This window comes from Natrix helvetica (assembly GCF_964273705.1).
Source record: "Natrix helvetica genome assembly, chromosome: 6".
In the NCBI taxonomy this organism is placed as follows: domain Eukaryota; kingdom Metazoa; phylum Chordata; class Lepidosauria; order Squamata; family Natricidae; genus Natrix; species Natrix helvetica.
The window spans coordinates 58,870,102-58,942,190 of NC_138553.1; the positions used below are offsets into that span (position 1 = coordinate 58,870,102).

At 43.2% G+C, this 72,089-nt stretch overlaps 1 long non-coding RNA gene across 1 annotated transcript; it reads left to right on the forward strand.

Annotated features, from left to right (window-relative positions):
• Nucleotides 1-14,677: 14,677 nt before the first annotated feature.
• On the forward strand, nucleotides 14,678-22,084 carry LOC309394164. The gene is made up of 2 exons (XR_014175699.1): nucleotides 14,678-17,838; nucleotides 18,429-22,084. It is a non-coding gene; the product is annotated as an uncharacterized lncRNA (long non-coding RNA).
• The last annotated feature ends 50,005 nt before the right edge of the window (nucleotides 22,085-72,089 follow it).

Below are 72,089 nucleotides of genomic sequence, written 5' to 3' on the forward strand. Positions count from 1 at the left end.
ATGCAGGGTCAAACTCGGACTGCTCCTCGATATATCTTGCAGCGATACAGAAAGCACATCAGTTTACAGATGAAGCCAATGTAACATTACAGATAGGGGCCAATAAAACTCCAGTCACATTCAAAATAGATACTGGAGCACAAGTAAATTGTGTGCCAAGCCACATATATCTGGAACACCTCAGGGATGAATCCCCTTTAGAGACTCTGAATTTACCGAATTTAATGGGATATGGTTGTGAAAAGCTGAAAGTAATGGGTCACTGCCATGTACAATATGCCTACAAGGGATCGGAAAGAGCTTTACAATTGTTTGTGATAGAAACGCAAGCCCCAGCTGTGCTAGGTCTCAAATCAAGTAAAGAGATTGGACTTGTGAAGATCATAATGACTGTGGATGGTGGGCACAGAGGTCTGACGGAAGCTGACATTAAACATGAGTACTGTGATTTATTCAAGGGCCTGGGGTGTCTCCCAGGCATAAGCCACATACGTACAAAGGAGGGTGCACAGCCTGTCATCCATGCGCCAAGGAAAATCCTCTAACTCTTGTGGATAAAGTCAGATAGGAACTCACTAGGATGGAGAAGTTGGGAGTAGTAAAGAAGGTCACTGAACCATCGGAATGGGTCAGTTCTATGGTTGTGGTGGAGAAGAAGAACACAGGTGCAATTCATATATGCATCGATCCACGTGATTTGAACAAAGTAATAATGAGAGAACACTACAAACACCCCACCATAGAGGATATAGCACACAAGCTAGTAGGAGCAACAGTGTTCAATGTACTAGATGCCCAGTCTGGTTACTGGCAATTACGTCTTGACGAAGCTAGCAGTTATCTCACTACTTTCAACTCTCCTGCGGGTCGATGGCACTTCACAAGGGTGCCTTTCGGCATAGCATCGGCACAGGAGATATTTCAAAAGAAATCACATGAACTAATTGCTGGTCTACAGGGTGTTGAAGTAATAGTTGATGATTTGTTGGTCAATGGAAAGGATCAAGTAGAGCATGACAGAAACCTTACTGCTTTGCTCAATCTGATGTCGTGAAAGAAATCTTAAACTCAATCCAAATAAAATGCAAATTGGGGTAGGAGAAGTGACATATTTTGGACACTTACTAACCAAAGAGGGTTTGAAGCCTGATCCAAAGAAGATCACAGCAGTTCTTAACATGAAGGCTCCAGCCTCCAGAAAGGAACTGGAGTCATCATTGGGCATTTTCAACTATCTATCAAAATTCTCTAAGGGCCTTGCACAATAGACAGCACCGTTACGTGCATTGCTGCAGAAGGATGCCATTTGGTGTTGGGATCCAAACATGGAAAGGACTTTTGACATAGTGAAGAAACTGATCACTAAATATCCTGGGCCAATACTGAGATACTTTGACGTAAATGCTGGCACTGTGCTTCAAGTGGATGCATCCCAGTTTGGGTTAGGTGCTGTACTGATTCAACAAGGACATCTGGTGGCTTACGCTTCACGTGCACTGACCACGACACAAGCCAATTATGCTCAAATTGAGAAAGAGATGTTGGCCATTGTGAATGGATGTGAGAAGTTTCACCAGTACATATATGGCCATCCAGTAGTTGTAGAAACCGACCACAAGCCGTTGGAGTACATACTACAAAAACCGCTAGCTTCTACACCTCCACGCTTGCAGCGAATGATTATGAAATTACAGCAGTATGATCTCACAGTGAAGTATAAGCCTGGGAAGGAAATTCCAATGGCAGATTGCCTGTCAAGAGTGTTTCCAGAAGGACATGAAGCCAGGGATGAACCTGAGTTGGAAGAGCAGGTACATACAATACTAGTCAACATGCCAATATCAGATGTACGGCTGGAGAAAATAAGACAAGACACCAAACAGGATAAAGTACTAGAGAAACTAACGCGTGTCATGTGCAATGGCTGGCCAGAAAAACGCAAGAAGCTGTGTCCTGAGTTGCAGGAATTCTGGCCTGTGAAAGATGAACTATCCATTTATGAGGATATCATACTAATGGGTGACCGTATTCTTATACCTAAGTCGCAACGGGCAGAAGTAATGGAACAAATTCATCAGGGACATTTGGGCATCACTCTGTGTAAGCGCAGAACACAGGAGGTGGTCTACTGGCCTCATTTGGACTCTGACATTGAAACACTTGTAAAGAAGTGTGACACCTGCCAGACATTTCAAAAAAACAATGCGAAAGAACCTCTTACACCGTGGAATGCTCCTTCACGTGCATGGCAGAGACTGGCTACGGACATTTTTCATTTTGGAGGCATACACTATCTGATAATAGTAGACTACTACAGCAAATACTTTGAACTAGTGCAGCTGGGAAGTTTAAAAGCTGCAACAGTCATATGGGCCTTCAAGACAATACTTTCACGACATGGAGTGTGTGAAGAACTGGTGTCTGATAATGGGCCACAATTCTCATGTGCCGAATTCCAGTGCTTCCTGCGTGAATGGGGAATCAAGCACAAACCCACAAGCCCTTATCACCCACAGGCCAATGGCCTAGCAGAGAAGTATGTTGGCATAGCCAAATCCATTATACAGAAAGCACAAACGTCAGGGCAGGATGTGTATTTGGGCCTACTAAACTATCGTGCAACACCCATTGAGGGCTTATGCTCACCAGCTCAGCTGTTAATGGGAAGAACACTGAGAACTACAGTGCCTACTGCTCCGCATAAATTGCAGCCTCGTTCCATCGCACATGAGCGGGTAATAGCTCAGAGGGACATAAACATGAGAAAGCAAAAACTGTATTTTGATAAATCTACCAAGCCTCTTCGTCCACTGTGTGCCGGGCAAGCTGTGAGACACAGAGTCACTGGGAAAACATGGGAACCTGCTCGAATTGTCAAAGAGGGCAATTCACCAAAATCATATGTAGTTGAAACCAAGTGTGGACAGCAATTGAGAAGAAACAGGTGTCATCTGCGTCCAGACACGGCTGCCGACGCTGCGTTGGAAGAAGAAAACAACAAGGAAAGTGAAGCGCAGGCGCATGATAGCACAAAAATTCTGAACACGGATATACAGCCTACCGAAAACGCCAAGGACAATGTAAGCATATCAGCATCTGACAATGCTGAGACCGACTCACAACTTGACAGTAACTTTACTGATGATCAGACAGCGGTAACGTTCTCTCGCTATGGTCGAGCTATTAAACCAAAAATATGGAAAGATTTTGTAACATATTAGATGTTTTATACTTAAGAAGGGAGATGCAATGATGTGTAAGCTTTATGTTATATTTTAAGTGCAATTGCTGTGCTTAGCTCTTTAAGAAGGCTAGGAAACAGTTAACCTTTTTTAATGATGTCATCTAGGGCAGAAGTTAGTTTACAGATGGCTGCCGCTGAATAAAGACGAGCTCTAGTTCAAGCTCCTTGCTGTCTGCCTTTATTTTATGCCAAGGTCATCACACACCCCCACCCATCAACCAGCCCACGGGCCGCCACCGCAACAGCATTTGCTCAGCCCCCGAAGATAGTGACTGTCTTTCTGACAACACGAGGGGTTTTGATGAGTGGTCTGTGAACTCAACGTCTGTTGCACGGTGGGCCCGTTCGAAGAGCTACCTCATGGTTCTGATCGAGGGATGTGAATGTGAGATGGAAGTGGACACGGGCTCCGCGAAGACTATCGTGTTGTGGCAGACCCTACGGAAGATTTTACCCTCTGTTTGTCCAGACCAGCTCGCTTCCTGTCCTTGATGCCTCTGTGACTACCAGGGCAACACTATCCTCATCCTAGGCTGTGGACAATTTACTGTTCAATATGGAACCTTCAAGGGTCAACTGCCCTTGATTGTTGTGTCCCCGCCGTTGGCTTCACTTTTGGGGATGGATTGGTTGAGGGCCCTGGGGTTTGCTATTGAGGGAATTCATACTACGCGTCAGGGGGATCCATTCTCCTCACTGAGGGATGAGTTCGCCGATGTTTTCGATGACTCTTTGGGCTCCTATACAGGTACTCCTATTTCCCTCAGCCTCGATCCCCAGGTGGCGCCTATTCGCCTCAAGGCGAGGCGTGTTCCATTGGCGCTCCAGGGGAGGGTGGATGCAGAGCTGGATAAATTAGTTTCCCAGGGCGTTTTACAGCCGGTTGACCATGCTCCCTGGGAAACCCCTATTGTCATGCCCATTAAGGTGGATGGCTCAGTTTGGATTTATGGGGATTTCAAGTCAACTTTGAATAAAGTCTTACAGGCCCATCCTTACCCTGTCCCTGTGGTGCAGCACATGTTGCACCCGTTGGGACAGGGAAAGGTTTTTGCTAAGCTCGATTTGGCGCAAGCTTACCAACAGCTGCTGGTTGACGATGCCACTGCGGCTGCACAGACCATTGTTACTCACCGTGGGGCATTTAAAGGTAAGCGCCTACAGTTCAGAGTCTGTGTTGCCCTGGGTTTGTTCCAGAGTATCATGGAGCGGGTGCTCCATGGGCTCAATGGTGTCACCCGTATTTTGACGACGTTCTCGGCGCAGTGGCAGACAGCTCTGAACTTGCCTGCAAGTTGCGCCAGGTTTTCCTATGGGTCCGGCAGGCTGGTCTGAAGCTTAAAAAATCAAAGTGTCGCCTTGGAGTGCCATCGGTTGAGTTCCTTGGCTTCTTGATTGATAGCCAGTATATACATCCAACCCCCTCCAAGGTCGACGCTATTTTGGCGGCTCCTGTTTCCACCTCTATAGCTGATCTGCAGGCATTCCAGGGGTTGCTTAATTTCTATTCCATATTTTTGCCCCATAACGCCACTGTAGCAGAACCGTTGCACCGGCTATTGGATAGCTCGGCCCCATGGGTCTGGACGGACCATGAATCTCAGGCATTCAAGGCTGTCAAGAATTTACTGACCTCTTCTGCCGTATTGGTGCAATACAGTGAGTGGCTTCCTTTGGTATTAGCCTGTGATGCTTTGCCTTTTGGGGTGGGTGCGGTGTTGAGCCACATTTTGCCTAACGGTCTTGAGGCTCCCATTGCGTTTTATTCCTGCACCTTATCGAGGACAGAGCATAATTATAGCAACTTGATAAGGAGGACTTGGCTGCTGTTGCTGGAATTAAACATTTTCATTACTACCTTTATGGCCGGCCATGCCATTTGGTGATCGACCATAAGCCCTTGCTGGGTCTGCTGCCGAGGGATCATCCTACCCTGCCGGTTTTGTCCCCGTGCATGTTGCGGTGAACTGAATTTTTAGTGTCCTATTGTTACTCCCTGTCCTATAGGCCGGGCAAAGCCATCGGGCATGCGGATGCCCTCAGCCATTGTCCATTACCCATTTTGGTTTCAGATCCCGTTCCTGTTTCCGCTGTTTTCCTAGTGGATGATGGCGATTTACCCCTTTCCGCTGTTGACATTGCCTGTTATTCTAAGAAGGATGCTCTGTTGTCCAAGGTACTGGAGTAGGTCCAGCGGGGGTGGCCTCAGGGACCGGTGGCGCTGGCCTTTTCCCCTTTCCTCCACCGCCGCACGGAGCTCTCGGAGCTCCAAGGGTGTTTGTTATGGGGAACTAGGGTTGTGGTGCTGGCGGAACTGCAGGCCACTGTCCTCGCCCGCCTCCACGATGGCCATCCAGGCATAGTGCTGATGAAGGCACGTGGCCGCGCCTATGCCTGGTGGCCTAATATGGACGCTGACATTACGTCCTGGGTTCAGCGTTGCTGTCCTTGCCAACAAAGCCGGCCGGTTCCCCCCGCTGTTCCTGTTCAGGACTGGGAAACACCACGAAGCCCATGGTCTAGGCTCCACCTTGATTTTGCGGGACCGTTGGAGGGACAGATGCATCTCTTTGTGGTGGTGGATGCGTTGTCTAAATGGATAGATTTTTGCCCCATGATTTCCATCACCTCAGATGCTAACATCAGGGTGCTGGGCAAGCTATTTGTGATGCATGGGCTGCCTGATACTGTTGTATCCAACAATGGCCCGCAGTTTATGTCTGCTACCTTCCAGACATATTTAGCCTCCCTGGGAATTAGGCAAGTTTTTGTGGCTCCTTACCACCCGGCAGGGAATGGTTTAGCAGAGCGAGCGATGCGCTTGGTGAAGGACACATTACGTTGCCTTGGTCCTTGCAGCTGGCACACTCGCCTCGCCACATTCTTGTTAGTGCAACATACCACCCATGCCAAAGCACAGGCAAGAGCCCGGCGGAGATTTTAATAGGTCGCCGGCTCCACACCTCATTGGACAGACTCCATCCTGAGTATTCTGATATCAGGCCGCCACGGCAGTCCCGTCTGTAGGGCTTTCCAGGTGGGTTTTCGCACAGAATTTTGCGGGAGATCCTAAGTGGTTGCCGGGTCAGGTACTTGCTGTCACTGGGCCCTGTTCTTATAGGGTATACCTTGATGATGGCAGAAAATGGCGGCATCATATAAATCAATTACAACGGCAGGGATCCGATGACCTTGATTTCCAGCCCCGAGAGAACGCCGACCTGCCCTCTGGCGACGCCTACCAGCCATGCTCTCCACCATCTCCATCTTTACCTCTTCTACAACTTGACTCGCTCACGCCGGCTCCCGTACCTGCAGTGGGTTATCCTGCTTCAGAGGTGGAGTTTTCCGTGGGCGTTCCTTGCTCATCAAGTCCACTGCCAGAGGACTGTGACGCTCCTTCTCCTCCACCAGTAACGTCCCCCAAACTGCGCAGGTCGGGGCAGATCTGCCATCGGCCCGCCTACCTGTCTGAATACATTTCCGCGATCTGGGGGCAAGGAAAGTCCTCGAGCTTATGACTTGGGCCAAGTCGAACTCGCTCGGGCTTCACTGATTGGTTCCAGCGTGCCTGGAGACAGATGCATTGAGCGTAGCCCTCGGATTGGCCGACCACCTGGTAGAGGTTCTACAAATGGCTGTCAGTCAGCCCTTGTTGCTTGTTCATAGTTTTACGTTAGCTTGTTAATAAATGGTTTGACTGCAACTTGGCGTCTGGCATTATCTTGGCTTGCGGACAAAGCACACATTGTTCAACTGCTTTCAACTGCTTTCTTCATCCTTTTTGACTCCCATTCCCAAGGACCCCTGAGATTAATTTACTTTAAATAAAGATAAAATTGTCTAGGTTTGTTAATGAGTTGCATCTAGCTCTGTAAGTTTTGATTTCACAATACTTTTGTTATTGCAAATTTGGTTTCACAATACTTCGGTTATAAGAGGAAGGAAGATAAATACATTCTATGCTAATCTGCAAATTAATGAGAAGCATTCAGAATGTTTTCATTACTGAATATGCAGGAAAACAGCAGTTGACTTTTTTAAAACACCTTTGGGACAGCATTTGATTTTATTTACATCTATTAACAATGCACTTGGCTGTTCTTATCTTAAAGAACATAGTGATAAGGAGTATCTTTAGGTACTTTAGTTTCTTTTTAATATTTATGATTTATTTCTCACCTTTTGGCAAAGTGGCTAAGAATAAAAAACAAAACATTTAAAAACTTTGTTAAGTAATTAAAACAATTGTTAATATAAACACAAGTCTTTTCTTAAAACAAAATTTTTATTGGTTTTAGGAAAAATAATTAGGAAAAGGGATGGTGGATAAAGTTACAAATTTTGACAGTTACATTATGCAGGAAATGGCCCTCCCCCCCATTCTCATAACTTTCATTTATTAATACATTAAATTGTTGCTACTTAATAGTATTTTGTCAGCATATAACCTTTTATCTTCAAGTAATTTCAATCATTCTATATCAAACAGATTTTCTAGTTCATTTCTGTGATCTGAGTTTTCTCGATGTTGCCTCCTCTCCCCCCTCCAGCAGGGCTCCAGCACCTCCCGTGTCCTGTATGTCCCGTGTAGTGTCATCAGGTCTATCTAGGAGGACTTTGTTTTTTTCCATGAAGGCCTCAGCCTCCATAGTTATGTTGATTCTAACTCTCGTGTCCTCCCAGAATATTAGCATACCTTCTGGCATAAGCCATCTGAACCACACCCCTTTCTGGTATAATTTCTTCGCTAGAAGCGAATAGTTTTTTCTTTTATCTCTTTCTTTGGGATTTGTTTCAGAATGGCTATTTCTCTATCCTTGTATTTTAATGCTTGCCCCCTTTGTGCACTCAGAATCTCATCTCTTGTAGTCTTTCTGAGAAATTTAATGTGGATCTCCCTTGGAACGTTATGTGTTCTGGCATATGTTGAATTTACTCTATAGACCAAGTCAATGTCCCACCCCAACTGTTGTCTGTCTTTTTTGATATATTCAGCCAATAAGTTTGTCATAATATCCCTCAGGTTTTCATCATCAGCCTCAATTACATTTTGAGATCTAAGGAAAAAAGACATCCTTTCAAATTCCATTTTTATCTGATGGTTCTCAAGTTCTTGGTTTCCTCTCTGGACCCCCTTCACCTCCTCCCTCATCTCAGCCGTCCCCTCCTCCAAAAGTTCCAGTCTCTGTGAATTTTGAATTCAGTTTAAAGCCGCTTGTCCAAGGAGGGGGGAAAATCCCCCTCCCTCCAGTCACACTTCCCAGGAACGGGTTGAAAGTTTTTTCTAAAGAGCTGAGAGTCTTTTTGTTTTTCCTTCAGTCATAAAAGGGAATGGGGGGAATCTCCATCTCACCGCATTGCAACTGCGTCCTTCAAATCGTCAGTTTCGCCCAGCTGCCTCAACGCAAAGACGCAGAAGGGCCTCCCCTTTTGCCTCCTGATGCCTAGGGTGATGTGGGGAGCCCCCCTGGCCGCCGCCGACACAAGGGGTCCCTACGAGGCTTCCTGTGCCCCCCGATCAAGGGGGAGCCCACCAGGAGCGCGCGGGACGAGCAAGGCATACCCGTCGCGAACCGCAGCCGGAACCGGAAGTCAATATAAACACAAGTCTTGATTGAACAGGAAGATCTTGATTCTTTTTCTGAAAAAGGAGGCTGGTCACAGCTCTTGAAGATTGGCAGTGCATAATTTGAGAGTGAACCAAGGGATGAATTTCAGGGGGGAAAAACTATTTTAAAATGGCTTCTGCTAACCTTAATGCCTGACAAGTTCATTCCAAGATAAGCTGTTCCTCTGACAAGCCAGTGTAGCTGACCTATGGAAGAAGTAAGGGCCACCCAAATGTCAAAAAGACATCTTTAATCCTAGTGAGTATTAAAACATAATCTTGAAAACTCAGGCATTTATATATCAAACCCACAGATCTACTGTTACAGTTATTAAATGAGATGACCAGCAATTGCTTAAGTCAGCGTTGATTCTGCTATTTCCCAGACTGACGAACAAGCATTCTAGTGCTGCTGTGTGAATTAGCAATAGCAATAAGACTTATATACAACTTCACAGTACTTTATAGCCCTCTCTAAGTGGTTTACAGAGTCAGCATATTTCCCCCAACAATCTGGGTCCTTGTGTTACCCACCTTGGAAGGCTAAGTCAACCTTGAGCCTGGTGAGAGTATATCTGCCACACTGCTGGCAGCTGGTGATCAGCAGAAGTAGCCTGCAATGCTGCACTCTAACCACTGCGCCACCACAGCTCTTAGATACAGGAAGTATCATTAATTGTACTGATAAAAGAGTATTTTTTAATACAACCTTAGGGATCATGTATAAAATCTGATATACTTTGCCACTTTGGAGACTAAGGCAGCAATGTATTGTAGATGTGATGCAAAAGTTAAGAAAAGTGTGTGCCTCCTCCCCTCCCCTCTGGTCACTAACCAGCTTGTCTCAGCCTTTCTCTCCCGTCTATACCCTGTTCTTTAGCACTCACAATAATTTCTTGAGTTCTTTTCCAATCTCCCTGTCAGCTACTTTGCTTTTTCCATTTGGTTTTTCCAAGTAAGATCATGGAGGAAGAAGATATGTTTGTGCTCATTTGTCATTTTCGTGATATTTGTCAGTTTCAATTACTTCCTTCCTACTTCCCTTTGAAGTAGGAGAGATGGTTGCCCAGCAACTGATTAGTTTCAGTTCTGTTTTACTGGACCCAACTAGTTGCATAATCATAGTACGTCTACTTCTAGTGCTATTCCTGTCCTGGTGTTTTCCCATACGTTTATTTCACATTGTTTTAACATGGAAAATGTCTGGGAGGAGAGACCAACTGAATCATGAAGTTAGACTCCCCATATCATTGCTGTCTGTCCTGATAGGTGGATTTTTCCCCCTTTGATGATAAAATACTGGAGAGGTAGTAGCAAAGCTAAAAAAGAAAACCAATCAAACCAGAAAAAGTTGTGTTACTGTTGTTAGTGAAATGAAAGTCTGAATTGATTACTCAATAGTGTAGTGCCATCTCCAGGTATATGCCTCAAGGGAGATGGTGCCAACTCCCACAAATGCACAGATTTGCATTTGTAGTATAGATCAGAAGGGCACATTGGAGCCTCTAATATTTGGCACTCTAGGCCAGTGCTTACTCACTCTATGCCTGTGCCTAAAGCCAGCCTTAGGTAGATGCACTTTAAGCAGCATGCTCTGAATTCAGCTTTTGACTGCCATTGGAATCCTCCCAACTGAAATTCACAAGAAAATGCAGTTTGTTTATGGTGATGATTGTGTTGACTTGAGTTTTGGACTTGCTGTGCAAAAAAATATATGTAAAGATAGTGAACCCCCCAAAAGCTGATTGTGTGTAATTAGGAATGAAGCAGACAACCTGTAATTAAGGATAACTAGCAAATCACTCAGAAGGAAATTGCTGTCAACCCTGGGATGAAAGCTTTGAGAGGTGAAGGAATTTCTTTAGAGACTTATGACAGCTGACAAAACATGGATTCAACACTATGATCCATAAATAAAGTGTCAACCCATGAAATATATACTATGTGCACAATTATTAGGCAAGCTGTATTTTGTAAGATTAATTTTATTATTGAACAACTACAGTGCTCTCGGTCAATTCAAAATGTTAATAAACTTCAAACCTGAATATTTAAGAAAGTAAAAGTGAGGTTATGGCTTTCATAGGAGAATATCTATGTGTGCACAATTATTGGACAACTATTAGTGTGCAGAATTATTATGCAACTAAATGAAAATTTTCCCATCTCATTTATTTTCATCTGTTAAAGTGAGAATAAAAACAACTCAAAATGTACAAATAGTTCTGACACTTCAAAAAACAATCATTGACCAATATACATAGCCATCCTTCTTTTAAAAATAGTCACAAGCCTTCCATTCATGGAGTCTGTCAATTTCTTGATCTTTTTGTGCAGCAGCAACCACAGCCTCCCAGACACTGTTCAGAGAAGTTTACTGTTTTCCTTCACCATAAATCTCCTATTTAAGAAGGGCCTACAAGTCTTGAGGAGGGGGGGTCCCATGTCAAAGAAGATTATCACATTTGCCCTTTTATCATTGTTTTATTGAAATTTCTTATAGTATAAAATAGGGAAAGGGGGTGCAGGATAGAAGAAGCACCTTATTTTTCGGACTATAAGATGCTTCAGACTATAAGAAGTACCTAGCTTTTGGGGAGGAAAACAAGAAAAATATCTGCCTCTGCTTCCCAGCAATTTGCCTCCTTGCAGCAAACAGAAATCAGTCTGGTCAGCTTCAGCACAGCCTGATTTAGCATGAGTAGCTGATTGGCGGTTGGATCTGCCTCCAGGAATACTGCCTATCAGCTGTGCTAGGCTGCGGGGATCACCACCGCTGCCACCTATCGCTGTCTCTGCACTTCCCCTTTTTGGCCTCCGCACGCCCCATTTTCGGCCTCCGTGAGTTCCATTTTCAGCCCATTCCAGGTAGTGGGGATAGGCGGTGGTGGCGGCGATCCCTGCCGCATGGAACAGGCCAAAAATGGGGCACGTGGAGGTGGAAATATGCAGCAGTGGCGATGGGTGGGAATGTACTTGAGGCCACAACACAAGAATACCAGTGAGTATTATGTTTTTCAAATGAGACACATATATAAACAATCTATGACAGCCCTTTCAAACTGGCAGCCTGCGAGCCCAATATGTCACGCATAGGCCACGGCCACCCCACAAAAGCAAAAGGCCTTGCAATATGTCAAGATGCAGCCTGTGACACGATCAAGTTTGATACCCGTGATCTATGGTTACAATTTTTTTTATCACTTTCCTGCCCTTTTTGGTATTAGGACAAGAAGCTTGTATCTTTTGAGAAGGTGGATCAATCTGCATCGGTACATTGCTTTATTAATCATTACTGTATCCCTTTTATGAGAATTAGAAATACCTCACACATTTAACACTATCCTCAATCAGGAGACATGCCATCTGTTTTGAAAGTGATGGTGATATATTCTCCAGTAGCTCTGTCTGTTTTCACTTTCAGCCACAAGGAACTGAGCAAGAAGATCTAAAAACAGAGTGTAGTCTGGCTGACTACTATTACTATTATCTAAAGACTAATTCCACAGAGAACAGTCCTATGGAATAAGTATTTAACTTTTTTTAAAGACTTTCTTAGAAAGGTTAAGAAAGAAACTAGCTGTAAACAATGTTCCCTCTAATTTTTTTTCAGTGTGAGCAGAAAAGTATAGTGTTTGAGCGGCACATTTTTATGCCTGAGCACCTGAATTTTTTTCACAGATGTCACCCAAGACAACGAAATCAGTATTATTTGAAACTCAAAGTTATGTTTCTTCAAGGTACTCGCTTAATTAAAAGTGTTATATGATGTCAGTATCACTTAACAACGCTCCTGCTTAGCAACCAAAATGTTGGCTCAGGAACTCTGGCATTTGAAGCACGCAAGTCTTAAAGCTGTCAAGTTACAAGACCCTTGCACCCCTAACCCTTTAGGAAAAAAAACCCCAGGGGTCTTCAAACTTGACAGCTTTAAGACTTGTGGACTTCAACTCCCAGAATTCCTCCTCCAGTCATGTTGGCTCAGGAACTCTGGCATTGAAGTGTGCAAGTCTTAAAGCTGTCAAGTTACAAGACCCTTGCACCCCTAACCCTTTAGAAAAAAAAACCTAGGGTCTTCAAACCTGACAGCTTGAAGACTTGTCGACTTCAACTCCCAGAATTCCTCCTCCAGTCATGCTGGCTCAGGAACTCTGGCATTGAAGCATGCAAGTCTTAAAGCTGTCAAGTTGCAAGACCCTTGCACTCCTAACCCTTTAGAAAAAAACCCCCAGGGTCTTCAAACCTGATAGCTTGAAGACTTGTGGACTTCAACTCCCAGAATTCCTCCTCCAGTCATGTTGCGGCGACGTCATCTGCGTGGATCTGCTCCATCTTCGGTTTTTTCCACAGGGGGCAGGGCTGCCGCTGAAGATGCCGACGACGAGCCCTTGCCACCACCAGAATAACAGCTGCCACCTCCTCCTCCTCCAACAGCACCACCATATTTGGAGTGAAGCCGCCAAAGCTCCCGCTGGCGCCCCCCTCCACTTGGAGCACCTGAGCTCAGCACCGCGTTACCCCTGCTGCCTTTTCCTCCGCCACCGTGCTTTTGAGTAGCCATGAGGCCTTTTCCCCCTGCTCCCGCCCCCTCCGCCGCCTTCCTACTGGCTCCCGCGGCCTCATGGCTTCTCAAAAGCACAGCAGAGGAGGAGGGGGCAGGGGTAACGCGGGACTCAGCTCAGGTGCTCTGAACAGAGGGGGAGGCGCCGCTGCCATGGGCGGGGGCGCCGGCGGGAGCTTTGGCGGCTTCACCTCTGCCGCAGCGTCGGGCAGCAAATGTGATGCTGCTGTTAGAGGAGGAGGAGGCGGCAGCAGATATTCCAGTAGCAGGGGCTTTACTTTAGCTGCAGTGCCGGGCACAAGCAGCTAGGATTGGCCGCCCACAAAGGACCTCCCCGGGCTTGCTTTCCTGAACTAGCGTCAGTCGCCCCGCACTCACCAAAACAAGTCCGGGGAGGTCTTTTGCGGGCGGCCAGTTCTAGCCGTCTGCAAAAGACCTCCCCAGTTGGAAACTGCTGCGCGGTGTTTTCTTGCCACCTGCGCGGCCGCACAGCTGCACACCTTAGAGGGAACAGTGGCTGTAAAACCCTGCTCTTCATACTTGTACCTCAACATTGAACACAAGTATTTAAGTCAGGATTTGTGTTCAAAGTTGATGGACGTTTCATCGCTAGTCCTCATGTCTCCTGCAGACATTTATTGCTAGAACATCCTATTTCTGTTATGATTTTAATTTTATAGCATCTACACAGTGGCGTAGCGTGGGTTGTCAGCACCCGGGGCAAGGCAAGTAATTTGCGCCCCCTAAAGCGAGGGCGGCCCGACTGCAGCTGCCCCTGGGTCGGCATCAGTCAAGTGAGGCTCTCCATGCTGGCCTCCTGCCTTCCTCCCGAGGAGGAGCTCGAAGGGCAGCGGGAAAAGGCTCGACTGAAGGGAAGCAGGTGCCGCGGGGGTGGGAGGCGCACCGGGGGCTTCGGGAAGGCGCCGGCTTCCCGGGGCGCTCCAGGCGGAGCGGGAGGACGCGGTGGCGTTGCAGCGGCAGGCAGACGGAGCGCAGCGCAGCGCCGCTCTCCTTCGGCTCCGCCTGGAGCGCCCCGGGAAGCCGGCGCCTTCCCGAAGCCCCCGGTGCGCCTCCCACCCCCGCGGCACCTGCTTCCCTTCAGTCGAGCCTTTTCCCGCTGCCCTTCGAGCTCCTCCTCGGGAGGAAAGAGACGGCCACAGTCCGGCAAAGGGCGGCGCAGGGCGAGTCAGGGCGCCCCCCCAGATGTTGCGCCCGGTGCGGCCGGCCCCCCCTGCACCCCCCACGCTACGCCACTGCATCTACATAATTCATAAGGCTAAAAATGAATGGATTCAATGCTCCCATGCTCTCATTTTCAGTGGTGATTTTCCCAGTATGCCCCAAAACCTTGGGTTACAATGTTGCAATAGATGAGTGTTAAAATTACTTGAATTTGGAAATCCATAATCTTATGTGCAATACAGAGAAAATCCATTGACCTGTTTTAATGCGTTTCCCAAAGATTAAGCAAAATCTGTCTTTGTCCTTTCCATTCTGATTTCCAATGAATAATGCATAACTATTTTATTTGTGGCACTAGAAGACCATTCTGAAATAAAGCTCCTACTAAAATATGCATGATTAATTGGATTCATTAAATTTCAAAATAGAACAAATGAAATAAATGAGTCACTCTGCTATAAAAGCCATCCCTTGATTCCTGTGTGCTCATTTCATAATGCTTCGCGTAGCCATGTGCATTTACAATATTATGAACACTTTTTAAAAAAAAAAGCAAGTCAAGGAAAGGAAGATTGGTTTCAGTCCTCTGATTTTTTGTTGTTTGACTTTCAAAAAGTTGGCAATTATAAACAATCTCCATTAACAATACTTGATTCACTGATTCCTTAAGCCAAGCTAAGACAAATTTCAATTTATTCCAAGCATGCTGCTCTGGTAAAGAATGAAGTCATCTTCAGCACTGTCTCCATTAAAATGAATTGTTTTCGGGAAAAAAAAATTTAAAAAGAGGGCTATACATTTTAAGGGCATATACTAATTAGAAATTATTGTTTTTCTTTCATTATAGAAAGCAGAACACTTGAGTCACAATTAGTAACATAGCAACTTTTATTCTAGAAGAGCTATGAAGTCAGTAAGAAATAAAGACAAAACATGATCCATCATCACAATAGCCAAAATGACTAACTCTGTTACCATACCATTTTTCCAGCTCTGTTTACCTCTGGTTTACCCATCACTGAAGGGAAAGCTACTCTTATGGACCACTGACCCAAGCTCTGTTGTTATAGTTCCCAATTGATAGCATATTATTTATTTATTGTCTTTTTGAAGCCCCAAAGACCTCCTATTCTTGTATTATTTATTCATGTCTTCTTCAAACTCAAAGGACCACCTATTACAATTATTATTTATTTATTGCAAATGCTTTTATGCCACTTTAGTGAAACAAATCTAGAAGAGGGTTGGGGAATTGGCTTCAATAATGGAAGTGAATCAGGTGATTTATTCATTTTCTTATTTGCCAATCCATGAGCTGTCTGATGCATTGATCAAGATGCACCAAGTTTTGTTTGTACATTCTTAGGGATGAATGCTGCAGATTTTATGATCTGGATAACTGAGAATCTCCACAAACATTTAGATTCTTCCAGTTTTAAAAATGTGAAAAAGGTGCTAGGATATTGGCTATGTTCATTTGACATACTGATCTACAGATTAACCAATTTACCTTACCCTAATATGTTGCATGAACTCAGCTTACAGCTCAATATGTTTGTATCAATCAGGATAATTGGACACATTTGATAAATGATGGCAAGTTTACAATGGCTAGGAGTATATGAATTAGCCTACCTAGGCATCTTGTATGGACCATTCTAGTGATAGAAAATAATAGGGGTGTGTGTGAGAGAGAGGGGGGGGGGAGGGAGGGAGACTTAATTGATTATACTTTGACATATTTTGTCCATATTTAGTACAAAGAGCTGTCCTCCCAATCTGAAATTGGGACAGTCCAGTAACAGGTTTCCTAAATAGTAACTTGTAGATCTTTCCTTGATACTGGGCATCATTGCCATTCTTTCACATTAATACAAGAAAATGTGCACTGTGTTCAATCAATGAATCGATTGAGAATGCAACTCAGCTATTGCACGCCAACACCGTAGAGACAGACTTTCTATGTCTTTAATACCAGTTTTGATAAAAAGCAAAAGGCATCAACTATCTTAAATATCTCTCTCTGAAATCCTTTGGTCTGGAGAACATTGAAAATGATTATGAGTGAATCACTATAATTACTGATTATTTGCAATACTTTATTTCCATATTCCATCAAATTAGCTTCCATTTCTATAAAGCACCAAGAATCCAAAATAGTTACAATACAATATTTTGGCCTTAATGCTGACATGGAATGATCTGAATGTATTTTGTGACAAAAGTACAATGTGTACATTTTAAGCCTGTCAATATGAATAACATGCACTGTATTTTAGCAAGACAGAAACATTCTTGAAAATTTTCATCACTCCTTCTTATGAATGTTGGCTTGAGCATGTGATTTTTAGGACTTATTTCTGCTGAAAACAAGATGTGCCAGTGCAACATCTGAGCAGGTGACAAGGCTAAGATTTAATTCATATAAGCAGAAAATTCTTGTTGTGACAGACACTAATTAATTTAATTCATTCAATTTGGTGTCATTAAACTCCAGATATAGCTCATATTTCACTGCTAGGATATGGTTTAAATTTGTTTGGTCCACATAACTTGTTCATAAAGACACTGCTAGGCAGAAGAGGAGCTAAACTTTTATCAAAGTTCTTCCATTCACAAGAGTCAGACAGTTTTGCTAAGATATAGTCAGTTAACCACGAAATGTGTTAAGTTGTTGGCCTTTCTAGACTTCTTCTATTGATACATTAATAAGGGAGTCCCATTAATGCTTGTTTGAAATCTGTTCACACATTTAAAGTATTTCTGGTGTTTTTGGTAAGTGTTAATCACAGTCCTCTACACAGCATTTTAAACAGTTTCATTTGTGAAAATGCATCATTCTTTATTTTATAAGGTAATTACTTAAACCCTTTGAAATAAAAAATGAACAAAATCAGGTCAGGAAAATTTCAAACTTTCATGTTTGTGACTTAATGGTATCCTTACTTCCTATGTTAATTATAAAATGTTAATGAACATTTTTGATACAGTAAATTGATAATTCAGTTAATACCTTAAAAGGTAAATGAGAAAGATATGGAATGCGCAGCAGCGGGAATGATTTTGCTAAGAAATTTCCCAGGGGACCAGACTCAAGGCATTGGGCAATTCTAAGCTGGAGAAAGGAGCGAGGGGGGGGGGGGGAGAGGTTCAGGGTAACCAACCCTCTGGACCAGGGGTGTCAAACCTGTGGCCCACGGAGAGGGGGGAGTTGTGATATCTCATGTGACATGTTTGTTTGTTTGTTTGGATTTATATGCCGCCCTTCTCCAAAGGGACTCAGAGCGGCGTACAACATTAAAAAACATACATCCCAAAAGTTTAAAAAAAATTAAATCCATATCCAAAAAAAAAAAAAAAAACCCCGAATTTAAGAGACAATACATTTAAAATAAGTTAAAAATTAACAGGCCAGGCCGGCTTGCTGGAAAAGCCAACTTTTTAGGGCATGTCGGAAGGACCGGAGGTCAGGGATTATACGAAGCTCCAGGGGCAGCTCATTCCAGAGGGAAGGCGCTCCCACAGAGAAGGCTCTCCCCCTGGGGGTCACCAGCCGACACTGTCTGGCCGACGGCACCCTGAGGAGGCCAACTCTGTGGGATCGTACTGGACGGTGGGAGGCTACTGGTGGCAGTAGGTGGTCTCGCAGGTACCCTGGGCCTAAGCCATGGAGTGCTTTAAAGGTCATAATTAATACCTTGAATTGCACCCGGAAAACAACAGGCAACCAGTGCAGGCCGCTTAAAGGGGTGTAACATGGGAGCACCTAAGTACCCCCATGACAACCCGCGTGGTTAAAAAAAAAAAGCCCCTGTAAAAAATGTTGCAAGTTTGTCATCCCTGTGTCTAAAATATACAGTATCTAATAGTTTAGTAAGGTATAGCTTGAGTTTGGCAAGACTCTATTAGGTATAAGCAAATAAATGTTTGGACTTGTTTGGATCTGCTTTGTCTTTGGGCTTGAGGCTGATAATTGCTACACTTAAACATTGCTCCATTCATTTTTCCTGGGAAACATACACAGCAAGAGACAAATATTGGCAATCTAATCTCTCAATAACTTTCAAAAGAAACAAGGCTCCTATATTTGTTTTGGTTGTGCTGGAGAGGATGGAATGTAATCATCTGTCCCTAAACTATTTACAGGTAGTCCTTAAGTAAGGGAGCCTGCCAATTAAAGTCATTGAGTCGTGACTGTCATTAAACTATTAAACAATTGTATGATCAACTTGATTTTAACTTTTTTGTGGTGATTATTAACCATGATGTTATGTGAATCTGCAGTCGTTAAGTAAACTGATTGTTTGTTATGAGGCATTTTTGCCAAAAATAATTTGTAGTCACATTACCATGGAATGCTACAAACAGACATAAAAGCAGGCCAGTTGCTAGTGCCCAAAATGCAACCACATGACCATGGAGCAGCTTGTCACAAGTATCTTTTGGAGTGGGGGGGATCTGTTGTAACTTCAGAATAAGTCAAAGACTAGTTGTACTGAAATTGCTCCTGTTGTGGCTATTAATAACTTTTCTCTTAGGAAGGCAGGGAGGTATGAAGAAAATTATCTTCATTTTGTCCACATTGTGATTCAAACTTTCCAGCCTGATTGTTTTTTGAAGTTTCCTTCTTAATTTAGAACAGTGAAAATAAGCTCAGTTCCTAGTCACTTCTTGATGGACATATCTGTGTATTTTTTTCCTGACAACAGTAAGAAAATGATTTGATACAACCTTCTTCCAGGATGTTTTCTAACTTCCCAGTTTAATCTAAAGCTCTGGTTTTCCCTTAAAATCTTCCATCCAAACACTAACCAGGCTAAATCCTCTTAAGTTCTTAGACCACACTAGGTGAGTTTGTAGTGGTCACTTGCTGAGTTATTCAACTGTTACTAAACGTCCTTGGTTTTTGAGCCAATGCATCAATACCATGCTCTGAAGCCTTCCTTTGTTTCAAATGAAAAAGTGAAAGTGACTTGATTTCAGCAACGGGATGAAAAAAATAACTTCAAATTCCTTTACAACAAATCAATCATATAGTAGAATCTTACGAGATGCAAGACATATGTGCAACCTTCATCATGTCCGTTTAAACTATCATGGATCCAGGATATATCATTGTATCTTTCAGGATCTATGTGACAATAAAAGGGTAGAAATATTTCCAAACAATTAGCCCAAACATCAGCTTTTACATGAGAAGGCAAAAGGAAAGGGGAAAGAAAATTAGATCAGAAATAATGCTTGTCTCAGGCATATTTCAAAAACTTTCCTTATACAAACTTTTAAAATTAAAAAACTTATCCAAAATATAACAGTAATGTTAATTTATTTTGGCATCTGACATAATTAATATTCCCTATATTGGAAGTGCATCAGAATTTGAGTCTCTTGTAGATACAATTCTAAATCTCAAAATACTGATATCTTCCAACAACCAATGTTATATATTTATTACTACAACTAGCTGATAACCCGGCGTTGTCCAGAAATTTATTTATAGGGGGAAAATGTCCGGACCAAACGTAATTCTAAAGTTGGATTTTCCCTCTTACCAGAGGGAGCCCCCTTGTGGAGTACTGTGAAGCCGTTACTATGGCAACTCCACTGCGCTGAGCCATTTTACAGCAGTAGAAGCCATTTGAGGGCACAACAGGCTGTATCATAACAGAGCTCACATCCCAAAGGGTGTTAGGGGTGTCTTACCTGCACAATATTTGTTTCCAGAGAATATTTCCATATTCTTATCATAATCCATAGATACCCATAGTCTGGCTAACAATATTGTAAAATTATAAGTTGCATATTTGGAATTTCAAAGTACCACAGATGACTTGCTGAAATCTTTTTTATAATCTTGTACAGTAGAAGCTTAGCTTCAACATACAAATTGTTCTCCTTCAAACTCAGTCAACTGATTCAGTATTCCTGTCTTTTATTTTTAGGAATTTTTTAGAGCCAAAAATGTAATTACAGTCACAATTTTCTTTAGAACCTCCCTTTTCTGATTTCTCCCTCCCCTTCAAACACAATCACATATTATGCCCTCCCAAGTTTCATCTGTAGAATTCCAACCATCCCATTGTTCTTTATAGTTTCCAATCATACCATTGAATCTTTTACTCACCCTACTGGATTGCCCCAAGCTCTGCATTCTCTACTTCTTCCCAGTATTTGGTTTCTCCACGACACTCTTCTTATCTCATTACCATCCATATGCCTCCGCACCTTACCAATCAATGGAAATGTGCTCTAACTTTTCTTGTCTTGGTTTCTTTCTGGTTGCCACAAATACTTTAAAATTAGGCTTTGGTAGCCAGTTGCCTATAAACTTGATGTTCTAAATGTACCTTTGGATCTGTTTCAAGTTGACTGGAGACCAATATTTCACAACGAAGCATCCCAAACTCTTCTAATTTTAAGATTCACATCGTGGAAGTCAGTCCCTTGTGAGATATTACTTGCAGCTAATTATCTAAATAACATCAAACATTTTTAGAAGATTTTAAAATATTTTGTAATTTAAGAAGGCAAATATCTGCAGCAGAATCCAATACATGAACACATAGCTTGTGCATGGGTCATAGGGAAAATGTCTTTAAAATACATTAGAATAGTATATTTCTGCTATATCTTTTGTATATCATATGTAATATTTATACCAGATATTACAATATTTTTAAACCATTTGGGGTAACTCTTATAATGGATCTGCATATGCATGTTAAGAAAATTTCTACGCTTCTCTTACTACCAAACTTGAATTATAATAAAATTGTTTTAATATGAGCTTCAACAGTGCCCTTGTTAAATTTAGGCATATTTTCAAAATCTAATATTTAATCATGGGTTAATTAAAACAGCAAAGGGCATGTTAAAGAGCATGGAGGTTATTAAGTTAACCTCATAATAAAGTATATTTAGTTACCAAGAATAAATCATTGTTCAATTCCCATTAATCCTTTACCTTATTCAATACTTTGAAAATAGTGAAAGTTTCACAATTTATTAAAAATGTGCAAACAATACAAGTGAGGAGATATATACTGTATAGAAAAGGGTTGGTCATTTAAATATTGTTCCCAGCAATTCTTCTGTAGAACTGAGAAATCATAAAAGTTAATTTATGAGGAACATTTTTGCAAGTTCTACTGAAATGAATAGAAAGCTTACTAGAAAAAAAAAAGTCAGGCTTCCTATGTATTCAAGCTTGCATGGGCAAGAATGGCTGTGCCCATTTCTACAAGTAGGAAAATCTGGCATCTCTCCCTTCAATCAACCCATGACTCTGCTATCATATTTTACATTACAATTCTCATAAATCAAATGGCTGATGGTCAGAGATTATGGAAGTTATAAACTAAACATTTGATGGCACTGGATTACATACTGCTATATTAGAATATCTGCAATGCTTTAAGGAGACAATGGAGACAAACTTTTCAACATTAACTGTAACATAAATTGTAACCAGATGAAAACGACAAAACATTGGATGGTACACAGCAACTTGACCTTACAACAAAATATTTTGGTTCGATTTGGAGAAAAATGAAATAGAGAAATATTTCATTAGAAGAAAAAATCATCTCTAAATTAATTATGATAGTTATGTTTCTATGTCGTATATTTTCTGTATATCATTTGAATGCAAACTATATTCTCTTTACCCCTCTATATTTCCTGCTGCACCTCTGTTAATAATTTAACTTTTTCATATGCAGTTGAAAACCAGTAGCATTCTTTTTTAAGGCAACACCTTAATTACATACAAAATGTTCTTATGAACTTGAAGCAGCTTTCTCCACAGTTTTCCGATTATGAATGGTCTTTCTTCTTGAGCAGTACACGACAATAAAGATTTGATGAGTTGGGGAACATCTTGAAACTCTTCCTTAATTACAACAACATCGATCAGGACAGTTGCATTTCAGCTGAACATTTTGGACTTAAAGTCATTGCTCTCCATGTTGTCTTCTTGCATATAGACCGAGGCAGGCACAGAATCCAACACAACTAAGAGCCACACCTAGCAGCAAAGCTAATGCATCACCCATGTCTAAAGCTTCCACTACAGGTAGGCAAAAAAGCAACAAGAAAAATACCAAGAACAGCTGTGAAGAATTCCTGGTGGTGGCCATGTTCCCAGTCATTACTGATCAGATGACCCTGAAGGAAATATTAAATACATAGAAATAACCAATCAGATGAATTTAAACACAAAAAGAAAGGAAAGCAAAGACATTATGAGGGCTACTAGATACTAGATAGAACCCACTTTCTGTAACATCAGCATAACAGCCTAGCCTAGGCCCTTTGGGAAAGGAGCTGGGTGTAGATGAAACGTTTTATTGTGCAAGAAACGAATGGGAGAAATGGGACTTGTAACCAATTGTTGCTTTACAGCAAGTTCTCACTTATTTCTCCAGAATGCCAACCAATTTCCTCACTCTATTACTCCATCCTAACTGGTTTCATACATTTTTAATATGCAGTATTTCATAACCATAAGCAATACTCGACTTCATTTGTAGCTTTTTCAAAATGTGTTTTTAGTAGATTTTTTCCCATTCAGGGCAACCCCACTAACACTCTGGAAGCATCTGTGGTTTGCTGCTTCTTAAAATCAGGGGCAGAATCTGGGAACACACAGATCTCTGTGTGCTGGATCTGTTGCAAAGATGGGTGGTGTAGTTCCACCATATAAGCATTCTGCCATCAGAAATAAAGAGAAATTATTAAGTCAAGCAGAGGTGTCCCTTTCGGGAGAGGGGGCGGTATATAAATGCTAATAATAAATAAATAGGTGGTCAAATCAAGCAGAGGTGGTCAGGTCAAGCAGAGGTGGTCAAGCAGAGGTGGTCAGGTCAAGCAGAGGGTCAAGCAGATGTGGTTAAGTCAAGCAGAGGTGGTCAAGCAGAGAAGCCCCCCTTCACTGTATATATTCCTGTGACCACCTGTTTTGAGCACTTAGTCATATTTGGATACAACTGTTAAAATTTTCCTACTTTGTGCTGGGGCAAATGTCAAAAATTATATGTATTAAGTAGTACGATAAGCAAGTTCTGTATATCTAAGACTTCTTGCTATAGCAGAGTTCAGATACAATTATCTTTGGCTGATACAAAAGAGTACATCAGAATATGCTGTAAATGCTCCTTCCCTATCCATTTTCTCACAATTTACATTATTCTTCCTTCCTATCTATCTACAACACAGGACAAGAATGATATAATAAATGTGGAAGGGATAATTTTGACCATGAGTCCAAACTTAGTATGTGCAACAGATGGCTGTCCAGCCTCTGCTGGAAAACACCCAGTGAAGGGAAATCCACCAACTAGCTCCCTTGTCAATTTGCTTTCACTAGTAGGGTTGTTTTTAAACTAGCCAGAATCTACCTTCCTCAAATTTTAGGGTTAAGAATAAAGAGTAAATCATAATTTTTCAGTGAACATAGAGATCTTTATAGTTTAAACATGCATAACACCACTGACAAATAAAAAGTGCGGTTATCATAACCTGAATCATGAAAGTACAGTTGCAAGAAAAAGTATGTGAACCCCTTGGGATTACATGGAGTTTTGCATGAATTGGTCATAAAATGTGCTCTGAACTTCATCTAAGTCACAACACAGTCTAATAGAAAAACACAGTCTGCTGAAAATAATACTACACAAACATTAGATGTTGCCATGGTTTAATTGAACATAACATGTAAACATTCAGTGTGCAGGGAGGAAAAAGTATGTGAGCCCCTAGCCTAATGACTTCTCCAAGAGCTAATTGGAGCCAGGAGTGAGCCAACCTTGACTCCAATCAGTGTGATGATATTGGATGTGTTGCTGACAGTTGTCCTGCCCTTTAAAAACACACACCTGTTTTGGGTTTACTGGTTTCAAGAAGCACTGTCTGATGTAAACCATGCCTCGCAGAAAAGAGCTCTCAGAAGACCTACGATCAAGAATTGTTGACTTGCATGAAGCTGGAAAGGGTTACAAAAGTATCTCCAAAAGCCTTGATGTTCATGTGTCCACGGTAAGACAGACTGTCTACAAATGGAGAAAGTTTAGCACTGTTGCTACTCTCCCTAGGGGTGGTCGTCCTGTAAAAATGACTGCAAGAGCATAGCGCAGATTGCTTCATGAGGTAAAGAAGAATCCTAGAGTGTCAGCTAAAGACCTACAGAAATCTCTGGCACATGCTAACATTTTTGTTGACACATCTACAATAAGGAAAACATTAAACAAGAATGGAGTACATGGGAGGACACCACGAAGGAAGCCATTGCTGTCCCAAAAAAAATATTGCAGCATGTTTGAAGTTTGCAAAAGAGCACCTGGATGTTCCACAGCACTACTGGCAAAATATACTGTGGACAGATGAAACCAAATCGAGTTGTTTGGGAAAAACACACAACACTATGTGTGGAGAAAAAAAGGCACAGCACACCAACATCAAAACCTCATCCCCACTGTAAAACATGGCGGAGGGAGCATCATGGTTTGGGGCTGCTTTGCTGCCTCAGGGCCTGGACGGATTGTTGTCATTGATGGGAAAATGAATTCCAGAGTTTATCAAGACATTTTGCAGGAAAGCGTACGACCATCTGTCCGCCAACTGAAGCTCCGCAGAGGATGGGTGATGCAACAAGACAATGACCCAAAGCATAAAAGTAATTCAACACAAAAATGGCTTCAACAGCACAGAATACGCCTTCTGAAGTGGCCCTGTCAGAGTCCTGACCTCAACCCGATTGAAATGCTGTGGCATGACCTTAAGAGAGCGATTCACACCAGACATACCAAGAATATTGCTACACTGAAACAGTTTTGTGAAGAGGAGTGGTCCAAAATTACTCCAGATCGTTATGCAGGTCTGATCTGCAACTACAGGAAATGTTTGGTTGAGGTTATTACTGCCAAAGGAGGGTCAACCAGTTATTAAGTCCAACGGTTCACATACTTTTTCCTCCCTGCACTATGAATGTTTACATGTTATGTTCAATTAAACCATGGCAATATCTAATGTGTAGTATTATTTTCAGAAGACTTGTGTTTTTCTATTGTTGTGACTTAGATGACGTTCAGAGCACATTTTATGACCAATTCATGCAAAATTCCACGTAATCCCAAGAGGTTCACATACTTTTTCTTGCAACTGTAAATTAGAAGTAAAATGCTCACTCTAGACTTTTCCAAACCAGAATGTGTTATTACTACAAATATATTTGTTCAACTAAAATTAAAAAATAGCCTTTGAAAAATGAGAAATTGTTTTGTGCTGTTAAAATCTTAGTTATAAGCACTATAAGAAGAATTTAAGAAATTCATAAATTGATGATTTATCTGGTCAGATAATGAAATGTCTGGAAGCAAACAACCAAGCTCAGCAAGCATCAAGGACTCCACAAAGTGTCCAAAGACAACTGAAAAGTCGTATAGAGGGAAGGAAAATATTGTAGAAGTCTGTCACTGATTTTTTTTAGGATGCAGTTCTATGGCTTCTGGGATGCAGCCTTAAAGACATATAATTAATATTCCATCCAAACGGAGAGTCAGCTTGATGTACTGGTGCTGGTCTAGAAGCCAGGAGATTGCAAATTTTAGGCCTTCTTTAAGCAGGAAGCCAGCTGGTTGACATTGGACCAATCATTCTGTCTCAGCTCAATCCACTTCACAGTTGGGTTAACAATTTAACAATAATCCTCAGTAACACACACATACACACCCAGCTCTTAAGCATTTCTACGATTTAAACAGTGGTCAACTTCATCTAATATAGTCCATCATGTCCTTTTGCACGCAATGAAAGAATGCCCCCAAGAGCTCAGTTTAGTGATTTAATAGATTTATTAGACACATTTTTCTTGGCAATGTACCAAAGTACCCTTTGCCCGATGGTATTAAACTTCAGGATCTAACCTACAGGCTGATTTTTCTTACTACTCTCCCATCCCCAATACTACCATATTCACTCTGATTTGTTGACCCACAGAAAAGCGTAATAGTAATAGCAGTAAATCTTTTCTTCAGAAATGTGATACATTGAAATATCTATTACCATTCCTATACTTAATAATAAAAAAACTGGAAAAAATATCTTGCTTCAGGACTAGACATTGACAGTCTGAAAATGAGGCAAATAACTTATTGCAAGAACATAACCTAAATATTGAACTTAACATGCATGTTTTAATACATGTCCACATTTATTTATTAGATCAGTGATTCTGAAAAAAGCACAAGTCAATTACACAGCTGTAAACCAGAAATTCTGAAATGGACAAGCAAATTACCAAGTGACCCTCAAATGCCCTGTATTAACACATGAATTAAATAATTCCTAAGATTCCTAAGATAAGCAAGCCGATTTTTGCTTAAACATAAAAAGTCATGCTTTATTTAAGCCACTTTATTTAAGCCACATTTGTCAGGGGGCCTTTGTACACACTATACAGCTCTAAAGAATTATATTCAGGCCATGCAACATATACATTTGATTAAAATTTATCTAAATTAACTTATATGGTCTTATAGTATTGAAATATGAAACCACAAGGTACACTAAAAACTAAGAACATCCTACTCTCTTCCCCATGCAAAGGGCAGGATTTTTATTGCCAAGGTAATATTTTTTTTAAATATAAAGCTTGACAACTATGTTGGCATTAGACAATATCTTTACACTTTACAAGAGTACAAAGCATTACAGAATTTAAAAATAACAAAGTTGAAAGGGACTTTGGAGGTCTTATATCCAACACACACACACACACACACACACACACACCACCCCCACTCAAGCAGGAGACTTATACCATTCCAGACAAGTGGCTGTCCAGTCTCTAAACTTTACAATTAGAGTAAAATACCAGTTTGCTGTAGACTAGAATGTGCAAGACGGCAAATTCGAGTCCCATTAGGCCTGAAGCCAACTGGGTGACCTTGGGCCAGTCACTTTCTGTCAACACTAGGAAGGGCGCAAGGGCCAACCACTCCCCAAAAATCTTGCTAAAAAAACCACGCAGGGGCTGGTCCGGGAAGTCCCCAGGAATCAACAAGAACTGGAAGTCAGATTCTGTCTCCCAAATTAAAAGAATTTCCGGAAACAAACGAAGAGATCGAAACACTTCTAAGTCCTGCCCACAATATTAGACAAATCAGCAAGAAGCCTGTAGTATCTTAAAAGACTGGACAAATTTATCGTTGTGGAAAAGTGAAAGTCTTGGATAATATGGAAATCTCCAGAAACACCTACTGAAAGCCTCTTACCTGGGGGCGGGTGGGTATTTCTGGTTTCTTTCTTTCTTTGGCTAACTTTGAGGTCTTGTAAACCATCCGGCTGCCCTACTAAAGAAAAGAGAAGGGAGGGAGAACACGGACCCCAAAAGCAGGCTTGTTCTGTTACCCGCAACGAATTAAATCCGCCAGAGTGTTAATGATACCAGTGAAGGACGTGATTATGACACGTCCCGATCAAATGCTTCGAGTCACGTGCAGTAGCAACACTAAGCTACCCCGGCTAACTTCCTTGGAAAGTACGTGGCTCAACCGGACCCAGGATTGCTATCGATGAGGAACGGGCCATTTCAATCAGAAAGGAGTTATCTGGCACGTCCCGGGCACCAACCCCTAAAGCATTAAGCTTCCGTGGCCCTGGAGCAAACGGCATGATTTACCTTCCTGGTAGCGGCCATTACCAGTAGAAAGAAAAGGAGGCTCTGATCGGCTTGCGCAATCCCAAATCGTCGATGCCTACAACTTCCGTCATGCATTGCGCAATGGTCGCGTTAGTCACTGAGTGCCGCGAAGAATCTTAGCTTGAATCTTCCTTAGGGCTTTCCTTGTAATTGCAAGCATCGTTTGGGGTGAAACTCGGGCTTTAATCCAATGTTACTCAGATTAGGCAACTTTAAAATGGCTGGAGAATTCTGGAAGTTGGACTCCAATTTGGCTTTAATCTAAGGCCACCATACCTTTCTGCAATAATCGATGCAAACAAACCTGTCCCAGGATAATGTTGCAAGATCCAATCTTAGTCGGTCACCTGGACCAGAGATTTAGTTGTAGGAAGTTAAAACCCAGCCCTCTCCTAGAAAAATGAAATATCCTAGGAAATATTGAAAAGGCGGAATATTATATTTCCCTGGATGTGAAAAGAGAGAAACATGTTTTAAAGACAAAGTAGCTCCCTGCAGCTCCCTGCCCATCCCCCTTTGTCAATGGGCCATTAAGATGCCCAAACCAGACTATTCTACATAATAAAGAGTTCCCTTCAGATCCAGGCTGATGGAATTAAGGCATGATGGCATTAGCCCTTTACCCAAACTTTAGACTCAAAACACAGCCTAGAGAGTTGCCCCTGCATGGCCCCATGGGAGTCTTGACAACCAATCAGAATACATTTCTTACACAGGAACAGAAAACAGAGAGGTGGGGCCGAACTTTCAGCATCTCACTCTCTTCTCTTCTTCACCCGACATTGAAGCATGTGATCACCTTTTCTGTTCAGGACTCAAGCCATTAAACCATCTTTCCAAGTAGCTTTCATGTCTCCAGTGTCTTTTTCCCCACTTGGAGCCAAACCTAGAAGAACGTTTCTTACAACATAGTCTTCCAAGCTTTCGGCCTTGTATTTGAGGCCATCTTCAGGAAACTTCTGAGAAGAGGACGAGTCACATTACTCTGCTTTTTTCCACTCCTCAAACCCTAGCTATGATATTTACATACCTAATAGGATGTAGGAAGTTATCACCCAGCCCTCTCCCAGAAAAATGAAATATCCTAGGAAATATTGAAAAGGCAGAATATTATATTTTCCTGGATGTGAAAAAGGGAGAAACACATTTTAAACACAAAGTAAATTCCTGCAGCTTCCTGCCCATCCCCACTTTGTCAATGGGCCATTAAGAAGGCCAAGCTAGTCCACTTTACATAATAAAGAGTTCTCCCCATCAGCTCCAGGGGGATGGGATTAAGGCAGGATAATATTGCCTTTTACTCAACTGACCACATGGCATCTGAGAACTCAACCAAACCTGGATTCAAAACTCAGCCTAGAGGGTTGCCCTTGCACGGGCCCATGGGAGTCTGGCAACCAATCAGAATACATTTCTTACACAGGAACAGGAAACAGATAGGTGGGGCTGAACAGATTATAAAAAGCCCTGCAAGCCCTTCTTCAGCGCTTCTCTTCTCTTCTTCTCCACCAACATTGAAGCATGTGATCACCTTTTCTGTTCAGGACTCAAGCCATGTGGTCCTGTCCACCATTAAAACCATCTTTCCAAGCAGCCTCCATGTCTCCAGTGTCTTTTTCCCCACTTGGAGCCGAACCCAGAAGGACATTTCTTCCAACAAGGATTTCTAACAGCATTCAAGAAATCAAGAAAAAGACACACCAGTGTTTTATTTTATTTATTTTTGAACTTAGTATTAACATTTATGTATTAAAATTCTAGTGGTGTATTTTTGATATTTTTTCCCTTTGATATCTATGGAGATTCTCAGTCATCCAGGTATGGTTGTCCCAAATGTGCTTTATCAGGTGGCAACTAGACTTTCTTTTTTCTTTGAAGACATTTCGCTTCTCATCCAAGAAGCTTCAGCTTTGATTGGATGGCCAGGAATGAAAGAATTTATATTCCATGCAGACAGCTGATCATTTGCATCTGAAATAAAAAAAATTTAAAAATGCAAATGACCAGCTGCCACATGATTGTCATTTGCAAACTTCCCAGCTGGCTTCTAAAAAGCAAAGCCAATAAAGAAATTCTTAAATATATGTTTCTATATATATGCATGGTGGGAAAACAAGTTGCATATGCATGTACACATTTGTTTGTTAAAAATTCTCTCTGTAACCTCTGGAGGGCCTTGTTCTGTTTCTAATAGTACTGTAGAGAATTAAACCTTCCTCAGATAAAAAATAAATAAAGGACATATTGTCCTGAATCTTTCTTCAAAAATTATTGTACATTATTGCATTCTGATTTAGACTGAACCTTTGCTGAATTGTACATAGTTGTTCTGTTACAATAAAGAGCTGTTGCTGCCTAAGCCTCAGTGTGCCTTTCCTTTACCCAATCCAACACTAGCGATGAAGGTGGGATTGGAAGGCATCTAGGCATGCAAAAAGAGCACAACAATCCAGCAAGTAAATCCAGCCTGGAGCTCAGCGCGGCTTCAGGCAGCCATCTTTGAGTGGCTAATTCCAACGCCCTCAGAGACACAAGATGGACATGCACGCCCCACCGACTCCATACAACCCAGTCACCGAGCACTGGGAATCCTACATGCTGAGGTTCGACTGCTTCCTCGAAGCCAACGACCTCATGGGCCTTTCTGAAGGCCGAAAGAAGAACATGTTCCTGAGCTACTGTGGACGGGAAGTGTTCAAGACTGCAAAAGACTTGTCCGAGCCAATGCCACTCCAGTCGGTTGCTTGGTAGGAGTTACAACAGACGCTGAGGACACACTACGCTCCCAGATCGTCTAAACATGTCAGAAGGCACGAATTTAACATTCGCAACCAGAAGGAGGGCGAATCCATCAGTGAATGCGTTGTGGCACTTAGAAAGGCCGCAGTGTACTGTGAGTTTAGAGATCTCAATGAACTGATACCTGACTGCATCATATGCGGTGTAAGAGACATTGGCCTGCAGAAAAGGCTATTAGCTAAATCTAACCTGATGCTTCAAATCACCCTAGATGAAGCAAGGGCCACTGAGTCTGCCGTTAAATCGACGGAAACCCTGCAGCGCCAAATCAGTCCTAAAAGCGCGCAGAAGAGTGTAGGTGTGCATCGCGAGGCTACAGAGCCTGAAGGCTTGGAGAGCGAAGATGACAGCTATCGCATGTGCAGTCACCGCACCAAGCCAGCGTGAAAATTTGAACCGCATTTCCCGCGTTCGCCGGCTGCGGAGGAGACCATCTCAGAACGCATTGCCGCTTCTGCAACACAATCTGCCAATGCTGCGATCGAAAGGGGCACATCGCCAAGGTATGCAGAAGCGATCATCCCAACACAACCTGGATGCCCAGAAGCCGACCTAACCACCAGCAGAGGCCCAACCCAGGGGCACGGCAGTCACCACCACGGCGAACGGAAGGCAACATCAGAGTCACCTATCACACCTCCATAGGCCAAGTCTGCACGAAGCGGCCAAAAAAGCTGATGGTCACAGTCCTCATCAAGGACTCTCCATGCAAAATGGAGATTGACACTGGGTCATCCCTGACCATAATGCCTTGGGCAGTACTCAAGCAGGCTATCCCTAGCCTCAAGAAGCAGCATCTATGAATTCCTGACATCCGCCTTCCCAACTACCAGGGGAACCAAGTCCTCATCGTGGGCCAGGGCACCTTCTGGGTGCAATTCAAGACTTTCTGTGGCCAGCTACCAGTGACAATAGTCAATGGAAACCTGCAGAGCCTCCTGGGGCTTGACTGGTTCGAAGCCCTGGGCCTAGAAGTGACCAGAATCAACGCCATGTGAGATGAAAGCACTGAGGAATTCCTTAAGGAGTTCGAGGATGTCTTTGGCACCAGTCTAGGTAAGTATGTGGGGACTCAAATATCCTTTAACTTGGAGCCCAATGTAGCCCCCATCAGGCTAAAACCCAGGAGAGTACATTTCGCTCTCCACCCTAAAATTGATTTGGAACTGGACAAATTAATAGGCCAGGGAATCCTAGAGCCGGTAGATCACGCATGCTGGGAGACCCCTATAGTGATACCTGTCAAATCTGACGGGTCTCTCCGCATCTGCGTGGACTACAAGTGCACAATAAATAAATCTTTACAACAAAGCGCTTATCCTGTACCCATTGTACAGCATTTACTACATTCATTAGGCCCTGGAAAAGTTTTCGCAAAATTGGACATGGTGCAGGCATACCAACAGTTGCCTGTAGATGGCGCCACAGCAGAGGGCCAAACCATTGTGACGCACAGGGGTGCATTCAAATGCAACCGCCTGCAATTTGGCGTTAGTATTGTCCCTGGACTGTTCCAAAGTGTCATGGAATGGCTTTTGCAGGGGATCCCAGGAGTTGTCCCCTATTTTGATGACATCTTGGTATTGGCTGCAAATAAGGCACAATTATTCAAAAGATTGAGATCTGTTCTGGCCAGAATCAGAGACAAAGGCCTCCGCCTTAAAAAAAGAAAAATGCCAAATTAACGTGCCAAGGGTGGAATTCTTAGGGTACCTCATCGACAGCTCTGGGATTCACCAACAAAAAAATTAAGGCAATCCAGGACCCCCCTACACTTCGCAATCAGACCGAGCTACAGGCGTTCCTCAGGCTCCTTAACTTTTACAGTGTCCTTCTCAAATAGAAAGCCACAGTTGCTGAACCTTTACATCAGCTTCTCGTGAAGAATGCAAAGTGGTCCTGGGGAAAAGCCGATGCATCCGCATTTGCTGCGGTGAAGAGACTGCTGTCAGCGGACACATTTTTGGTCCAATGCAGCCAGACCCTGCCACTTGTTCTAACGTGCGACGCTTCCCTGTTTGGTGTCAGAGCCGTCCTCAGCCATTGCATGCCCAATGGAACTGAGGCGCTCATCGCCTATTACTCACGAACCTTGTCTGCTGCCGAACGGAACTACAGCCAACTGGACCGTGATGCTCTGGCTGCCGTTGCTGGCATTAAAAGGTTCCATGAATACCTCTATGGCCATGATTTCGAACTCATCACAGACCACAGACTACTGTTGATCTCCTCTCCTTCCGTAAGAAACTCAAGACCCACCTGTTCCAGCTAGCCGGCCTGTTCCGGCTAGCCGGCCTAGCCTAATCAGAATCATAAGTACAATCTATTACTGCCCTAATATTGTAAATTTTGGGGTTTTAATTTGGTTTTAGACTGTTTTTAACTTGAAATGAGTTCGGGTATTGCACAGACCGTATGTTTATGTTGGTTGTCTAATGTTTTGTTGTTCTTGCTTTGTTGTTTTATTTGTACTGTCTGTACACCGCCCCGAGTCCCTGCGGGGAGAGGGGGGCAGTATATAAATTTAATAAAACTCAAACTCAAACTCACAAACCTCTACTAGGCTTGCTGGCTGGGGACCGGCCTACTCCTGCTTCTTTGTCGCCGTGAATGACCAGATGGACAATCTTCCTCGCAGCCTACAGTTATCACCTCGTCCATCGACCTGGCTCTACATTGGGGCATGCCAACGCCTTGAGTCAATGCCCACTGCCTGAACTGCTTGCAGTCCCTACCCTCGAGAAGCCAGACCTCCTCATTGACTGCCTAGAGACTGGTCCTGTCTCGTCTAGTGAAGTTGCCCGCCATTCGGCAAAAGACTCCACTCTCAAACAGGTTTTGAACTGGGTATGGAGGGGGTGGCCCAAGAGGCCTGTCGGGTCTGAATTTAAAATGTTTTACTGCAAATGCGATGAGCTGTCTGTAATAAATGGTTGTCTACTGTGGAGGAGCCAGGTCGTTGTTCCACCCAAACTGCGCATTGCAGTATTAGAGGCTTCGCACGTAGGGCATCCTGGAATTGTCAGGATGAAGTCTTTGGCCAGGAGTTACGTGTGGTGGCCTAACATGGACAGGGAGATAGAAGAATGGGTGGCTACCTGCACACTGTGCCAGGAGTCCAGACCAGCTCCCCCAGAGGCGCCCGCTAAGGAGTGGGAGTGGTCTCAAGCACCATGGTCTATGGTGCACATAGATTTTGCTGGCCCAGTTCACGGCCAGACTTTCATGGTAGTTGTGGACGCCTACTCGAAATGGCTAGAAGTAGTCCTCATGACTTCTACCATGGCAGAAGTGGTCATCAAGGCACTATGGAGACTTTTCTCCACTCACGGCCTGCCTGATGTCTTGGTCTCTGACAATGGGCCCCAATTTACGACCATGCAGTTCGAGACCTACTTAGCAGCTCAGGGAATCAGACATGTCCTGGTCGCTCCATTCCATCTGGCCTCCAATGGTCAGGCAGAGAGAATAGTGAGATCTGCAAAAGAGGCCCTATCCAGGATTGGCAAACATGGGTTGATCAATTCCTCCTCATTCAGCACATCACGCCAAGTGCTACCACTGGGAGAAGCCCCTCCGAGCTTCTAATGGGTCGCCAGCTAAGGTACCACTTAGACCGGCTACACCCAAACTACTCTGCTGCATGGCCCACCGATTCGACAAGCAAAATAAGGAATTTTATCATAGGGGATTCAGTTTACGCCCACAACTACACTGGGGAAACTCTGTGGATTCCTGCCACTGTGATAGGCATCACTGGACCTCACTCTTGCCTAGTAAAGATCGATGACGGTCGGAATTGGAGAAGACACATTGACCAACTCCGTGGCCACCTCTCCAACTCCAATCTTAGGCAACCAGAGGTAACTCCTGCAAGAGTTAGCCAAAGCCCTACCCAAAAGGAGCACGAAGTCACTCCTTCCACAAACAACTCAAGCCCAATGGTGCCAGATACTCATCTATTATTGTTGCAGGCTCGCAGCAAGTTCCGAGCAAACCGACTCTAGAAGCTCCAGCCACAGCCTGGGAAAGATTCCAGGAGCTTCCACCAGGCGAAGCTGCAGAGCCAACAGGTCAGTCCGACCTGACCGAAGAACACCCAACAACTGAACTGCACAGGTCTGGGCGAGCCACCAGAAAGCCCGCTTACCTGCGTGACTACATCACAAGTCAGTTGATCCCATCTAAGTGGGGAGGGGTGTTAGATACCAGAATCAGTTACAATGGTTTCCATCAAGGTCCTCTGTTCTGGCGGGAAGAAATTCAACCTGATTGGTCAAAGGTTCTGACAGCTCCCTATAAACGGGCTGCTGTCAGACTGAAGCTTCGCTGGATTGTACATAGTTGTTCTGTTACAATAAAGAGCTGTTGCTGCCTAAGCCTGAGTGTGCCTTTCTTTTACCCAATCCAACATTTTTCCTCTGAATTATGTTTGCATTTTCAATTCTTATGAAATAATACAATATCAGTAAAAATGACTTAAATGAAAAAGTGAATAAATAAATACAAATATATATGTAATCTGCTTAAATTCCTTACTTTACTTTCATGAGGCCTATGAAACAGATAAATGAATACAATTGTTGGAAGAAATGTCCTTCTGGGTTCAGATCCACTTGGGGAAAAAGACCCCGGAAACATGGAGGCTGCTTGGAAAGATGGTTTGTCACTGCATTTATTTGATTTGCCAGCTGTAGCTGCATTCTGAATTATATGGTAGAATGAACTGTTTCTTATCAGCAATGATTTACTGCGCAGGTCATTACATCACATTACCTTCTACAGAGGGCCGATATGCATGCTAAAATTCAAGTTTAGTTACCTAAATGGTCCTTTTCAGGGCCACAAACAATAAAAATGTTAACAAAACACTAGCATCGGCCTTAGTAATTGCAACACCTACTGTATACATCCACTGGGTATGCATCAGTTAATCTGTTTTCAAAGTCATTGTAAGCATGCATTGTAAGCATGCAAGAAAATTCAAAATTCCCATCCAAACAGCACCAAATTGTAAAAAGCTTATGCTTGTCACTTAAAAACCGCCAGTATTTATTTCAATCTAACAATATTTGCATAGCAGTTAGCATAAAATATCATAAAATCAATGGCCTATCCAAAAATGTCATAAACCGTAAACGCTTTAGCGCAGGACTTTTTCACACAGCTGTATTTAGTTAAATTCTATATTTAGATACAAATCTATCAATGTAGTGTGAAGGAGGGAGTTTCCCCCCTTTTAATTAACGAGGTGTGAATTGTCGGCCTTCCAAGAAGCATATCTCCGAATAAGCAGAAAAATAGAACCCGAGAACATATTCTAATGAACAACTTTAATATGAAATAAAATAAAATAAAAAAATACAAATCTTACTATTTAAATCTTACATTTTGGCAGAGCTGTGTTGCCCACCTCCTTCGGCAGGCAAACGGAAGATCAGAAAGAAAATAAAGAATGTGTGACGTACTATGTCATGAGCAGTAAATCATTGTCAGATAAGAAACTGTTCAGTCTGCTGTATAACTCAGAATAGAAGCTCAAGTTGACAAACCAATTAACGTAGTGACACCCCTTCTTTTGTCACTTGGGCTGATATCATCAAATCATCAAATAAGGCACATCTTCTTTCGCAGATACTCGTGTTGAGCTGCTGGAAGTGGTTTGTTGAGCATGTCAGCAATTTGATCATGTGTAGATTGCAATTTAACAAAACCTTGTTTAACTAATTGCTTTGTGTTTTGATAACGAATGTCAATGTGTCTGGACCTAGAACCTGTGAAATGTGACTCAGAAATATAAACCACCGATTCATTATCTTCCATCATGGTGATTGGTCGAATCGGACGTGTCCAGATATCTGTGATCAAAGCATCAAACCATGTTAGAGAATTACATGCATCTGAAACACAAGCATATTCAGCTTCAGTAGATGAACACGAAACAAAACTCTGTTTTCTCACTTGCCAGTAAACAGGACATCCATTCAGGAACATCATGTAACCTGAAGTACTTTTGCTTGATTTCTTATCACTTGCCCAATCAGAATCTGCATAACAACATAATTCTGCATAATCAGTATGTGTTGGTTCTAGCAATAACTTCATGTGTTTTGTGTGCTTCAGGTATTTCAATAACTTCTTAACGCATGTCCAATGAAATTGTGTTGCCTTATCTACGTGTCATGATAAGAGATTAACACTAAGTGCAAGAAGCAGGAGAATTGGATCAATAAACTACAAGATGAAAAAGGCGAGATCTGCTACCAACTAGAGGAAAAGAAAAGGATTACCCAAGAGTTCTATGAACAATTATATAGAGAAAACCGAGACCATACAAAGGAAGGAATATTACAGTACTTGGAAAAGTCAGATCTGCCAAAGGTACGAGAGGAGATTAAGGACATGCTCAAGGAGGACATTAAAACATCAGAGATAATCGAGGCCATACAAAGACAGAATAATAATAAAGCTGCAGGGCCAGATGGGTTGCCAGCGGAAATATATAAAGAATTCCAGGATATGCTTGCTCCAACGTTGTTGGAAGTTTATAACGCTGTGTTGAAAGAGGCGAAGACACTGTTATCATGGATGGAGGCTAATATTGTATTATTACCTAAGGCGGACGCAGACCAGATGTTTATACAAAACTACAGACCAATCTCACTGCTAAATGCAGATTACAAATTTTTTGCTTCAATAATAGCAGAACGGTTGAAAAAATTCCTTACATCATTCATCCATACAGATCAAAATGGATTCCTCCCCAGAAGACAAATTAAAAACAATATGAGAATTATGCTGAATATTCTTGAATATTATGAAGTGCACAATGAAAAACAGGTTGCACTAATCTCTCTCGATGCTCAAAAGGCATTTGACAATGTCAACTGGGAATTTTTGCACCAGCAATTAGAATACATGGATTGTGGGGATAAATTTATAAACACGATTAGAGCAATTTATACAAATCAAAAAGCCAAAGTAATAATCAATGGTGAATTAACACAAAGTATTGTAATCCAGAAAAGTACAAGACAAGGTTGTCCCCTATCCCCCCTGCTGTTTATATTAACCCTAGAAGTATTAGCCAGGAATGTACGTAAAGAGGTACAGATAAAGGGACTAGAAATAAAAAAGGAGCAATTTAAGTTACAGGCCTTCGCGGACAATCTAGTGTGTCAGGCCTGTAGTTATATTCTTTTTAGGATCTTTGGCCTACCACACTTTCTTATAATTTTCTATGCTGTTTCAATAGTGTAGTAGTTGGGAGGGGGGAATAGAAAGGAGTAGGATTGTGGAATGTATTGTTATGGATATTCTTAGAAGCTCAAGGTCGTCTTTTGTCTCCGCACCTCGACACCTGGCCGGAAGAAGATGGGTGTACATGCCAGCGTGGAAGATGATGATTAGAACATGTGATGGATTTGTGGGTGTGGGGATAGATCATGAACTTTCAACTGGGTGAACCCACAGGATGTAAATCAGAGTTGGAATTTTCCATAGAGGTGCTAACATGCCTGTAGAATAAATTGGACTTTTAAAGATGTTTTTGCCTTGGACAATGATTTAATTCTGCATGGTATTTAGAACCCTAACATTATTCCAACTCTCTCCTTTAAAATAATTCACTAGCACCCTCCCCCTCTCAAGGGTCGAGGGGCTGGTGATGGAGGAAGTGATGGGGGGGGGGTTTGCTGCATTCCCAACGCTGACCGGGACAGCGTAAATATCAGCGAAGAAATAATGAGAAGCTTTTGGTGATAAGAAGCTGAGTGCGGAACTTCAAAGGCAATGGAATGCTGCTTCCAGTTTAATTGCATCTGGAGGAATGCAGGAGGAGACACGACAAGACGAAGGAAAATCTCAGACCACACTTCTTCAGCAAAACGTGAGTGCATGCTCCCCCTCCTTCCCCCCAGCTTGGAAGCAAGGCTTGGAAAAAAACAACAACCCTAGAACGGAGGTTTGGGCTCCTTCCAGACGGCAATAAATGAAATGGCTTATTACCCTGCAACTAACTGGGAGAAAGATTCCCTTTCAAAATGGGAATTTCAAAGGAGGCAGGAAGAAGGGATTTTGCCAGCATCTGTCACTTGCAAGCCACCACAAATGGGGCTGCAACCAGTAAATGAAGCAAAACCAGATTGGGCTTTCTTCCCAGGATTTGGATGGAAGAGATGCTACTGGCCACCTCCTTTGCCATCAGCATGGGGAATTGCTCCAAGCCAGCAAAGGGCACCTACTTGGCCCATAACTCCTCCAAGCCAGCAGGAGGGTCCTTGGCACATAAAACCCCCTAGCCAGCTATCATTGGTTGAGCAGCAACCTGTGAAGCAGGCAACCCCGGGAAGGGTCTTAACCCCAGGTCATGGATGGGAGGGATGCCAGTGGGCACCTGCCCTCCCTCAGGAGATGGCACCATGGCAGAAAGCTGGGCAGTGGCCAACTGAGGGATTGACCTCCCCACCGGTTCCAGTCTCCCCTGCAAGGCCCAAAAAGGTTCTTACCAGACCTTCCTACAGAGAAGAAATCTCCATGGAAGAAGGGATTACCAAACAGAGGCCTGCAGTGTGGATGGCGGGAAAATGTGCGCCTGCAAGGCCCCAAGTGGTTCTTACCCCACCTTCCTACAGAGTAGCAATCACCAACATGGAAGAAGGGATTACCAAAGAGAGGCCTGCAGGATGGGAAGCGGGACAAGGTGCATCTGCAGTGCCCCAAAAGGTTCTTACTCCACCTTCCTACAGAGAAGCAATCTCCACCATGGAAGAAGGGTTTACCAAGGGGGCAGCTGCAAGTTGGAGAGCAAGGCAGTGTGATGAAATGGTTCCTAAGTTTAGAGATGTAACTAGGTTCCATTCCTCGTGGGGGCCAATTAAGTGCCACCATTGTTGTCAACTTGGCCACAGAGCGTCAGAGCGCTTGGCTCCAGCCCCAATGCCACAAACGTGCGCACCAACCACCACGGCGGTAAAGAGAGGGTCCCAGATGCCACCACAGAAGAGTCATCTGGGCCAACAACCTCTGGAAGAGGATCCCCAACTTAAGGTGAGGAAGTGTCCTACCAAGGGGGAGGCCTCGGAAGAGGAAAAGGGCAGACAATCTCCGGAGGAGGATCCCCAACTTAAGGTGACAAAGAGTCCAACTAAGGGGGAGGCCTCGGAGGGGGAAAAGCCTAAACGACCTCTGGAAGAGGATCCCAAACTTATGGTGACGAAGAGTCCTACCAAGGGGGAGGCCTCGGAGGAGGGAATTGCCGAAGAACAAATGTGTGTACCAATCGCCATGGTGGTAAAGGGAGGGCCCCAGATGCCAGCACAGAAAAGTCATCTGGGCAAACGACCTCTGGAAGAGGATCCCCAACTTAAGGTGACAAAGAGTCCTACCAAGGGGGAGGCCTCGGAGGAGGGAATTGCCGAAGAATAAACGTGTGTACCAATTGCCACGGTGGTAAAGAGAGGGCCCCAGATGCCACCACAGAAAAGTCATCTGGGCCAACAGCCTCTGGAAGAGGATCCCCAACTTAAGGTGACGAAGTGTCCTACCAAGGGGGAGGCCTCGGAAGAGGAAAAGGGCAAACATTCTCCGGAGGAGGATCCCCAACTGAAGGTGACCAAGAGTCCAACTAAGGGGGAGGCCTCGGAGGGGGAAATGCCCAACCGACCTCTGGAAGAGGATCCCCAACTTCAGGTGATGAAGAGTCCTACCAAGGGGGAGGCCTCGGAGGAGGAAAAAGGCCAGCCGTGGATGATTGAATCCAAGAGCCCAGAACCTACAGCACCTGCAGCAGAGAGCCCTAAACGGCCATGGGAAGAGGTCGCAATGGACTTCATCGTGGAACTCCCAGACAGCAGTGGGCATAAAGTAATTTGGACTGTTATTGATTTGTTTTCTAAGCAGGCACACTTCATTGCTTGCTCAGGATTGCCATCTGCAAACGAATTAGCGAAAATGTTTGTGAAACACATTTATCGCCTGCACGGAGTACCCAAGAGGATCATTTCAGACCCCGGAGTCCAGTTCACAGCCAAGTTCTGGAGAGAGGTCCTGAGATCCATTGGGTCCACACAAGAACTGAGCTCAGAGGTTCATCCCAGCATGAACGGTGCAGCAGAGGGAGCCAATGCGGTGGTGGAACAATACATCAGGTGTTTTGTGGACTATCAGCACGACAACTGGTCGGACTTGCTACCCTTCGCCAAAGCGGCGTACAATGATGCGGTCCACAGCAGCACAGGATTAGCGGGTTTCCAGATTACCAGTGGCATGGAAGTTGTTGCCATGGCTGAGTTGCCTAGAGAACCTCCTTCCTTCATGTCTTTGAGTGAATGGATGGACATGCTAAAGAAAGGATGGGAGAATACGAAGAAGGCTCTAGCAGTTGCGGCAGAGGCCTACCAGAAGCAAGATGATCAACATCGCTCACTCCAAAACCCCTACCGTGTGGGGGACAATGTTTTTGTATCTACCAAATACATAAGATTAGAAATGCTTAGCAAGGAATTGGGTCCAAAATTTCTAGGTCCATTCCCAATAGTGAAGATAGTTAACCCAGTTACAGTTGAACTCAGTCTACCCAGAAGTCTAGGGGAAATTGACCCAGAATTTCATTGTAGCTTGTTGAAACCAGTAATTGGGTCTAACAGAAGAGCATCCACCCAAGCTCAATTTCCTCCTGTAGTGATAGAAGGGGAAACACAATCTGAGGTGGAAAAAATTGTAGATTTCAGGCTGAATAGGGGTCGCTTACAGTACTTAGTGCATTGGAAGGGTTACCCTTGGTCTGAAGCTAATTGGGTGAACAGTGGGAACCTAAAAGTAGAGAAGTTAGTAAAGCAATTCAATGGGAAGTTTCCCGAGAAGTCAAAGGGTTCCCCTGGGTGGAGAAGAGGTGGTTAATTTTGTTATGTTAACTTTTATGTTATTCTCTTTGCAGGAAACGTTTTTCTTTTGAGGAGAGGCTGCCTGTCAGGCCTGTAGTTATAATCTGTTTAGGATCTTTGGCCTGCCACACTTTCTTATAATTTTCTATGCTGTTTCAATAGTGTAGTAGTTGGGAGGGGGGAATAGAAAGGAGTAGGATTGTGGAATGTATTGTTATGGATTTTCTTAGAAGCTCAAGGTCGTCTTTTGTCTCCGCACCTCGACACCTGGCCGGAAGAAGATGGGTGTACATGCCAGCATGGAAGATGATGATTGGAACATGTGATGGATTTGTGGGTGTGGGGACAGATCATGAACGTTCAACTGGGTGAACCCACAGGATGTAAATCAGAGTTGGAATTTTCCATAGAGGTGCTAACATGCCTGTATTTATTTATTATTCATGCTTCTAGACCGCCCCCTCTCCCAAAAGGGACTCGGGACTCGGGACTGTAGAATAAATTGGACTTTTAAAGATGTTTTTGCCTTGGACAATGATTTAATTCTGCATGGTATTTAGAACCCTAACATAGTGTTTGTCAGCGTTCCAAATATCATGCAGAATTAAATCATTGTCCAAGGCAAAGTAGTCCTTAAAACTCCAATTTAATAAGACAGGCATGTTGGCATTAAGCTGGTGAATTTCAACTCTAATGTACATCCGGTGAATTCACCCAGTTAAAAGTTCATCATTTTTCCCCACACCCCATAATTCATCACATGGTCCAATCTTCATCTTCCACGCTGGCATGTACACCCCTCTTCTTCCGGCCAGGTGTCGAGGTGCGGAGACAAAAGACGACCTTGAGCTTCTAAGAAATTCATAACAATACATTCCACAATCCTACTCCTTTCTATTCCCCCCTCCCAACTACTATACCAATGAAACAGCATAATATATATATGTTTTAATTATGTGGCAGGCCAAAGATCCTAAAAGGAACAGAATTACAGGCCTGACAGTGTTTGTGTTAGAAGATCCTATAAAGTCTGGTACGAAACTCATTGAGGAATTGACAGAGTATGGGAAAATAGCGGGTTTAACAATAAATATGACGAAGACCAAAATGTTGACCAAAAATATGACGTCAAAAGCAAAAGAGGAGTTAACAAAGAAATTGGGTATCCAAATTGTCAAAAAAGTTAAATATCTTGGTATACATTTATCTGCGAAGTGTGTGACCATCAAAGAAGATAATTATATTAATTTGATTAATAAAACTAAGAAAGATCTAGAAAGGTGGAAAAACCTACAACTGTCTCTGAGGGTAGGATCGCAGTTATAAAAATGAATATATTACCAAAATTTCTTTTCCTATTTCAGAATATTCCCATTAAATTAGAAAAAGGTGTCTTCAAGGATTTGAATCAATTGGTTTCGAAATTTATTTGGCAGGGAAGAAAACCAAGAATAAAACTTAAGGCTATGCAAGACACTAAGTAAAAAGGAGGATTTGGCGTACCAGATTGGGAACTCTATTATACTGCGGCCATACTAACATGGCTAAGGGAATGGATAATGCTGAGAAATAAAAGATTACTCAAATTGGAAGGCCATGACCTCCATGCAGGCTGGCACGCCTTTCTCTGGTATGAAAAAGGATCTGCACACAAATATTTTAGTAGACATTACATCAGACAATCTCTGTTACTAATATGGAACAAAATTAAACATGACCACTATACCAAAATACCTATTTGGCTATCTACGATGGAAGCATACATACACCCAAATCTAATCAATATGGCAAATATAGTCACATATAAAGAATTATTGAACAGACAGGGGGAGCTCAAAACTAGATCAGAATTGACATCACTAGGAGTACAAGTAGAATGGTGGTCTTATTTACAGATACAATCAAGGTATGCACAGGATAGGAAGAACGAAGGTATTGCCAAAGACTACACAATATTAGATAAACTTTTGATACAGTCAGAAAATAGACTGATCAAAGTGCTGTATAGATTCTTGTTGGAATATAAGCTAGAGGAGGAACATGTCAAAGAAACTATGGTCACCTGGGCGAAAAATTTCGGTTACAATGTGGAATTGGCTAAGTGGGAAAAACTTTGGATACTTAATCAGAAACTAACATTGGCTATGGCGTATAAAGAAAATCTTTATAAGATGTTCTACAGATGGCATCTTCCCCCAGCACGGCTTTCCAAAATGTTCAAAAATCTGGCCCCAAACTGTTGGAAGTGTAAAAAAACAACAGGCACTTTCTATCATATGTGGTGGACGTGCAATGAGGCAAAAAAATATTGGAAAATGATTCAATCGTGGTTAGAACAAATGGTGGGAGAACAAATTATGTTTAAACCAGAAACTTTTCTCCTAGGCATAATACCGGAGGGGTTTAAGAAAGATACACTTTATCTAATTATACATATACTAACTGCAGCGTGCATAACCTATGCACAGTATTGGAAAAAAGAAAATACACCATCAGAGCTAGATATAATCAGAAAAGTGTTGGCCTGTGCAGAAGCAGATAGGCTCACTTTGGAACTTAAAAATAAAGGGGAATCTGAATATTTTGAGGTATGGAATAGATTTTATGATTGGTATAAGACAAGATGACAAGACTGGAACAAATGTATATATTGTGATTGGACAGAAGGATAGACAATGTATCAAGTAGTTTAACTGTTAATGGTTGAAATTAGCTGTATATAATGTGAATGTATGGTCACTCCGACTCCGCGGTATTGCATTGTTTTTAAATGTAAAAATAATAAAAATATATTTAAAAAAAACACTAAGTGCAATGTCGGGTCTGGTCCAATTACTAATGTAGAACAGTGACCCAATGACTGAACGATAAAGTGTTTGATCTTCGAATTCAGGACTTGATTCATGTGTTAAGTTGTGAAAACCTGTTTGCATGGGTGTCTTTGTTGTGTTGGCATCCTTCATGTTGCAATGATGCAGAATGTGGTCAATGTTCTCTTCTTTTGAAAGACTAAACCCCTTCTGTGTTTTTTCAATCTGAACACCTAAGTAAGTGTTAATGTGACCTAAATATTTCAATGTGAAGTATCTCTGCAAACTTTTAGCAAAAATCTCACTCATTTTCTTATTTGGACCAATATAAACAATATCATCAACATAAACAAGAATTATCTCATATGCATTGTTAGATCTTTTTGTGAACACACATTCATCAGTTTCGGACTTAATAAAGCCCATTGAATTTAGTTTGTCAGTAAGACATAAGTGCCACATTAAACCTGACTGTTTCAGACCATAAAGACTTTTGTTCAGGAACCAGGTATCCCCTTCTTGCTCTCGGAATCCTGGACATCCTCTCACGTAGATCTCTTCATCTAGATAAGCTGTCTGCATGTAGATAAGCTGTGTCCACATCAAACTGGAAAACTTCTAAACCAAGAATAGTTGCAGTGGTCAAAGCAATTTTTACACTCTCAGTTCTGACTGTTGGTGAGTAAGTGTTTGTGTAGTCCTCAAGATAACGTTGAGCGAAACCCTGAGCTACAAATCTGGCTTTGTACAATGACTCACCATTTGGTTTCTTCTTGATTCTGTAGACCCATCAAGTGCCAATAACTTTTTTGTTTGCTGAGGTTTCGCAGGTGTAAATGCATTAAGTTTCTTTAAACTGTCCATTTCATCCTGCATTGCTCGGAATCAGGAAGCTGCTTGATTTGTGTGAATGTATCAGGAGGAAGTGTAACATTGCAAATCAAAGGCAAGGGTGTTTTTGTCAGTTGCCACGAATATCGTTGTGGAGGGATTCCTTTTGTGACCCTCTTGGAACGTCTCGGAACAACAGTCCATTCTTCTTCTTCATCCTCATCCTCACATTCGTCGCTAGCATCAGCATCTGTGGCTTGCGAAGACGGAACATCAGGTTGTGAAGAACTGGTAGAAGGAATATCTGCCTATGAATCTTGGTCATCAGGCTGCGTGGCATCTGCAATATCATCTTTAGGAAAATAAACTCCAGGATCATTAGAATGAATCCTGGACCAGTCAATATCTTCCTCAAAATTAGCAGATTGTGAAATGACAATTTACATGTTTAGGATCAATAAATTTGCTCCATTTTGAATTATCATCAATACCCATAAATCTCAGTATCTTTGCTACTGGACCTCCTTTTCTTCTTTGAGCTAAGGGAATGTTCACCATAGCGTATGAACCAAAAATGTGGAGGTTTTTGAGATCAGGCTTGTAGCCATACATCTTGTAGAAAGGAGTTTGATTTATTACACTGCTCCAAGTACAGTTGACAATGTAATTTGCATATTTGATAGCTTCACCCCAGTATATGTTACTGAGATTGGCATCTTCTAGGAGACAATGCATCATGGTTTGTAGAACCCCTTATCTTCTTTCTGCGACTCCGTTATGAGCCGGTGTATATGGAGCGGATGTCTGATGAAGAATTCCATTCTTATGCATCCAGTCCTGGAAACGCTGAGATATGAATTCAGCACCACGGTCGCTCTGGATTCTGGCGATGAGAACTTGGTATTGGGTAGAAACAAATGCTGCAAAGTCTTTAAAGATCTGAAAGGTCTCAGATTTCTCTCTCATAGGACATACAAATCCATATCTAGAATGGTTATCTACAATTGTTAGGAAATACTACAATTCTACAATTGGTAGAAAATATTTTCTACCACCAATTTTTGGTGGGAAAGGACCCACTATGTCAGTGTGTACCAAATCAAAAATGCATGTTAACAGGCGTGTAACATGTTTACTTTACTTACTTTACTTTTATTTAGATTTCTAGATCGCCCCCTCTCCCGAAAGGGACTCGGGGCGGTGTACAGTCAAATTAAAACACAAATACATAGGAATAAGTATAAATACACAAATCCTTAAATTAGATGAGGAGGTTAAAAGACTGTATCTTAAAGTAAAGCTATTAAAACCATATTAAAAATAACCCCTAAAAATACCCCAGAAAGTTAAAATTAACCCAACTAAAATATCTGGCAGGAGGTGAGATAAAACTATGGATGGGCCAAGCCGGCTAGTCGAAACAGGTGAGTCTTTAGTTTTTGACGGAAAGAGCGGAAGTCGGTGGTGGTTCTAATGTCGGGAGGGAGGTCATTCCAGAGGGTTGGGCCCATCACAGAGAAGGCTCTACTCCTAGGCGCCGCCGTTTGGGAATGGCAGCTGCTTTGGATTTAGCTTTCCTGCAAATTACACAATCCAAAAACACCTTACACCCCTTTAGATCCAAACCTTTTGTGAACTCCGGCATTTTTCTAATAACACGGAAACTGGTGTGCCCCAATCTTCTATGCCACTTGTGGATACACCTTGAATGCAAAGGTTTACCAGTTAGTGAATTTTCAACATTAACAGTTTCATGAGGAACCTCAGGCTTGCTCTGAGCAAGTGCTGTCCCTTTTTGGAGTTTGCATACTTGCCTGTGCTCTTGGCTTTAAGTAATAAACACCACCAATCAGTATGGTTTCAGCAACAATATCTCCATTTTTAACTATGTAACTTGCTTTCTCGAGGTGGTGAACCTGGAACTTTAACTCTCTAGACAAGTGACTTTGACAGAGCAAATTACTGGTTGCTGAAGGTATGTAATAAACATCAGGGATGAATGCACTGAGCTCTTCAATGTAAACAGTTCCTTTTCCCATGACCTTACAAGGGGGGGTTGGAGAAGGAGTACATTTCTCGATATTTGGGTTCCGGATCGTGCATCTCTGTGAAAAGTTCCTTTCTGTAGGTAACGTGTAAAGCTGCGCCACTGTCCAAAGTCCACAAAAGACGTCTGTCGTACTCTGGATCAGGTTGTGGAACGTTGGTTATGGCCAATGTTGCGAGTGGAGCTTGTGGATCATGGCTTGGACCATGATGACCTTGTCTTCCGCCTCTACCTCTGCCTCTGGAGTCTGTTCTTCTGGGCTGGTATGTGACGGGAGCTGGAACTCGTTGGGTACAATCCCAGGTGTCATGTCCCATACAGTTGCAGGTGTAGCATCTTGGCATCCTTGGAGTGTAGCCTCTTCCTCAGAAGGGACGTCTAGCTGGAGCTCTTGACGCTGGCGGTCGTTGCAAATGTGGTGTGGCTAATTTGATAGCTTCCTCCTCAATTAAAAGTCTGCATACATTATTAATGGTGCGTTGAGCAATAGGCATGTGGTTAATCTTTGCAATGGCATCTTTCCATTCATAATTCAATGAGTTAATGATAATGCTGATCATTTGGATATAATACAATACAATACAATAGTAGAGTTGGAAGGTACCTTGGAGGTCTTCTAGTCCAACCCCCTGCCTAGGCAGGAAACCCTATACCGTTTCAGACAAATGGCTATCCAACATCTTCTTAAAGACTTCCAGTGTTGGGACATTCACAACCTCTGGAGGCAAGCTGTTCCACTGATTAATTGTTCTAACTGTCAGAAAATTTCTCCTCAGTTCTAAGTTGCTTCTCTCCTTGATTAGTTTCCACCCATTGCTTCTTGTTCTACCCTCAGGTGCCTTGGAGAATAGTTTGACTCCCTCTTCTTTGTGGCAACCCCTGAGATATTGGAACACTGCTATCATGTCTCCCCTAGTCCTTCTTTCTCTTAAGCTAAACATACCCAGTTCCTGCAACCGTTCTTCATATGTTTTAGTCTCCAGTCCCCTAATCATCTTTGTTGCTCTTCTCTGCACTCTTTCTAGAGTCTCCACATCTTTTTTACATTGTGGCGAGCAGAACTGAATGCAGTATTCCAAGTGTGGCCTTACCAAGGCATTATAAAGTGGTATTAACACTTCACGTGATCTTGATACTATCCCTCTGTTGATGCAGCCTAGAACTGTGTTGGCTTTTTTAGCATCTGATGCACACTGCTGGCTCATATTTAAATGGTTGTCCACTAGGACTCCAAGATCCCTTTCACAGTTACTACTACTGAGCAAGGTATCATCTATACTGTACCTGTGCATTCCATTTTTGTTGCCTAAATGTAGAACCTTACTCTTTTCATCATTGAATTTCATTTTATTAGATAGTGCCCAATGTTCAAGTTTGTCAAGATCCTTCTGTATCTTAAGCCTATCTTCTGGAGTGTTGGCTATTCCTGCCAGCTTGGTGTCATCTGCAAATTTGATGAGTTCCCCATTTATTCCCTCATCCAAATCATTGATGAAGATGTTGAAGAGTACTGGGCCTAAAACAGAGCCTTGGGGTACTCCACTGCATACTTCCCTCCATGTAGATGCAGTTCCATTGAGGACTACACGTTGATCAATATCATCAATAACATGGCCTCCTTCTCTCAATTCACTTATCATTCCTTTCAGTTTGGTCAAATGTCCACCAATTTGTTCACTAGGTTTCAACTTAGAACCATGGAACTCAGACATAAACAAAGATGAAGATTCAATTGAAATGGGCCTGTAGCAATCTTCCAAAATGGCCCAAATTTGTTGGGCTGTTGCATCAGGTGGAAAAATAACCTACAATTCAGTATCCATGGACATCAATAATGTTGTGCATTATTAATAAGTCTCTAGGTCTCTTATTGCAGGAGTCCATGGTTGGGCAGGAGGATTAAACACCATACAATGGGTACCTTCTCTGCGAAGCAAGAGTGCAACCTCACTGATCCAGGCTTTATAATTCTGTCCTGACATCTTTAATTTGGCCTCACCAGTCAAAGGAGTGACAGAAAATGCCTGTTGAGGGATATGCATTTGAACATCTTGCTGTACAGGTAAATATGCTGGTTGTTGAACCAGGGGGCGCTGTATTGTGACCTGTGGTCTCTGTGTTACAGGTGCATTTGAAGCTTGTGCAGCAAAATTAATTTGGCTTGCTTCAGAGACCGGCATTTGCCTTTGCTGCATTAAGTGTTGTGTTCCATCTAGGAAAATTCCAACACCACCAGGGGGCGTTGAAGATTGAGCCTGTGGAGGCATTTGTTGCATTGCCGCTTGGGCGTCTGAGTGAACTACAGATATATTTGACCAGGTTTGCTGTAGTCCCTTTAACTGCTGCTGTAATGTAACATGCATATCTGCTCTCTGTATTAAATTATTTCCTCCAGGAGATGGCGGTGCAGCTTCACTTCTCGGTTGCATCATTTCTGCTTGCGTGGCATATGCTGGAGAACAAAGGAGATCACGTGGCCTCTGTGACATGTACATATCTCTGTGTTCTGATTTGCCTGACACAATATCTACCAGGGGGTGTGCCTTAGGCTGTGAAGAAGAAGGCAAGATGGCATCCTCAGACATTTGGAAAATGGGGAAACCCCTCCTACTTGCCTCTAATCTGTCATATTCTTTTTTGGCTTGAAAAAGCTGATATTCGAAAAGATCTATCTGGTCACGATAGCTTTTCATATCTTGCTCAGGGCTTGGGAAGAATTTGCAAGTTTCTCTTTCTGTGTGGAGTGAATTTGCTCTGGCGGCATGGAACATTTTGGTTTAGCCCTGAGCATTTCATAATCTCTAAGAGTTTGGGAGCATGTATAATCAGAAGGGAGTATAACTGACCTTGAAGGGTCTTGTGTTCAAGAGTTGCAAGGCTGATGGTTGCATATACTGTATACTGCAAGGTTACACAGTGGGGATTGTCAATTATTAGCATTTGTGGATGATCTTTGCTTCATTGCAAAAGACCTGACACAGGTGAAGGAATTTTCTAATAAATTGGGGAAAAAGTTTGAATTGAAAAATTTGGGTGAAATACAAAGCTATCTTGGTGTAGAGATTTAAAAAATGGAGAAATGTGGCTACCTTCTCAGTCAGAGAAAGAACATTTTGAACAGTTGTGGAAGAGTTACAACATGAGGGATTGTAATTCTGCTCCAACAGCTATGAGCACAGATTTTCACAACAATTTGGTGAGGATAGAAGTGAAGCCTGAGATCAAGAGATATATCAGTCAGCAATAGGGAACTTGTTCTATCTGTCATAGTGGTCCAGACCAGACATAGCTTGTGCAGTAAGCAACTTAAGTTGCAGTTGCATTGGATGGGTGTAAAAAGTAAACTCCACATTTTGGACACAGAGGACCACTGGCTTGAAAGAGGGGTCAAAGAAGCCATCTATATCAAAATTAAACAGCCCTCCCTCAACAGAGGGTGAGGATACAACATCATCTATCTCCAGTCTACAACACAGTCCTTTCAACAGTTCCAAGAAGGCTCCACACTCATTTGCACTACTCAGGTAACCCTGAAGACACAGAGAAACCTCCAAGTGGCCTAAACAACTCTCTAACACACAGCTGTCAAACTTGCTTTCATGTGACATTTACCCCTTTGGGGTAACAACTTTATTTCCTCCTCCTCCTTTTTCTTTCCAGATTTCTTATATTTTCATAGATTTAAAGGGAGATAATAAAGCATGCACTATTTGACTATTTTGTTGTCTTCCTTTAAGTCAGGGGTGGAGAGCCATGGCCCTTTTATGACTTGTGGACTCTCATGCCAGCTTAGGAATTCTGGGAATTGAAGTCCACAAGTCATAAAAAGGATCATGGTTCCACATCTCTGCTTTAAGTACAGGTAGTCCTTGACTTTCAACAGTTCATTTAGTGACTGTTCAAAGTTACAATGGCACTGAAAAAAGGGACTTCTGACCATTTTTCACACTTATGACCATTGCAGAATCCCTATGGTCACATGATCAAAATTCAGATGCTTAGCAACTTCATATTTGTGATGGTTGCAGTGTCCCGGGATAATGTGTTCAGCTTTTGTGACCTTCTGACAAGCCAAATCAATGGGGAAGCCAGATTCACTTAACAACCATGTTACTAACTTAACAACTGCAATGATTCACTTAGCATGTGGCATGTGACAAGAAAAGTCATCAAATGGGGCAAAACTCACTTAAAATGTTTCACTTAGCAACATAAATGTTGGGCTCAATTGTGGTCATAACTCAAAGACTACCTGTAATTGTTCACAGCTCCTATTTTCTAAGTAATGCACACATTTAAGCTGTTTTTTTAAACATTGTATTTGTATTTTCAAGTAAAACATTAGGAATTTATTTTAAGTAACAATAGTATAAGATCAAATATTTAAAACATTAAATAATATTTTCAGTATATGTTCTCAACTTTAAAATTGGTTTGCAAACAACCATTTAATAATACAGTTGCTAATATTATGTCATATTTTCTCTTATTTTAATGAAATATGCTCATCCATCTCAACTGTTAATTTATATCAGCTGCACTCTGGATATTCACTGGCAGTTCTAGTCTGTACCCTTATCTCTAAACCCAGTAGCAATAATCTTGTCTCACTGTTCCATTGAAATAATTTACTTTTCAGGTTCAGAACAGATTGATTTTATTTGCAAAATTTGTGAAAACCTTTTATCTTGGATAAACAAACTAGGTTTTGCTGGAACAGCTTAAAGCAGAGGAAGAATAGTGATCAAATAGTAAAAGGAATGTTAAATTTGTATTTCTAGTACTAATACTGTTGACATACTTTTATTAATAATAACAAACTGTGTTTTAAAACATTGTTTTCATCCATAGTATAATGTACTCAATTGGCAAACTGTGGTAAGCAATTGTCAAAGACATCTAGCACCATCACAATGATCTTACCAAGAGTTGTCTGCAAGCCACTTTCAAAAGATAGGGGACATAGTGGCAGGAAATCTACCCAGGGTGCCAAAAATGGGGGGGGGGGGTTTGAAGAAAAGAACTGCTTTGTCAATAACTGAACAACAATTGGAGTATTTGGCTACCTGCAACAAGTAGTCTACAAATGTCTTTAGATGAACAACAGTAGTCTTTTCCAGAGCAGCCATTGAACTTTATGGAATATACCTCAGTTTTCTATGGGTCTATACAAATACAGGTAGGGTAATTGCACAGTATCACACATTGTGCTAAGGAACAATGTGTTTAGTATGGTTTTAATGTGTTTTGTGAACCCAATGTAATTTGTAAGGAAGAAATGAATGAATTATTCATTCAAAATGTGGCTTATTCAACAAGCATAACAAACTATAGGTAAAACAAATAACTATAGGTAAAACAAATGTCAGGAATTGTCTAGTGAAAAAAAAACTAATTTTGAATGGGATATGTTGAGCAAAGAATGAGTCTATTTAAGTCTGGAACTACAGACTTAAGACTTTCACTTGGAAACAAGCTTTACTGACCTCAGTAAGATTTAATTTAGAATTAACATATATAGAATTGTATAACTTTATATCTGAAGCATTTTAATATTGTTCTTCAGTGTTCCGGTTCTGGTTAGTAACAAAATAAGTTTACTTGCAATACAATCTTTATTTCTCCCAGCTGAAATTATTTTAGCCAAAACTGAAATACCTCCTTAAAATTATTAACAAATGTGTCCACATATTAGATACTGTATATTAGATACTTGGTAGCACACTACAGAAAGAAATATCCTTGTTAATCTGCCTTGGGAATCTTATTGCTCCAAATAACGTTGGAAGAATAATTATCAAGCCATAAAATAGCTAGGACACAATAAACATTTATTTTTTTATTGGCACTTTAAGCATATCAGAGGGGAGGGAGGGAATGCCCATGCAAATAAAGAGAGAACTTGAAGTACTGAGGTACCAATGCTTGGAGATCCATAGCAGTTTAATGTGGCCTTTAAAGTACTTTTCTTCTAATTTTGAAGTGGCAGAGAATTTGGATGGCACAAAATATAATATAATATAAGAGTGGAACATGGGGGGTGAAGTTGAGTTTCAACAGATGGCAAGACTGGTGGGTTTATGTTAAACCTTGTTCTACAGCAGTATTTCTCAGCCTTGTCATTTTTAACTCTCAGAATTCCCCAGCCAGTCTTAAATCTCAGCTGATGAAGTGTATGTTGTAATTTCATTAGGCTGAGGATAAGACAAAGTGACATCATGTCCTTTAAAAACAGCTACTGGGTCATCTTTATCCCAAAATTAGTAAAATGTGAGAATGAACCCAGTGAAGTATATAACAAATAACCTCAAATTGAGGCTGAATTTTTAGGCCTGAATTTTAAAGTCCAGTCTCTTAAAAATCTCATTTCCTTCAGTACTTGTTTCCTGCAGTAACCTCTTAAAAAATCCAGAGAACCAGTTTGGCCTAGTAGTGAAGGCACTAGGCTAGAAACCAGGAGACTGTGAGCTCTAGTCCTGCCCCTGGTTTATATATATATTATAGTCTTGGTTTTTAAACAATGGTATAAATAAAAATAATGCCCAGTTTCAGCTTTATATATGGTACAGTGTACGTGGCACAACATAGAAGTACAGTAGTACATTATATTAAAATATAAAGAAAATGTTTAAAAATCCCTCTAAATTGATTTTCTCATAGTCATGGTTTCCTAGACCTGCCATAATATTTATTTTGGGTTTTTCCTAATGATATAGTGGTGTGGTAAGCAAGGTCTCTAACCAGATTGGCATTTTATTGAAGCTGCCAGCAGTCCAATTGTGTATTCCAGTAAGAATGAGGAAAATTGAGCACAACGGATTAGGAATTCATTATAACAGCAGCATAGAGTTCCATTCAAGACTAGCATACATAATTTTTGGTGAGCAGTCCAACTGTGACAGGAATGTGGGACTCATCTTTTGATGGAACTGTGGGAAGCCCTCCACCCCCAGAGAATGAAATATTTTGGGGGAATATTAAAAGAGGCAGAATATTATATTTCCCCTAAAGGAGAAGAGGAAAAACATGTTCTTAAAGGCAGAAAGCAGCCCCAATATTCCTGCAGGAGGGGCACCATGTACCCCTGGTACAATTAACAGTTCTTATGCCCTCATTGAAGAGGTGGCAGAAAAGAGATCTCCAATTCCCAACACTTGACTGTGACTCACAAATGGTGCTGCCCAGAATATGTTGCACTGGCTGTCACATTAGTAGGAATCCCAGGGCCCACTGTGCACAATTTGAGAAACATTAATAGCCTGGGCTTGCAAACTGGCTAACCTAAATTTGACCTCACAAGCCCTGGATGCACTAAACTAAGAGCTAAGGCAGGTTCAAGAATCAACCCTTAAAAATGGGCAGCCTTTGATTATTTACCAAGGCACAATCATGGCTGAAAAGAATTTTGGGACATGTGCTTGCTTCTGTCTGACTGAAAGCTCACAGAAAGTGACATCAAACAGCTAAAGAGGAATTGGCACAAAATATTGGATACTATAAATTTCCTTTCTACTTTCACTGGCTAAAAGCTCTCCTTTTGGGAGCCACTGCCATAACCATCATGGGAATACTTCTCTGCTGCCTCCACGTGCCTCAGTAGCCTGCAAAATCACCTCCCATCTCAACAGACACCCAAGTAAGGATGCCAGCTAAATATCTTTCATGATGTGCCAGGTATACAGGATGTACAGAGACCATTCTGATAGTGCATAGGTTGGGCAATATATGTAAATATATATTGCCCCAAAGGTGGGAATTGTGGGAAGCCCCCTCCCTCCTAGAGAATGAAACATTTTGCGGAATATTAAAAGGGGCAGAATATTATATTTCCCCTAAAGGAGAAGAGGACTAATATGTTCTTAAAGGCAGAAAGCAGCCCCAGTCTTCCTGCTATAGGAAAACAGTGTCAAGCAGAAGCTTGAAGAGGCTGGTCTTTTGGAATGCAGATTTTGTATCCATTTTGAAAATCAGGCCAATCTATTCATAACAAAGAACAAGCAGAGATTCCATATAAACAACACAATTAGGCAAGTCAAAAGTTGACAAGATTAGCTCAGACAAACACCTAGGATTTGCATTTCCCCTTTTGCCTGTAGAGCCATCCCTGACACCTGCATGACCCCATCAGAATCTGGCAATATCCCTTAGAATGTTAAATAACATGTCCTTGGACAGGAACAGGCATCTCAATCATGAGGCCCCAAAGAATGTATTAAAGCCCACCTATCTGAACCCCATTTTCTCAGCCCCCCTAGAAATATGCTGCTTTCACTGAGATTTCTGGAAAACCAAATAAACAAAGGCTTTCTTTCCTGCAGCCAGCCTCTGTTTTATTTCCAGAGTCTTTTTCCCAGCTTGGTACTGGACTAGATTTTTATTCCAATAGAACCATGGAAAGAAAAGTTTATTCTGCCTCAGCATTAGAAATCATTGGTTGCTTAGTATGTTCAAACACAACACTTTTTCAGTTAAAGATAAATGAACAGATCAATAGTCTGCATGGGTTATTGCAAACATATGAACCTCAATTTTTAAAAAGATATCATTTTCACCTCCATGTGATGGATCACCCATTAAGAAGCAATACATCCCCATCCTATGAAAGAATAAAAATGTAGAAGAATGCAACTCAGCTGTGCCACGTGTCAGTTAGAGATGAAGGAACTATAACAACATGTAATCAGAAATAGATAGGATATTCTTGGCAACAAGAAGACAAGCAACAGAAATCCAAGTAGGGATGAAGGACATGTAAAACTTAAGCACGGTATAGACAAATAGACACACAGACCAAAAGCAAGGCAGAACTCCAAAAAAGATAGTAGCTTTGTGAAATGTTACTTCTCTATTTCTGGAAATCAACTGTATAAAAGATCATGCTATGCTCATTCAGGGTCTCAGCTCACAAATTGGGCTGGGACCATTTTGCTGAATCATTTCAATAAAGGTTTGGAAAAGCCCGTCTCTCGTGTCTGGCTCTGACTGCTTTTCTGCCATTCTGAACAAATTTTTGGACAATAGTTTCTGGGGGCTCATTCTGGGCTCCTTTGCCTGGTCTCAGCTTCTGTGCAGTGAACGGTGGAGCCCCCCTGAGCGGATTGCTCAATCTCTGTAAGCATTTCACTGACTAGAAGCCCTGGAGAAAATTGAGACAATGGAATGGGAACTGGAGAATATAGGTGGATTGGTGCTGAGTGGAGAGCAGGAGAAATCTAACCTCAGAGGAGGTGACTCTTGTGTTTGATCTAGGGCAGTGGTCGGCAAGCCGTGGCTCGCGAGCCATAAGCGGCTCTTTACACATTTTAATGTGGCTCTTCTGTGTGCCGGATTATTATCCTCCCTAATCATTGTGGATCGAAAAGAAAAAAGGGAAAGGGGCGCTTGTTTTGAAGCGCCCGCTCCCCTCCCTCCTCTCGGGCACTTCAAAACAAGCGCCCCTTTCCCTTTTTTCTTTTCAACCCACAATGATTAGGGAGGATCCTGAAGTCGGGCGGGGACCAGCAAAAATCTAACCGGGGAGCCGGGCAGTAGCAAATTAGCCAATCATGCGAGGAAAGCGAGGTCTGACCGGGTGGGCAGCGAAACTCCAGGGCTCTCTGTTCTAATTCCCCGTGAAAACTGTTGCCTCTGAAGCGTTTGCTCTACTGTTTGAACCTTTTGAACCTCGGGCGGGGACGAGAAGCGAGGAGGCAGAAAAAGAAACGTTCTTTTTCTGCCTCCTCGCTTCTCGTCCCCGCCCGACTTCAGGATCCTCCCTAATCATCGTGGGTTGAAAAGAAAAAAGGGAAAGGGACGCTTAAAGGTTCACAGTAGAGCAAACGCTTCAGAGGCAACAGTTTTCATGGGGAATTAGAACAGAGAGCCCTGGAGTTTCACTGCCCACCCGGTCAGACCTCGCTTTCCTCTCATGATTGGCTAATTTGCTACTGCCCGGCTCCCCGGTTAGATTTTTGCTGGGGGGGGGGGAAGCTCCTTGGCCTCCGTCTCTTTTTCTCCCTCCTCGCTTCTTGGGGCTCCACCAATGGGGGAGCAAGGCCCAGCACCAGGCTTTGGGCTAACACAGGGGTCTGCAAAGTTGGCTGTTTTAAGACTGGTGGACTTCAATTCTCAGAATTCTGGGAATTGAAGTCCACCAGTCTTAAGAGCCAATTTTGCAGATCCCTAGGCTAATATGATTGATGCCCTTGGTGGACTTCAATTCTCAGAATTCTGGGAGTTGAAGTCCACAAGTCTTCAAGCTGTCAGGTTTGAAGACCCCTGGGTTTTTTTTTCTAAAGGGTTAGGGGTGCAAGGATCTTGTAACTTGACAGCTTTAAGACTTGCGTGCTTCAAATGCCAGAGTTTATTGAAACTAAAAACAGTGTACCATCCTATGTATTTTCGGTTTTAAAAATGTGGCTCTCAAAATAAATTTCAATCGTGGTTTTGGCGAGATTTGGCTCAGTTGAAAAAAAAGGTTGCCCACCACTGATCTAGGGGAACTCCCCAAGGCATGGTGCTAAAGGAAAAAGTGTAAAAGCACCAAAAGCGACCTCAGAGATCAATAGGAAATGGGAAATAGGATTGGTAAAAGGGACTCTGCTCAAGGAAAGGAGCAGGATAAGGGAAGATAAGGAAAGTACCTCCCACTAGAGAATACCCTGCTTAGGTGTATTTTGGCTAACTAGGAACCTCTGTGGAAGAAAGATTTGAACAAAGAGCCTTCTATCATTATTGTATGCCTGTCTGGCCTCAAATTCCCTTGGGTGATCCAGGTAACTTTTGTTTGCCTCAGAGAACTCATAATATTGAACTTATTGAGCGACTAAAAGCAATTTTGGAAAAACAAGAGACAGACAGAGGTACAATATTTGGGTTTATTGTGGAACTCATTAATAGTTTGTTTTTGTTAGTGGTGTCTGTATATGTCTGTGTTGAGTCATTTCCACGTTGTGTGTGCGGCAGCGGGGAGAGACCCTCTAATAACAATAAATAAAAAGGCCTTATTAAAAAAAGGATTTGGAAAATGAAATTCAATGGCTTGTGGAAAATCTCTCTGACAATAGTAAAGATTGGTTTGCCTGGAGAAAGCGTGGAATGAAATATTTTAAGTGAAATTATTTGTACAAGGAGTATGCCTATATATTTGACCCCAGTCTCCAAACTGTGAAAGGGGCTAGTTACTTTGATTCCCTTTCTTACAAAGAAACAGATTTTCATTGTGAAGTAAGTGGAAGGGCAATAGCAAGTGTTTACAATGAAGTAGGAAAAAGAAAAAAGAAACGAGAAAGTTCTTTGAAGATATGGGAGAGAAATTCATGGCAAAACGCAAGTGATTTAATGAAGAGAGAGGGAAAGAACCAGTGATAGCTATTTTAAAGCATGCTGAGTAGAGAAGGGGGTGATATTTCTGAGCAATCCTTTAAAACATTTTTTTTAGTTTGTTACTTCTTCTTTTGCCCAAGAACTTCTGCCTTGGAAAAGCAAGAGATTCAAGAAATGGGAGTGCAATTTTCTGTTCCCTTTAACCATTTTTTTCTGCTTAGTTTTAACTTTGGGTTTTTGAGATCTGATATCTGCTTTCCCTCATGTTAAAAAAAAGAGGAGGCAGTTTTGGTCTGCATATTTGTTTGTCCTTTAAAAAAAAGAACAGGAATTGGCTATATTTAGCTTAATAAAAAGGAGAAATGGTAACAGTGTCCCAATATCTAAAGAGCTACCACAAAGAATAGTGGCCAACCTATTCTATTTCAGACAACCATTTGTCTGAAATGGAGTTTTCTGCTTCAACAGGGGGTTGGATTAGAAGACTTCTAAGGTCCCTTCCACCCTGTTATTCTGTTTTGTGTATGTGTGTATGAAATTCCAGTGATTTTCATTTTCATTTTATTCTGGATTCATCCTTAATAATGTATTTGAGGGCATTCTAGGAACAATCTGATAAAGCATGTGTCTTTGGAAAACCTTGCTATTGCAAAAGTGGTGATTAGTTACTGCTTAATGTGTGTGCTCAATTATTTTCCTTTTCCTTGGAGCCAAGGACAGGAAGAGAAACCTTTTTAGAGAACCAATCCAGTGGTTATGGCCACAGGCTACAAAGCTGGAGAACTGTAAATTCAAATCCTGCTTTTGCCATGAGGGTTGACTGAGTGATTTGGGGCTAATCATTTTTTCTTCTCAGTCCTAAGAGAACACTTCTGTATATATTGCCAAGGAAATCTGCTGGTACCACCTAGGCAGCAGCACGTTCTCCCCAGCAATAGTTACATCACAGGAGAAACCTCAGTTTACTTTTTCAGGAAAGTGTTATGGCAATTTTCCTCCTATATCAGTGATGGTGAACCTATGGCACACGTGCCACAGGTGGCACGCAGAGCCATTTGTCAGGGCACGCAAGGCGCTGCCCTGTCAGCCGGCCAGTGCGCATGTGTGTGCTGGCCAGCTGAGTTCACCCTTTTTTAAAGCCACTTTTCGCCCTCCCCAGGCTCCAGAGGCTTTATAGGAGCCTGGGAGGGCAAAAAGAGCCTCTCCCCCCCCCCCCCGGAGGCCCTCTGGAGGCTTCATGAGCTTCCCTGATGCCTTCGGAGTGCTCAAAACGACCCTCCGAGCAAACCGGAAATCACTTCCTGTTTCCTCGGAGGGTCGTTTTGAGTGCTCCGAAGGCTTCAGGGACTGTCCGGAGGCTTCTCTGACACCTCCAGAGGGCTTCCGGAGGGGCGGGGGAGGCTGTTTTCACCCTCCCAGGCTCCTATAAAGCCTCAGGAGCCTGGGGAGGGCAAAAAAAGCATGTAAAAATGGGGGGAGCGCCTGTAGTGCGTGCATGCGCACTGGGGGGGTCGTGCATTGCATTATGGGTGTGGCACGCCTGCCCACGACCCCCCTGTGCTCCCCCCACTTATGGCACGCGAGCCAAAAAAGGTTCGCCATCGCTGTCCTATATCATGCTTTGGGGGATGTTTTAGTTCTCTGAAAGCAAAAGTTTTGTATACATTATTTTTACTCTGCCAGACTTGGCGGAGTGGAGGAAGCAATCTTTTGTTTTCTCAGCTATCCTATTGTTTCCTTGATATTGCTTTACCTTTTAAAATCCTAAATGTATCGTTTACATTTTTATCCCCTTAACATGGCATCTGATAAGGGTGAAAAAGCGGGGAGGAGTAAGTAAGTAAAATTTGACAAATATAGTCAACCTGCCACAGGAAAAATGGTTTTTTTCAACCTTTGACTGTGGAAACAATCCAGACAATAATAAATACAGGTAATCCTTGATGGATGACCACAGTTGAGCCCACAATTTATGTTGCTAAGTGAGAAATTTGTTAGGTGAGTTTTGCCCCACTTTATGACTTTTTGTTTGTTATTGGGTGAATCACTGCAGTTCTTAAGTTAGTAGTACAGATGTTGGGTGAATCTGGTTTCCCCATTGACTTTGCTTGTCATGGGGATCAGAGGGGAATCTCATGATTCCAGGACACTTCAACCCTCATAAATTTGAGTCAATTGTCAACCATCTGTATGTACATCATGTAACCATGGGGATGTTGCAATGGTTGTAAGTATGAGAAATAGTCATGTCACTTTTTTCAGTGCCATTGTAGCTTTGAACGGTCATTAAACAAACCATTGTAAGTTGAAGACTTACATGCTATACATTCTCATGTAGCTTCCCAACCTTGCAGGATCTTATTCTGGAGATTATTAAGGAATTGGAAAGCATTAAATAATTTTGTAGCTCAAGTAATGGCCAGTCCCAGTCTTGTCTTAGGTTATAGATAGATGCATATGGTTGTGATAACTCCCCTGGCTGCTTCCACAGATATCTCCAGATGTCAGCTCAGAGGAGGATGAACCAGTTCCAGGCACATCTGGAGGAAAGTTGGTCAATGGCTCCAAGTAGCCAACTGAGAGGGATCTGACTGAAGCACAGTTGAAGCAGGCCAGTTCTGTGGCTTCAGGTGGGGAAAGCATGCTGTTACTGTCAGCATTCCGAGTAATGCACCCATTGAAAGCATAGCTCTGAGGCAGGTAGATTCCTCAAATAATATGTTTATTAGATACATCATATTGGCACAGCCGGTGTCACCGGTCACAATTATCAAATGAAGATGGAAGGCAGGCTCTTCACCTGTTTCAATGGTTCCCACATGAAAGCATTTTGTTTTGACTGGAACCAGGCTATCTACTTCCCCTTCCCTTCCCCTTCTCAGGCTTCATAGCAACTATGAGGCACCACAAGATGGCTTCAGCCAGATTCACTTCAGAATTGACAGTCAGATCTCCACCCTTTAATTGGAGAGAAATTCCTGAAACAATTCAAATGGAGAGAAGTTAGTTTTTCCATTCATCCACCTATTCCTCCTCCCGCAGGTTCCTTTGACTTTTGTGGATACTTAACATGGGATTGCTTAGTTAGCTTATCTGCTTCTACACCTCAGATTTTCACCCAAGTGGCTTCTGACAATGGGTATCTTTTCCATTGCATTAGATATTGAAGCCTTCCTTTATACACTCTAGAGCAGCGATGGCAAACCTTTTTTAGCTCGCATGCCATAAGTGGGGGGAGCGCAGGGGGGTCATGTGCAGGCGTGCCGCACCCATAATGCAATGTGCGACCCCTCAGTGTGCATGCGTGCACTACAGGCATGATCCCCCCATTTTTGTATGCTTTTTTCGCCCTCTCCAGGCTCCAGAGGCTTTATAGGAGCACGGAGAGGGTGAAAACAGCTTCCCCCATCCCCCCCAAAGCCCCCTCGAAGCTTCAGGGACCTTTAGGAGGCATCCCTGAAGCCTCCAAAGCAGTCAAAACAACCCTCCGAGCAAACTGGAAGTCACTTCCAGTTTGCTCGGAGGGTCGTTTTGAGCGCTCCAAAGGCTTCAGGGATCTTCAGGAGGCTTCTCTGAAGCCTCGAGAGCAGTCAAAACGACCCTCCGAGCAAACCAGAAGTCAGTTCCAGTTTGCTCAGAGGTTCATTTTGAGTGCTCCAAAGGCTTCGGGGACCTTCAGGAGGCTTCCCTGAAGCCCCGGGAGCAGTCAAAATGACCCTCTGAGCAAACCGGAAGTGACTTCCGCTTTGCTTGGAGGATCATTTTAAGCGCTCCGAAGGCTTCAGGGACCTTCAGGAGGCTTCTCTGAAACCTCCGGAGCAGTCAAAACGACCCTCCGAGCAAACAGGAAGTCACTTCCGGTTTGCTCGGAGTGTTGTTTTAAGCGCTCCGAAGGCTTCAGGGACCTTCAGGAGGCTTCCCTGAAGCCTCTGGAGCAGTCAAAACGACCCTCCGAGCAAAAAGGAAGTCCATTCCCAAACTTCCGGTTTGCCCATAGGGCTGGTTTTTTGCACTCCGGAGGCTTCAGGGAAGGTCATGAGGGCCCACGTGGGGGCCGGGGGGCTCTTTTTGCCTCCCCAGGCTGCTATAAAGCCTCTGGAGCCTGGGGAGGGCGAAAAATGGCTTTAAAAAGGGTGAACTCAGCTGGCCAGCGCGCGCATGCACGCTGGCCAGCTGACAGGGCAGCACCTCGCGTGCCCTGACAAATGGCTCCGCGTGCCACCTGTGGCACGTGTGCCATAGGTTCGTCATCACTGCTCTAGAGTCTAGAATTCATTTTATCTCATAATGTGTTTCTCCCTGTACTACAATTGGTTTGGGGGCTGGCCGGTATACTGGTCTGAGCTAAGACTTTTTCCCAGCTTTAACAAGTTGCTGTGAAAGACTGGATGTACTTTCCCTAACAGGTGGGGAAACTTTAGCTCCACTGTGATAGGATTAATAATCTTCACAATGGGGAAAGAACCTATGAATTTGGGTCCTAGCTTTTTGCAGGTAGTTTTAAACTTAAATGCTTGGTGGAGAGGTAAACTTTGCTCCCTATTTGAAAGGGTGGTTGGGGGGCCCTATGTTGGTTGGCTTGTGTTTTTTGGCTTTTTGCAGCCTCCTGAAGGGCTTGTTTTATGTTCTCCCATGCTGTCCTCAGTGACTCCATCCAATCATTTAAAGACATGGAAGAGGGTGACCTCCGGTTCCAGCGGCTGACGGCGACGGGCAAGCTTTGCTCGCCCCGCGCTTCCCCGGTGGGCTCCCCACTCCTTGGGGGGCACAGGACGCCCCGTAGAGGCTCCTGCCAGAGGGGTGGCACCACGGGGGATCCCCGGGATCGGCAGCGGCCGGTGGGGGGCCCCCGCCTCACTCCAGGCACTGGGGAGCATGATGGGGAGACGCTCCGGCGTCTTCGCTGCGAGGCTGTGCGGAGAATAAGCGAACAGAAGGAAGCGGCTGCGGTGCGGTGAGGCAAAAACTCCCTTCCATTCCCTTTACCAAGTTGGAGAAACTGTCAGCAGTTTAAATTTCTTCCTTTCGGCTTGACTTGGAGAGGCATGGCTGGAGGGAGGGGGATTACCCCCCCTCGGACAGGCGGCTTGAAACAATTTGCTCTCAGCCCCAGGGGAAGGAGGAGGGGGAGAGACAACCAATGATGTCACGCCCTTACTAAAAGTGATTTTTCGGATTTAATTCCATAATATAACGATGATATGGAAACTTTGGGAACTTTGAAAACTTTATTATGCCACTAAACCCGAAGCTGGCAGGGCAAGATGGCACACTTCCGTTGTCTTTATGAACTGTGAAACCTGACTCCACCTTTAAAACTTCAGGCTTCCAGTCTTTGTCTCCATGCTACTCAGACAAATCTCTTGTTGATTGCTACCTTTTGAACTCCCTGGAGTGAAAAACTTTACTCTATTGCCAGGGTGATTAGAAAAATCCTCTACTGCCTGGACCTTCTGTCTCCTGGACTCTCCTGGCTGTTCTACCTCTCTGACTGATCACTCCCTGTACTGACTGAACTCTCTATTCCATAAACAATGTCTCCTAAAAAACCACCCCCTGGAAAGCCTGGCTTTGCTGCCTCCGCCCCGACATCTGCAATATCTAGTCCTAGTACACAATCAACGATAACAGCTTTGATGCAACCTAAAACTACAGAGACGGAGTTTCAACAAATGTTTCAGCAACTTTTACAGGGACAAGAGGAAATTAAAAAACAACTAAAGGAGATGAAAGAAGAAATTAAAGAGAACCAGGCCCAAATTAACAAAAACTCACAGAGACTGGATCTTTTGGAGGGGGGGACGGCTGAGATGAGGGAGGGGATGGAGGGGATGCAGAAGGGGAACAAAGAACTTGATACCCAACAGATGAAAATAGAATTTGAGATAATGTCCTTTTACCTTAGATTTCAAAATGTGTTGGAGGCAGATGGTGAAAATATAAGGGACATTATGACAAGTATTTTGGCTGAATACATCCAGAAAGAGAAACAACAGATGGGGTGGGAAATAGATTTGGTTTATAGAGTGAACTCAGCTTATGCTATAACACATAACGTACCCAGGGAGGTACATATTAAATTTCTCAGAAAAAGTACAAGAGATGAAATTCTGAGTGCACAAAGGGGGCAAGCTTTGACATACCAAGACAGGGAAATAACCATTCTGAAACAAATCCCGCAATTAGCGAATAAATTATACCAGAAGGGGGTGTGGTTCAGATGCCTGATGCCTGAAGGTATGCTAATATTCTGGGAGGAGACAAGAGTTAGAATTAATACACCCATAGAGGTGCAGGCCTTTATGGAAAAAAATAAAGCACTCCTAGAAAAACCAGATGATCCAACAACAGACATGCAGGACACGGGAGGGGCCAGAGCTCTGTCGGCGGGGGGAAATGGGGCAATACCGAGAAAGCTCAGATCACAAAAATGAACAAGAAAATCCACCTGACATAAACTGATCGAAATTATTAACTGAATTAATATGCTGACTATATATTACTACTTATTAATGAATCTTGTGTAAATGTATACTACGAGTATGGAGGGAGGGGGTACCCTGTAAATTTTAAAAAAAAAACCAAAACAATAAAACTTTGTTTAAAAAAAAAGACATGGAAGAGGGTGTCTTCCTAGGGAGTTCTGACATGGGAATGAACTCCATGCCACTAGTGATTTGGAAAGGGGTTAGCCCTGTACTGCTGTGCACCACATTGTCGCAGGCTACAAAGTGGGCTTGCTTGGAGAAGAGGTCAACCATGGTCCATGGTCCAGATGACTGTATTTCCTCCCCTCTCAGGGAGTTCTATAAAATCCATGGTGATCTCTTCCCACAGCCAGAAAGGGTCAGCTACTTGTTTGAGCAGTCTTGGGGGCTTACCTGGTCATTTTCTCATGGTGGTACATATTGTGCAGTTTTTGACATAGTCCTTAATGTCTCCTTTCAACTTTGGCCATCAAAATTGCCTCCGGGCCAAGTGCAGGGTTTTCAACAAGCCAAAATGCCCTACTTGCTTGGTATCATGGCTTCTTTGTAGTACTAGGAGGCACAGGCTGTTAGGGACATAAAGTTTGGAGCCTTTCCAGGCCATTCCATCTCTTAGGGTCAGAAGTTCTTTGCTGTCCCAGTACCATGGATCGGTGGGGAGTTCAGTGTTTAACTTTTGAATTAAATCCTCTCCCTCAGTCGTTTTCCACCTTTGTGCTTCCTGCCTGGTGGTGGCTTGGTTAGCTTGCTGGGAAGGAGATATCATTGCATGAACTACCTCCTCACACTTGATGTTGTATTGTCGCATTCACAATAATGCATCAGCCAAAAGGTTTCTTCCCCATGGGATGTATTTTAAAGTGAAGTTTAATTGGTTGAAATATTGTGTCAACCAGATCTGCTTTGGTGAGAGCTTTTGTGGGGTCCTAAGTACCTCCAGGTTTTTGTGATCAGTCCATACTTTGAATAGCACCTTGGGATGGGTCACAGCTGGGAGGGTGACCTTTGTCAGCATTGCTGTGGTCTGCAGGACCTCTGTGGGGGTTTGCAGGCTCTCCATGGAGGTTACACCAGTGCTGGTGGCTCCTTGCCCATATCCGTGGTCTTCCTGAGTCTTATCTGCTTTCCTCAATAGATTGGGTGAGCAGTCGGGGCTCAGGACCCTGGACAGCAGCTCCAGTTGGGTGGAAAGTTGGCAGAGTTGATTAATGTCAGTATTCCAAGTAATGCACCCATTCAAAGCATAACTCCGAGGTAGGTAGATTTCTCAAAGGTTATGTTTACTGGATACATCATATCAGCACAGCTGGTGAAAACCAACTGAGAGTTCCCATGATTTTCACCTAATTAAAAGAATCATACTCCCCCCTCCCAGGTGTCGCCGGTTGCATTGTCAAATGAAGATGGAAGGCAGACTCTTCTCCTCTTTCAACGGCTACCTGTTTCAATACTTTGGTTTCCACAGGAAAGCATTTTGTTTTGACTGGAACTGGGCTATCTACACTCCCGCTCCCTTCCCTTCTCAGGCTTCATGGCAACTATGAGAGAGCACAAAATGGCCTCAGCCAGGTTCACTTCAGAATTGACAGCTGCAGCCTGATCGAAGAGTAACTGCTTTCTGAATCTGATCCAAGAACATACAGGACAGAGAAAAGGCAGGAGCAGTGAAGGTTGGACAGACTATTTGTGAGGAGAAAATATTTCTCTTCTTGATGGACTGCACCAGATAGATGGAAGTGATAATCAATCAATCATAATAGAGCTGGAACTAACCTTGGAGGTCTTCTAGTCCAGCCCCCTGCTCAAGCAGGAGACCCTATACTATTTCAGACAAATGACTGTCTAGTGTCCTCTTAAAAAGTTCCAGTGATGAAGCACCCACAACTTCTGAAGGCAAGCTGTTCCACTGGTTAATTGTCCTCACTGTTAGGAAGTTTCTCCTTAGTTCCAGGTTGCTTCTTTCCTTCATTAGTTTCCATTGTTTCTTATCCTATGATCCTGTGATGCTGGTAACAATGTGTTCATTTCCAAGCTGTGTGTTTTGCAGTTGCGATTCTTGCCTTGCTTTGGATTGACACTGTGCCTTGACTTTGATCATGCCTTGAGAACTGGACTTTTCTTGCCTCCTGAAAACTCTTATACTGTGTATTTAATTTTGCCTGGGGGGTTAATTTTGATTGGGAAACTTTCAACTGTCTTGTGAATTCATGAGCCATTGCTCTGTGGACTAGCATTGGTCTGCTTGTGGCTGGACTTAATAGGGACAATTCTGGGGTTTTGGTGAAGAAAGTTGTGGGAGAATATTAAACCACTAAACCATAGTTACGTGTGTGTGTGTGTGTGTGTGTGTGTGTGTGTGTGTCTAACAGCACCATAGTCCTATCACAGTATGGGAGCCTACTTTGCAGTTATGTTGATATACCAATCTCTCCTTATTTGTCTTCCTAAGGGGAGAGAAAACTCTGCATAGCAGCTTTATCTTACATTGATTCAGTTGTGGGTTGTTCCCAGTTCCTCCTGGATTGGGAGAACCAGTAGTGATGGAGGCGGGCAGCTCTGCCCACCCATCCAAATGCTTCTGTATGTGTGCATAAGCGAACCGGTAGTAAACAAAATTGAAACCCACAACTGCATTGCATGATTATATACTTAACCCTAACGAGACTCAGGGGCCAACTATGGCTAGATAAGATCAGCTAAGTTTGGAATTTTTTCATGCCTGGCATTGTAAATTGACCTGTCATTTTTAAAAATATGTTTGGACTTTGGAACAGAATCATTTACAGTATTTTACCAACAAGGTAAAATAAATATGTGGAATTGTGACAAAAGGAAGGTGGACACTTCAGATTTTGGTGAGCTGTGGCACACACTCACCCTACCAGTGACTTCTCTGGAACCTGTGGCAACAGGCTGATATCCATATGTCCGACCAGATTCAGAGGCTAGGAATTGTCCAAATCAGTTATAGCATCTATGACATATTGTAAGTCTTTTTTTAAACAACTGATATGTCTCCTGTCTGACCATGGGTCATTTAAGCAAGGGAAGTTGCACATCTTACCTAGTCCATGCAAGTGAAACCCCCAGGGGAGAAGGTTTGCACATCCCATGTGTGGAAGAAAGAACCGAGAGAGCTCACTGTGCCACAGACATCCGGGTGTGGGTCTCTGAGTGTGAGGTGGGGCCCAGGGAGACAGTTGGGCCTGCTGATTATATACTTGGCTCCTCGCTATACATCAGCGGCCCTGCCCGAACTCCTCTAGCTGATCGCAGAGATGGCAGTTGAGACCCCCAGACTGTTAGTTATGGGGGATTTCAACTTGCCGTCGATGGGAGAAGCATCCGAGGTGGTTCAGGAGTTCATGGCTTCCATGACAGCCATGGACCTGACTCAAGTAATTCAGGGCCCCACACACGAGGGAGGTCACACACTGGATCTTGTTTTTGTCTCTGGCCAGTGGGCGAGTGATCTGGGAATAGGGGACTTAGCCCTCACACCCCTGTCATGGTCAGATCACTCACTTCTCCGGCTTGACTTCCCTGGTACTACCCCCCACCGTGGGGAGGCGGAACCAGAATGTCCTAGATGGTTCTGCCCCAGGCGCCTGATGGAACCAGAAAGGTTCCAGACGGAGCTTGGGCCACTTCATGTCGACCTGACCCGCTCCCGGATGGAGGACCTGGTGGCCGCATGGAATAGTGCAGCCGCTGGGGCCCTAGACCGGGTTGCGCCTTTGCGGCCTCTCCTACGGCAAAGAACCACCCTGGCCCCTTGGTTTACTGAGGAGCTGAGGGTGATGAAACGCCATAAGAGACACCTAGAGAGCAGATGGAGATCTTCTCGTTCCGAATCTGACCGAACACAGGTAAGAGCCTACTTAAGGACGTACTTTGTGGCATTGAGGGTGGCCAAACGTCGATATTGTGCCACTCTCATTGCATCCGCAGATAACCGCCCTGCCGCCCTGTTTCGGGTGACCCGCTCTCTTCTATCACAGAGGCCGTGGGAAGCCCCTCTGCAGGGCAGGGCAGAGGAATTTGGGGAATATCTGCAGGATAAAATCGCTCAGATCCGGAGGGAATGGATCTCCCTCAGTGATCCAGGGGAGACGTCCGAGGCCAATCTTGAGAGACCATTCTGGGAGGAGTTTGACTCTGTTACCTCCGATGATTTGGACAGGTTGCGTGGGCGACTGCGAGCCACCACATGTTTATTGGACCCATGTCCCTCCTGGCTTGTACTGGCATCCTGGGAGGTTACACGAGGCTGGCTCCTGGGAATGGTGAATGCTTCGTTGAGTGAGGGGTTCCTACCAGCCGCCTTGAAAGAGGCGGTTGTGAGGCCCTTACTCAAGAAGCCTTCGCTGGACCCAATTGAGCTAGCTAATTATCGTCCAGTCTCCAACCTTCCCTTTTTAGCGAAGGTTGTAGAGAGTGTGGTGGCTACGCAGTTCCCATGCCACCTGGAGGAAACTGACTATCTAGACCCGCGCCAGTCCGGTTTCTGACCCGGGCACAGCACAGAGACGGCCTTGGTCGCATTGGTTGATGATCTCTGGAGAGCCAAGGATAGGGGTTGTTCCTCTATCCTGGTTCTGTTAGACCTCTCAGCGGCTTTCGATACCATCGACCATGGTATCCTATTGCGCCGGCTGGAGGGGCTGGGAGTAAGGGGCACCGTTTTACGGTGGTTCTGCTCCTACCTCTCCGACCGGACGCAATGTGTGTTGGCAGGGGAGCAGTGGTTGACCCTGAGGCCACTCACTTGTGGGGTGCCGCAGGGGTCGGTCCTCTCGCCTCTCCTGTTCAACACATATATGAAACCGCTGGGTGAGATCATCTGTGGCTTTGGAGTGGGATACCATCTGTACGCTGACGATACTCAGCTGTACATTTCCACCCCGAACCACCCCAACGAGGCCGTTGACGTGATGTCCCGGTGTCTGGAAGCCGTACGGGTCTGGATGGGAGACAACAGACTTAAACTCAACCCCTCCAAGACGGAGTGGCTGTGGCTACCGGCCTCTCGGTTCAATCAGTTGACTCCATCGCTGGCCATTGGGGGCGACCAACTGGCCCCCGTGGAACGGGCGCACAACTTGGGCGTCCTCCTAGATGCCCGGCTGTCTATGGATGACCATGTGGCAGCCGTGGCAAGGGGGGCGTTCCACCAGGTTCGCCTGGTGCGCCAATTGCGCCCCCTATTGGACCGGGATGCCCTTCGCACAATCACTCATGTGCTGGTGATGTCTCGTCTGGATTACTGTAATGCTCTTTACATGGGGCTTCCCTTGAGATGCACCCGAGGACTGCAGTTGGTCCAGAACGCGGCCGCGCGGGCAGTGATGGGGAGTACGAGTTACTCCCATGTGACACCTCTCCTGCGCGAGCTGCACTGGCTCCCTGTAGTCTTTCGGGTGCGTTTCAAGGTGTTGATCACTATCTTTAAAGCGCTCCATGGCATAGGACCTAGCTACTTGCGGGATCGTATCCTGCCCCATACATCCCTGCGACCAATTCGCTCTCACAGGGAGGGACTTCTCCAGGTGCCGTCCACTAAGCAATGCCAGAGGGCGGCACCGAGGGGCAGGGCCTTCTCTGTGATAGGCCCAGCCCTCTGGAATGACCTCCCCCCCGACATTAGGACAACAACCGATCTCCTCTCCTTCCGCACGAAACTCAAGACCCACCTGTTCCAACTAGCCGGCCTGGCCTGAATTATAGCTATTTTCTAATCCCTCTGGATAAAATTTTAAATTAAATTTGACTCTGGGTATTTTAATTGTTTTTAATTGCATTTTGCTGTTTTTAATTAATTGATCATTTATTTATTATGTGTTGTACATTGCTTTTTATATCTCCTCCTTGTTATTTATTTGTTGTATAATAAATTGTACGCCGCCCCGAGTCCCTTGGTGGAGAGGGTGCGGCATATAAATTGGATTAATAAATAAATAAATAAAAACCTGTTTTCCTGCTGGTGGACACAACTTAATGCTACAACAACAGAACAGAAAATGCCCAATAACCTCAATATGGCATCTGAGTGGGCACTAAATACTAATAGATCAGAGGTGGGTTGCTCCCGGTTCAGCCTGGATCCGGCGAACCAGTAGTTGTGGCAGCGGGAGGCTCTGCCCACCTGTCTGGATGCTTCTGCGCATGTGCAGAAGTATCACACATGTATGCACATGTGTGAGAGTGCAAGAGCATGAGAGCACATGAACGAACCAGCAGTAAAAAAAAATGGAAACCCACCACTGCAATAGATGTATGGTGAATATTAAATGGAACCTTGGCTCCCCAGAGCTAATGGCTAATGATTGTCTTTTGATTCAGTAGACTTTAATTGGAACCTGTTAGGAGAAATTATAGCTACTTTAGGAAGAGTTCTCCACACTATTGAAAACTAAACAGAATTGCACTTGGTTATACCCTTCCTGCTGATCTCTATAGATCCTGAACAGATCGACCAATGTTTTACTATAACAGGATTGACATTGCTGCATTGCAATATAACTGATTGACTTTGTCCTATGTTAGCTTAATGAAACGATGGGATGGTGGACATTTGGGTGTTGATTTGTACATATGTAATTACTTGTATGCTTCCATTTATTATGTGTA